At 38.6% G+C, this 72,089-nt stretch overlaps 1 protein-coding gene, 1 long non-coding RNA gene and 1 other non-coding gene across 3 annotated transcripts; 2 read left to right on the forward strand and 1 right to left on the reverse strand.

Annotated features, from left to right (window-relative positions):
• Window positions 1-9,798: 9,798 nt before the first annotated feature.
• Window positions 9,799-26,644, reverse strand: LOC131243122 (probable protein phosphatase 2C 25). The gene is made up of 4 exons (XM_058242234.1): window positions 26,202-26,644; window positions 24,773-25,137; window positions 10,925-11,161; window positions 9,799-10,847 (listed from the first exon to the last, which is right to left on the reverse strand). The coding sequence occupies exons 1-4, from the start codon at window positions 26,485-26,487 to the stop codon at window positions 10,587-10,589; spliced, it is 1,149 nt and encodes a 382-aa protein (XP_058098217.1). The 5' UTR covers window positions 26,488-26,644; the 3' UTR covers window positions 9,799-10,586.
• Window positions 26,645-34,390: 7,746 nt separating this feature from the next.
• LOC131244959 (small nucleolar RNA snoR97) lies at window positions 34,391-34,498 on the forward strand. Its single transcript, XR_009170726.1, has one exon. It is a non-coding gene; the product is annotated as a small nucleolar RNA snoR97 (small nucleolar RNA).
• A 1,538-nt stretch (window positions 34,499-36,036) lies between these two features.
• LOC131244494 (uncharacterized) lies at window positions 36,037-37,734 on the forward strand. The gene is made up of 3 exons (XR_009170327.1): window positions 36,037-36,103; window positions 37,107-37,177; window positions 37,297-37,734. It is a non-coding gene; the product is annotated as an uncharacterized LOC131244494 (long non-coding RNA).
• Window positions 37,735-72,089: the final 34,355 nt, after the last annotated feature.

Raw genomic sequence — 72,089 nt, forward strand, 5'->3', positions numbered from 1 at the left:
ATGCATGTGAATGTAGTTTTCTTTATATCATTTTATTTACTATTGATCAAGAGACTATTAGTAATCGAAACGATCATCAATCATGATGAAAAGATCCATCGTCAATAATGATCATTAATGGTAATAATTGGATCCATCGCTAATGGACACGATCACTGGTGATGATAGAACTCTCTTTATATCTAAGCACTTAATTTTTTAAATCTGATGATAATGTTTATGTGTGATATAATTAGACTTGATGTGATTAAATCTAAGCCCATTTTTCATTAGAAAATAGAAAACTTGGTGCTAGAATGCTCATTATATATAAAGGTTGCGTATAACCTGAGTAAGAGTTAATTCTCCTCCATTAAATGATGCATGCAACCTGTAATGGAAGGTTATACATTATATAAATATATTCTTATAAAAGCATCAAATTCATCTTTAAAAGAGAACTTGATTGATCAACACTGCCCATACAGGTATGTGGACTTTCAGATCTCGTTAAGATGCGTTGACTACTTTTATACCTTGAAAATTTAAATAACACGTAGAAATGTTGATAATTAGTGCCAATACCTTATATCATGACTAAATAGATATACTTGATGTAATGTAGAGATGGCCACCAAAGTGTTAATTGTTGAACAACTCAAATGACAACAATTCGACGGTAACAACTACGAATACTGGTCTCGCACGGTGCAAAGCCTTTTGGACGAGGATGAAATATCGCATACACTCGATGAGGTTCAAGAGGAACCTATATTTACTGAGAACGGATATTTAGGAGAACATAGAGCTTCAATAAACCGCTATAATAAGTAACGTAAAAAGAATCGTTCTGCTCGTAATGTCCTAATTAGTATAATGCACAAAGAACTTAGAGCAACATATGAAGTTCATGACACTGCTAAAGGAATCTGGGAAGCATTGACAAATGCCTATGTGTAGAAGTCAGATGAAAAAATTCGGACAATGGAATTAGGGATGCCAGTCGGCTGCCCCATCAAAGATCATATTCGTAAGATTGAGCAGATGATAAGTGCCCTTATAATGCTAGGTGCAAATTGACTGAAAATCAAAAGATAATAATAATGCACCGTTCCTTGCCCGAATCTTGGATCTCAATCAAAAGAATTCTAAACCATACTAATTCTATCACTATGTTTAGAGACTTTTGTGGCCATTTGATATGAGAGGTTGAAATGAATGCAATTTAGCCAGGTTTGGCCAAGGCCTTTGCAGTAGAGACCCAAAAGCGGAAACTCATAAGAAAGCGAAAAAGAATGACCAAGAACAGAAGTCCGTAACACCTCCTCCAAATCTCAAAAAGAAAAATGGAAAGAAAAAGCAGAAAAAAAGGCTAATATAATCTGTTTCGTTTATGGAAACTCTGACCATTATGATCGGCAGTGTGCCCATAAAAAGATGGTAATTCCTAAGTTATTAGATACTTTATACGCAGGTGTTTGTTCTAAAATCCTTTCCGTTAATACTACATCTAACGAATGGATTTTGGATTCAAGCGCAACAAAACGCATAACACGAAGTCATCGAAGACTCAAGGAATTCCGACCTGTAGCTACGAAAGTTATAAGGTGTATATGAAAAATAATGCTATTGAAGACGTACTAGGGATTGACGTTTACCATCTCTGTATGCGCATAAGGTAAACAATAATCCTCCGTGATACTCTTTATGCACCAGGCGTGCGTCGAAATTTAATATCTATTTATAGGTTATTATTTAATGGTTTGATATTCATTTTTCTAGGACACAAATTTCTTTAAGACTAAATAGCCTCATCTTTGCATAGAAAAATTTAATTAAAGATTTATTTATTCTGGACATAGATAGTGATAATGCACATCTTGCTTTATCTGCTATGTCGAATAAACTGTAGTATCTGAATCTCTAAAATGGCATGTGAGGTTAGGTCACGTTGGAAAGGATCATATAACAAGACTATTACGTTCTGGTCTGTTAGATTCCTTATCCAAAGTTGATTTGTTATTTTACAAACATTATGTGTTCGGGAAGACTTCAAAGAAATCATTTCCTAAAGCGGCTAGGTCTAAGGGCCCACTAGAGATAATCCATTCAAATATCTATGGACCCTTCAATGTACATGCTAGAAATGGATGTCAATACTTTGTCGCTTTCATTGACGATTACTCATGCTATGAATGTGTGTATCTCATCTCACATAAATCTGAGGCTTTTGATTGTTTTCTTAAATATAAAGCTGATGTGGAAAATCAACTTGAGGAAAAAGATTAAAATCCTTCGATCTGATAGAGGTGACGAGTATACATCTGAAACATTTAAATCATATTGTGAAAATGTTGGCATTGTTCAGCAGTACACAATACCTTACACTCCACAACAAAATGGTGTTGCAAAGAGAAAAAATATAACACTATTGGACATGGTTAGATTGATGATGGCACAAGTCAATCTCTCTACCACATTTTGAGGAGACGCACTACTAATAGCCGTCTACGTCCTTAATAGAGTCTCATTTAAATCCATTCCTAAAATCCCATATGAGATATTGTTTGGGAGGATTCTTTCTCTAATCAACTTACGCCCTTGTAGATCTTTGGATATTTTTTACTACTTACTCTAAATAGTGGTAAACTTGATAGTAAAACCATTAAATGCATGTTCATAAGGTACCCCATGCATTCAAAAGGATACGTTCTAGTTTATGAGGACCGTGGACGATGGATTACGATAGAATCTTGGGACGTGACCTTTATCGAAAATAGATACCCCAGTCGAATGAAGCAAAAGATTCCAATAAAACTTTTTGAAATACCTGATGTATCTCAAGAGAGTGAAAGTTTTGCTTCTCAAAATGATAATGCTCATATAGTTCGTTAGGACACTGAGAAAATATTTTAACAGGCTCCTAAGTTACGTCGAAGCGAAAGAGGATTGATTCTCCAAAGATAGTTCAATATTGAGGGGCAGTCATTCTCTTGTATTGCGGTTGATGATGATGAACCTGATTCTTATCAGGATGTATTATTATCTTCTAACTTAGCCGATTAGGTTAATGCTATGGACGAAGAGATTACTTACATGAAGAATAATAAAATCTGAGAACTTATAGATCTATCTTCCAACCGCAAAGCAATAGGTAATAAATGGGTACTCGAGATCAAAAGAAAGACAGATGGTACAATGAACAAGTATAAAATATGATTAGTTGCTAAATGTTTCAAACAAAAAGAAGGCATTGATTATGAGGACACTTTTTCACCTATTGTAAAGTTCTCCTCAATCCACATAATCTTGTTCATTGTCACAAGTTTAAACTTAAAGTTATATCAGATGGATGTAAAGACTGCATTCTTAAATGGTGACTTGGATAAAGAGATATACATGCAACAACTCATGAGTTATATAGATAAAAAATATCCAAAGAAAGTCTGCAAGTTGTTGAAATCTATTTATGGGCTGAAGCAATCTTCAAGACAGTGGTACATGAGCTTTCACTTAGTCATCACTACTTTTGGATTCACAATGAGTGAAGAAGATTATTATGTATACATGAGACGATTTGGAAGATCTTTTCTAATACTATCTATAATATAGACGATATTCTGCTAGCTGATAATAACATGTAATTGTTGATATTAACAAAAGATTGACTATTCTCGAATTTTGAGATAAAAGATCTCGGTGAAGTCAATTTTATTCTTAGGGTAAAAATCATTGGAGATTACCCTAAGAAATTTTTAGGCTTGTCTCAAACTACCTACATACAAAAGATCTTAGAGTGGTTCAGGATGAATAATTCAAAAGCTGTTGAAACCTCTATGGACAAAGCTACCAAGTTAGACAGCAAATCGTGTCCCCAGACTAAAGTCGAGAAATTGGCCATGTCCTCAGTACCTTATGCAAGCGCAGTAGGGAGCTTAATGCATACTATGCTTTGCACTGGACTAAATATTAGTTATGCAATTGACATAGTCAGCCGTTATCAGAGTAACCTGGTACAGTCTCATTGGCAAGCCGTCAAATGTATATTTCATTATCTCAGAGGAATGAAGACCTAATGTTGTGTTATAAAGGTATGAGCTTCGGGCTCAAAGGATATTCTGATGCTGCTTAGGGTAATGACGCCGATGAGGAAAAGTCTACTTCAGGATGTCTTCTTACTCGGATGGGGAGCTATCTCATGATCAAGTAAGAAACAGACATCTACGGCTCTTTCATCTATGGATGTTGAGTACATTGCATGTTATGTTGTAGTTCAAGAGTGTATATGAGTTCACAGATTTTTACTAGGTCTGGGTGTTGTATCGATCGTTCGTCAGCCTATATCGCTGAAGATAGATAGTACTTCTGTCATTGACTTGGCAAAGGACCCTAAACATCACCAGAAATCTAAGCATATTGAGATCAAGTATCATTACGTCCGTGATCAAGTAAGAGATAAGAAGGTCGCTCTTAGTTACATTTCTACTAAGGAGATGATGGTTGATCCCATGGCGAAACCTATAGTAAGAGATCTATTTCAGGTTCATGTAAAGTAGATGAGATTGAGGAAAGCTTAAGTCATATGCTTGTTTCTAGTACCTTTGATCTTTCATTAATGAATAACACATTCAATTTATTCAGTATTGAGTACTTATATTAACTAGGTAAGTAGATCATCGGCATTTACTATGAGATTATATAGGATTTTTATTTTTTGTCGGTAGGCTGATCACCCACTTTCACGGGTTGACCAACCTTGAATGTACAAGAGAGGTACATTTGGGGGATGTTCATACGTCGAGGTATAGACTTCTCTTTATTGTGAATAATAAAGGATGATCATATGAGTCAGTCGTATCCGCCTATAATCTTAAAAGATTAAAGATAAGACTGATCAAGTTGAATAACATGATCGCACCATTACTTTTCATGCAATCAATGTTATGGCTGAATTAATAGCCAGGTTGTGAGGTTATGAGATGAGTCGTACCTCATGTAGAATGACCTGCGTATTGTAGACCCAGTATACACCTAGTATTATCTACTTTATGACTTGGATTGTAGCTACGTGCTGAGACCTTTTACCTACAGATTGTTTTTATTCGATCTAATTATTGCAACATGCAAATAACCAGTCTCGTATGTGACTCTTTATCCTTAGCTACCCTCTTGTGTATAGGGGGATGAGATTGAGTATCGTTACTTTAGTATACAATGAGGAAATGTCCTTGATTGGCCAGATTCAGTTACATTAGGAAAACAGCTTGATTGATTCTAAATTACACATCTGAGTGGGGAAGATCCCGTAACAGCCACACTAAGTTTCTAAAACTATAAATACGCACTTGAAAACTTATCCACCGACAGTATTAATTTTTTTATTAGACTTTTACAAACAATATTCTTTCTTAAAAGTATATATATAAGTATTGCTTTAAATTAATTTTAGTCAAAGCTTGTGAAGAATAGAGTTTTTATAATAACTCGATAAGTTGGATAAGTGCGTATGTTGGCCAAGTACTTCAGATCGGGAGTTAACTCCATCCGGTGTGGTCATGCAGACTAGGACATGTATTGCAAAGCTTAGGTTATTGAATACTAGTTAAGTGGTCACTTAGTACTTAAACACCTGTGAGAAGATTACTGTGATCCAGTTGGTCCCATACTTCTGATTCTTTTGATCGCGATATTTGGTTTTGATTGTTATTAAGCGAGTTAAATGGATAAATTTATTTATTTTTACCTATCCCACGATGTGATTGAGTGTGAGATGTTAGACATAGGCCAGTGGGGCTCACTGGTGGGCAATCACTAGTGCATGGTCCCATGAGGTAAGGCCTCTTCCGTTAGAAGATAGATTTCAAATTCAAATTTGAATGAGGATTTAAATGAGGAGATAGGGATAAGACCGGATAATTTCTGGTCTCATCCAAACTCCCCATTATTTCCTATGAATAAGTGAGGCTCTCTCGTGAAAATATACTAAGGAATAACGAGAGTAAAAAAAAAAGTGGTATATTGAAATTTGTCCACTTAGCTTGTCTTTAGGACGATCTAAGCCATAGATCATAATCCGATGCCATCTATACCGTAGAATCAGACGAGTGATTAGACTCATCTGCTCCAGTAGTGGTTAGGTGGACCGCTAGATCTGGACCGTTCATCTTCGACTTTGTAGAGGTTCTATATTGTGTAGACCATCAAATCTTGAGGGCTCACTCTTCCGCATAGATTTTCAAGTCTGAGTTAACCTAAGAACATTATATCCAAGCATTCACTAAAAACACAAGAAAAATCTCCAAGAATTTTTTATAACTTGTTCAAGTGATTGTGTTCATGTATTCAATGATACTTATCTAACTTTTTAGGCCTTTTCATTCATGGTTGGTGAATGAACCATGAAGCCACATAAATAGCCATGAATGCATGAAGCACATGATAATCAAATCACACTAAGTGACTATGCATGCATGGAGCGCATGGAAACTGCTCCATTGAAGGCATGCCATTAATTCGTATTCATGGTGCATGTTTGCCATTGCATGGTGTCTTTTCAACCTACCATGAGGTCCTAATGCATGATAATTCGTTGGGGACCATGAGGACGCACCTTAGTCATTGGTATCTAATAGTCATTGAATCAATATGTCCTATAAATAATCTAAACAAACTATGGGCATTATTTCAACAGTCATTCCATCATCTTGGAACTCATCTTTGCTGTTGAGCTTGAATGATGGAAGAATCATAGAAATGGAGGATGAGTGGCGCTGGTGTAAACAACCACAAAAGGCTTCTTCTAGCCCTAGAGGTACAACTCCATCGTTCCCAATTAAATGGTCATTAGGCTGCATGCCATGATGATGACTGATAAGCTGCACTTGAATCCTCATTCTTTTAGGTACGAGATAAACCAATGGGCTGGATTCTCCCAACAAAGAAGATGCCCAGTAGGGCCCACAGGATGATGGCTGTTATAATAGGGGCTGCGACAGCCCTGCAATAGTTGAAAGTTTTTGAAGAAAAATAAAAATAAAAAATTGTATCAGTTCATTACAGCCGTTTGGATAACCGTTTTTTAATACATGATGGGCACTACTATAAAAAGCTGGTTGCGACAAGTAGATAATATTTATGAATCATCTATTTATTTATTTTTTTCCCTTCAAATTTGGACCACTCACTATTTTACCCTTTTATTAATCCATGGGATAGCCAAAGATTGCTTGATCTGTGTGAATTTAGAGATATGGTCCATCCTAATGGAACCACAATTTGGATGGATGGATAAAAGTACATCAGTGACACATCTGGAAGATGAGTTCAGTACAAATTTATTTATTTAGATTTATTTAAAAAATGGTACAAAGATGGTCCCCGAGATCAGTATTTGGCATGTGGGGCCCACATGGTTAGTAAATCCAGATCATTGGTTGCTGAGTCCCTCCTAAATTTACCCACCAATTAGGCAATCCAGGACTTACATTGACCATGGAATTTCTCTTGCTGCTTAAAATGGAAATACCCATCAAACCTGGTACTTAGCCGGTATCCTGATTTTGAACTGTTTAAGGCCGACCTTATTCAAAATTATGATTTTTTGGCAGGCCCGAGCCCGGCCCATTGACAGCCCTAATTAATCCATTCTATTGGTAACCATGTCCAAGATATTGAATCAGATTATATTAATAAGCAGTATTCATAATCAGGAAGATGAGTTGTGGTCCATATGTAATTGGATGCATGGCGTTAGCTTTAAAACCTTTCAAATTGATAGACCACATGTGGTAACGGGTGTCAATCCAAACCAGACAAGAATTCTAGTGAAACCCAGACCCATGACCCACATTACCCTGTGGATCAGAGCTACCCAGTTAAAATTTTCGAAGATGATGTCCTCAAAGTTGAAGGTGGAAACAACAGATATGGTGATTTAGAGAAACGAATGTGAGGTGACCCACATGCACATGCATAGAGCTATTCATCTTCAAGGCTCAGTGGGAGTGTGTGGAGGCCCACACACGTGCATAGACCTATTGGTCTTCAAGTCCAATATGGCTCAACTTATGTGGGCCGATCCCTCTTCCGATTTGTGGATTTTTTAATTTTATATATATATATATATATATATATATATATATATATATATATAATTAAAAAAATTATGTATGTGTTTCAGTATCCTAGTTTTGGAGATCATAATGGTTCATCTGTTTCTATGCAAGTTATATGTGGGCTTTCCAAGGAAATTTTCATCCAACGGCAAAATCACTATAATTGTTTCTAAAACCATGTTACCATGACTCCGCTCATCATATTTGGATTTGGAGCTGATATGGTTTCAGAAGCAATTACTAAAGTAGGATGAGAGAAGGTGATGTGAGTCATGGTTCATCTGTACAAATGAACCGCAAAACACCTTCCCATGTCCAAACTCACTTATCTTATTCACATCTAATCAATGTACCTAAATTCCCAATATTGAACTGTTTAAACAGTGCTCAGAACACTTCATTCTGGATTTTATTATTATTATTATTATTATTTTTTAATGGTTTGGTCAAATGATAGAGTGGGAAATGAGAAATGCTAATCTTATGGTACTCTTAGTTGCATAGGTATTATGTAGAATGTTTATTAGGTTTCAATGCATTATTTAATGCAAACATCGCACCAATCTAACAATACTAACCACCTTATCAATAACATCTAAAATATTTACAGTCAAGATAGTGCAAGATTTTGATCAATGTATTTATTAAGGCCCTTTAGAGTGCACCAGTCTATGTGTACATGCGGAGCACCGAACTGATGAGATGCACACAGTCCCCCGTTGTGTTCCTTATAAACACCAAATTGATGTCTCTTTTATTTATTTATTTATTTTTGTTAGTTATCTATGTAAATAGAAGACCATCTTTGTAAATAGGGAGATGATGATAAATAAAGAATTATAGGCAAGGAGATAATAGATAGACATTCCCTTTTCTCTTCTTTTCCTTATTTCTACAATGTATCAAAAAAAGCCTCTTTTTGCTATTTTGTTTTTCTCTAATAAGGTCCAACCCTTCCAACCCTTAAACACCATCATTATAGAAGTCCTCTGATTCAAATATCTGGGACTCCCTAGTCAAAACCAATGCCATCAGCGACTTCTTGTTGAATCATTTATCAAGCCAGGAGACAAACCATTGGTTTAAAATCTCCACTAACGGAAGAAAACGCCAACGAATCAAATCCTCACCACCAAAAGTGCGGTTCAAAAGTCACAGGACGTGAGGCAATGGTTCATATCCCAGGAGTCATTGGTAAGCTCTGGCTTGATGGGAACACATTCAAAGTACCATACAGATGTTGTACAGTCTCTTTTGTGTTCCTGATGAACACCATATTCATTTGTATCTCTTAGTTAATCATCTTTTAGACATCTTTTGGTTATTTGATTTCATTTGGTACGTAAACCCAATTAATTGGGATAAGGCTTTATTAATATTAATTAATGATGATTTGATTTATTTTAGTAATTAAAAATATAACATTATCGAGGAAAACACTTCTTTTAACAATATCTACAAAACCCATCATGATCACTTCTGTTAGGCAATCATAAACATCCCATCCATTGCTTCGAAAACAAGGATGCTACACAAAATAAGCCAAAAATCAAGGATGGATTGGATCATACCACCAGTCTGATTTTCACATGGTAGCCCATGAAATTGTGTTCTAGACTAAATGGACAGTGAAGGTCGATAGATTGAACTGTCCAAATGAACAAATGCAAATGGATGTAGCTTAGGGATTCAAGAGAAAAATGTTGGTGTGATTTGGAGATTAATTATACCCAAGCAATCTAGATTCATGCCTTCTCTTTGCAGTTTGTCAGGAGCAGCATACCATAATCCATCTGGATTATGACCCTACAATCGCTATTTCAACCAGCACAGTGGGCCCTTTGATACATGATTAGCACAGCACATTGATGATCATGGAACTTTTATCTGCAATCTAACAACTCAGTAAGCCAATATTTAGAACATGATCCGAATATTGATGAAAGATGCTTTGGGAAATTAACGTTCAGTCATGCAGAAACATATGAATGGCTGGATCGGGTGCAAAAGTAAGAACTACATGGACCAACATTTTACGGTCTCAATGTATTACGATTTACGAGTAGCATGCCAAAGAAAAGAAAAAAATTGCATACACACCCATTACACATGCTCGTAGATGGGGAAAAAGACGGGCATATAGAAATTTTTATTGGAAGATGAGCACCGATCAGTATTGGATCAGGGTCTGGTTCAACTTACGGCATGAAAAAGAAAAAAGTGGAAAAAAAATAATAAGAATAAATATAAAACAAGAAGAAGAAGAAGAAGAAGAAGATCAGGGTCCAGTTCAACTTAACAGCAGGAATAAGAAAAACATCAAAAATTAAAAAGAGACTGAAATAGAAGAGGTGGGGACAGAAACCTTCAAAATGTAGCAATAGCACAGCAAGGGGGAAGCTGGATCATCTCTCTCTCTCAAAAAAAAAAGGAAGGCGGGTGGAAGCTGGACCTGGGGATTTAGTTAAAGACCCCGCTTCTGCATCAGGCTGATCATTTGGAATGCATGCTGACCCCTTCCAAGACAGAAAATTCCGATGGTCCAACTGCATCAACAAATCCACGTACTGATAACTGTGATGGACTGGTGTTTTTACCCAGCAACTCGTGATCTATAAAGATAACAATGACAGTTATATCATCATGGAAGAAGCGCCGGATTCCCTTCTCAACCTTCTTAAGGTCTGCATATCTCATTTCTCTCTTCCTAGCTGCCTCTTGTAGAGCTTTTATGACAAGTCTCCTGGCTATTCCCTATCATAGAAACGAGGGTGAACCTCAGAGCAGTGAAAAGAGAGGATAAAGCAGGGAATGCAGAGAGGGAAATATACCGCTCGTGGGTAATTGTACACAATTTCTGCTGCTTCTTGATTCGTCACATGTTCCCAAAGGCCATCAGATGCAAATATCAAAAACTTATCTTGGGGGCATATTACTCTCGTATATACAGATGGTTGTGCCGTCAGTACAGGCCGACGAAGAGGTTCAGAGAGATGGAAACGTGAGATAGATGGATCCAGAGTAAATTCTGGTGCTTTCAAGTATGCATCTCCTATTGATCTGGAAACCTACAACCACCATATGTAAAGAGCGCGACATCAATATACAAGCGATATGTGAATATACCCAACCAAGGTATTCCGTATCGGTAACGGTGGCCGTAACAGTCACCACCATTACCGATACGGGTATCGGCCATAACAGCCGATACGGGGTGGTAATGACCGTTACGACCTCCGTAACGGTTGAAAATTTTCTTTTATCCGAAATATTCAGAAAAAATATCTAGAAAATCAAGAATAATGTAAATATTTCAAATATATATTCATTTTTTGTTTTGAATATGTTTATGCTAGTGTAACGGTCCACTCTTTGGTGAGAGTGTTGCATCGGGCTGTCTAGTGAATTATTTAATATGATTATGAATCTAATGTTTACACATCACAAACAAGCATTAGAACTAGAAATCAGAAAAAGACATAAATATTGCTTTTTCAATTTTTTGAAAAAAAGTCCTTCAGAGATTCTATTCGCTCAAATCACTTCAATCCACAGTTTTAATCTTAAAAGTTATAGTAAGAGTGGTCGAAATCTGTTGTAAAATGATATAGGAGAGTTTTTGAAATGAGAAAAGTGAAAAAGAGGAAAAAATGAATTTAAATAAGGGAAAAAAAAGAAGAAAAAAGTGATCGTTTTTCTACTGTTACGGGAGTAATGGTCATTATGCCCGTAACGGACTTTACGGCCACCGTAACGGCTGATATGGTCTAAAAATACTAACTGCCCCTTTTCACCCCGGTATCGCGTATCGGTCATGGCCGTTACCTATACATATTGGCCTTTACGGGTGTATCGTAACAGATATGGAACACCTTGTACCCAACTGTAAAAGCATGCGCTAACATAACAAAACACACAAAGCACACAGCACTTATGGAATAAAAAAGAAAATCAAATTAGGTTTCAGTTAAGTATATCTGCTAAATATGCAAACCAAAAACAGAACACCAGGCACGTGCTTACCTAAGATGCATTGAAAATACATACAAATGGAAGCGCGGCCAGGTATAGTATAATCGATCCATTTCACATGAACTAGTACTGATTTTCCCGGAATCATGATACCCAGATACTTTGAGAAAGATCAGTCACCCGTGCATATTAGCAGACAAAGCTGTACTTGTTGAGGGATGATTAGTACCCTTGTATTTGTAGTGGCATTCCTGTAATTCTTTGGTGATGGCAAACTTGCAAATATATTACTGTCTGGATCTCTCCAATCCTCCCACCTATTCTAGATTCTTCCTGCATTTGGTACTAGAGGTCTATAAATATCATATATTGCATTCTATCACATAAAATTGTCTTCGGTCAACATGGTATCAGAGCAAGTTCTCTGATCCTACATTCTACTCTTATATTCTCTACTCATCTTTTGTGTTAGATCTATAGATAGCGGATCCTGTATTCCCTCTATTCAAGAAATGCAATTGCCTTCAATGCTAAAATGGTATCAGGGAATGTTCTCTTATCCTCTAATATAAATATATATATATATATATATATATATATATATATATATATATATATATATATAGCTAGTCTCCTACAAACCGTACTGCACGGAATTTATGTGCAAGCCTTCATGTACGCCGTAGGATGAGGAGAGCAGTTGGGATTCCACTGCATTATGAAAGAGAGTCTTTGGAAAAAAAGACTCTCTCCTACACTCACGCCGAGGGAGGCGGATTAGCTACTGCCAAGTTGAGCAGCAAGACTTAAGTGACGTCACCAAGTTTTGTAGGCCCACCTTGATGTATTTGTTGTATCCACACTGTCCATCCAGTTTTAGAAATCATTTTAGGACATGAGAAAAAGAATGAGTATATCGAAAGCTGGAGTGAACCCCACCACAGAACCCACCGTTAAAACCTTCATAAGGTCCACTATGATGTTTATTTAAGATCTAACCTGTTCATATGTTAACCTAGACATTAAAGAAGGGAAAACACTAATATCAGCTTGATCAAAAAACTTTTGTGGCCCTTACAAGTTTTTAATGGTGAGCGTCACTATCTCCACTGTTTTCTGTGGTGGGGTTCACTCAAGCTTTTGATCTGATTCATTCTTTGGTTCATGCCATAAAATGATCTCTACAAATGGATGGACGGTGTAGATACAACACATACATCATAGTGAGGCCCACATAATTAGGTGACGTCACTTCAATAGCAAGTCTTCTCAACCAGTCAGTTTTGGACAGGGATTGCGTCCAACCCCCGCGTGGATGGGCAGGGCTCTGCGAGGTGGACAGTAATGTTTACATGCCATACGCAGCCCTGCGAGATCGACAGTAATGTTTACATGACATCCGCACCGTTCATAACATCATTTCTACTGAGATAACTAAAAACAAAAATATTATCTTGATTCAAAACTTATGTGGCCCCATGAATATTTAAGCCGTGGACATTCAATCCTCATGTTTTCAATACACTTGAGTATTAGATCCAGCTCATTTTTTACCCTATGTCCTAACATGATCTCAAAAAATGGATGAATGGGATGGATTTCTCAAAAACATCACGGTGCACCCCACCTATGTTCTAGCGTAGGAACTTGATGCGAAAGGCCTTGGCAAGAAATCAGGAAACGGATTGGCCGGTAACCGTCTAGCCAATGGCTAGTGGTCAATGCTCCGTGAGCCCCACCATGATGTGTGTTTCATCCATTCAATCCACCCATTCTTTTATATCATTTTATGGTATGAGCCTAAAAATGAGGTTGATCCAAATCTCGAGTGGACCGCAAAGTGTTGATTGAACGCCCACCATTAAAAACTACTTGGGGCCACAAAAGTTTTGGATCAAGCTGTTATATATTTTTTCACTTCTTCCAAATTTTTATGACCTAATCAATAGGTTCGATGTCAAATAACCATTACAGAGGCCTAGGAGGTTTTTAATGGTGGACTTTCAATCAAATTTCTTTTCCATGGTGTGGTCCACCTGAGATTTAGATCCACCTCATTTTTGGTATCAAGATATAAAACTATCTTTAAAAATGGATGGACGGCGTGGATAAAACTTATACATCATTGTGGGGTCCACATTGAACCGACCACTAGCCACTGGCTAGTGGTAGCGTACTAGCCAAACCACGTCCAAAAGTCTGGATTGGAAGCGGATTGCATGCCGAGTAACTCAGTACCCTAAGTGTACTAAGTAAAATCTATGGGGCCCACCGTGATTTATTTATTTTATCCACTCTGTCCATCCATTTTATCATATAATTTTATTGCATGAATTCAAAACTTAAGCCTACAAAAATCTTAAGTGGACCACATCATAGGAAATAGTATGAATAGAAAATCTACCATTGAAAAATTCTGGGAGGCCACAAGTTTTGGATCAAGTTGATATTTTAGTTTTCCCTTCATCCATGTATTTGTGATCTTATGAACGGGTTGAATGACAAATAAACATCACTGTGGGCCATAAGAAAATTTCAACGGTAGAAATCATTATTCCCACTGTTTCCTGTGGTATGGCCCACTTGAGCTTTGGATATGCTTCAATTTTGGGCTCAACCACTGTAATGATCTAGAAAAACGGATCAACGGTGTGGATAAACCAAATACATTCACTGTGGGCCCAATGATAAGAGCGTTCTGAGTAACTCAGTACGCAATCCGATTTCGTTTGGATCAGATGTTGTACCACACACAGGTGGAAACGGATTGGCTACCCCTTGCCACTAGCCATGTGGGCCCCACTATGAAGTATGTCTCTTATCCATGCCCTTCATCCATTTTTAAAGATCATTTTAGAGCTTAATACAAAAAATGAGACGGATATAAATCTAAAGTGGACCACACCACAAGAAAACAATAGTGATTGGATATCCACCATTAAAATCCTACTAAGGCCAACTATACTGTTTATTTGACATCCAATTTGTTGATTAGGTCATACAAACCTGGATGAAGGGAAAAAAAACAAAGATCAACTTGATCCAAAACTTTTATGGCCCTCAAAACGTTTTTAATAGTCGACGTTCAATCAACACTGTTTCAATCTCTCCTTATTGTTTTCTGTGGTGGGGTCCACTCCAGCTTTCGATATGCTCATTCTTTTTCTCATGTCCTAAAATGATCTCTAAAACTGGATGGACGGTGTGGATACGACAAATACATCAAGGTGGGCCCACAAAACTTGGTGATGCCACTTGGCAGTAGCTAATCCGCCTCCCTCGGCGTGAATGTAGAATGAATGTAGGAGAGAGTTGAAGACTCTTTCTCAATGAAGTGGAATCCCAGCCGCTCTCCTCATCCTACGGCGTACATGAAGGCTAGCACATAAATTCTGTGCGGTACAGTTCGTAGGAGACCGGCACTCTCTCTCTCTCTCTCTCTCTCTCTCTCTCTCTCTTTCACTAAATATATATATATCATCATTCATCATCTCTTCCTCCTCTCCCTCTCCTTCATTCCAGAAGGTTATTTTCCTCTATTCCTCTCCCCAAACCTTTGTGCAACAACCACCTTGTCTCCGGAAGGCCCCACTGACAAAACTTCAACTAGAACCAGCCTCTAAACACCGTCCATCGCTTGGCCACCACCACTTCACATTGCCACTTTTGTCCACCACCACCTCACCATCCCTCTTATGGTTAGCCTCAACCATAGTTACCTAATTTGATGAACATATCCTTGGAAAGTGATTTGGTTTGTTGAACAAATTCTCAGTTCAAATCACCCAAAATCAGTGGACTAGATTAAAGCAGTTTGATTTATTTAGATGAAGGGTCAAGGCCAATTTGGTTCAGTTCATGAATCAGATCAATTTAGTTCCATATACAAATAAATATAAGATAAGAAGAGGAAGAGGAATTCACTGCATCCTGTTATGGTGGAGTTTTATTTCAAACTTGCCTACAAATGGAGGTTGTGGTCGAATTTTATTTCAAACTTGCCTACACATGGAGGTTGTGGCAAGAAAAAACGCCAAACCACCTGCATATATACAGAGTCACAGCAATGCAAACAGCTGCAGCAGCAGCACCATCATCACAACAACAATATATCTTACCTACATAAAAGTTCACCACACACTTCAATCCAGACAATCCAAAGCGAGTGATCCATTGTGGACGGAGCATGTTCTACGACTCACATTTATCAAAAGATACCAGCACTTAATTTATGACATCAAATGGATATTAAAATAAAATCATTGATGTGTTAAATGCAATGAGCATATGAAATTATTTATCAGTACAAATTCTGGTTGATGTTCAATCCACAATGGGGCCCAATGTTTGGTCAATCACAATTGTTACAATCTATGCCACATTTGTGGTAGACAATACTCCATCGCTTATGAAAGGGGCATGAACGATTGTGATAGTACAACACCATCTTTTTAAGTTGGTGTTTATCGACCATACACATGCATAAGCATGTGGCTATAGGACCATCCAAATCATGGGCCCCATTTGTGTACGAGCACCCACCAAAATTTACATTAATAGAGCAGCTTAGCCATCTTATTTTGATTGTTGTATTTGGAGCGTTTAGAAGTGATAACCATTCGGGATTGTTGACGAATACTTGTGTGGGCCATACACCCTTTACTTCTTCATGATGTTTATGTTAGAGTGGGTTTTTTACTTTAGAAATGACTGGGCTTTTTTTTTTTTTTTTTTTTTTTTTTTTTTTTTTTTTTGCTTAAGGGCAATTTGGTCCTTTTAACTCTTTATTAAATTAATATTTAAAAAATGGGCTCTCTCTCTCTCTCTCTCTCTCTCTCTCTCTCTCTCTCTCTCTACTTTTCTTCCTCTTTTATTCTATATAATTCTACATGGTATCAGAGTGTTCCTTGTTGTTGGTGTAATACATCTTCCGCTCCTCCCCTCATTCTCTTTGTTCTCTCTTTTTATTAAATTAATATTTAAAAAAGGGGCTCTTAAATGGACTCTCTCTCTCTCTCTCTCTCTCTCTCTCTCTCTCTCTCTCTCTACTTTTTTTCCTCTTTTATTCTATATAATTCTACATGGTATCAGAGCGTTCCTTGCTCTTGGTGTAATTCATCTTCCACTCCTCTCCTCATTCTCTTTCTTCTCTCTCCGTTTTATTTTTTGGGACTTATTCATTTTCCTTGAGCCATAACTTCTTTAAGAAGCCTAAGGTTTCTTTGTGTTCTCCCCCGTTTTATGTGTCGGGCCTTTGTAATGGAAGGTGAATGAAGTCCATGTGGTCATCACCTCTCATGTGGTTATTTGAAGCATGTGGGCTGGTTGCTCTTGTCGAATGTTGTACACTTGATCTTTTCATCCCCCATAGATGGATGGAAAGTGTGGACACGTGGGCTGGTTGTTCTCTCCAAGAATGATGTGCCCATTGTATGAAGTGTGTAAGTGAAGTTTCCGTTGATTGTGACGTGTGTTGACGCAAAACTAGTGGTATTCTTCTTTCCTTTAATAGAGGAAAGTGATCTGAAAACCGGATTCGTAAATCCATCTAGTTTTTTAGGGATCTAGATAGCTGATAGCCTCTTCCAAGTTAAAATGGAACAAATTATCTCTAGTGGTCAAAGTTCATCCAAGTGTTTTTAATAGCCAAGGGAAAATTCAAATACTTGACCATAGAAAAACCTAATATGACATGGTTGTGGAATAGTATGGAACAATCCATTAGTGTGAATGTAATGTTTTTTTATACTGCAGAGGACGTGTGGATTCATTTCAAGAGATGTATTCATCCGACAAAAACATCTTTTGTACGTACCCACAGTTTGAGGAGATATTTGGAATTCAATAGAGATAAATCCTTGGATGACTATTATTCAAAACTTGAAGGAATATGATAGGAGCTAGATGTGTACCAGCTTCTCACTACAAATTTGAAAAAGCAACATGATGAGTTTCAAGTAGCTAAATTTTTATCCGGTTTAAAACCTGAGTATGAGCCAGTTTGTGCATAGATTTTGGGTGGCAAGGATATGCCATCTCTAAACGAGGTAGAAGCACACCTCCCAACATGTATCCCCAGGGTCTACATGTGAAACCAATGATAACTATACTCTTACATCTTTCTCAGGATGAGGCAGAGGTGGTGGTCATGGTGGCAAAGGTAATCAATGCGATTATGGTGAAGTGGGAGGACCGGAGGAGGTCATGGTAGAGATCATGGACCTTGGAAGTGCACACATTGTAGGCTTGTAAGTGCACACATTGTAGGCTTACAAGCCATTCGGTTGGAAGTGTTGGGATATTCAAGGAAAGGCAGCATCGGTTAAGGCATCTCATATTGAAGAAAGCAGTGGGCCTCATCCAGCTAGTTCCACTTCTACAACACAACCGTCACGTACGTCTAGAGAGATGGTTACAATTACTCAAGAGTATTCCAAGTTTAAATACCTGTAGAATCAACGTGTTCCTATATCGCCCCTACAACTGCGTTCGTAACCTCATATATATGGCTTGTTTGGGATCCAAGTGTTCTGCTCCATAGGTCAACTGCGGAGCATTTGACCATATGACAAGTAAATCTACTGCAAGGTGTCCCAAATCAGTTACATATAGGCCGTAATGGCCTACACGTAACAGTAACAGCAGTTACCATTATGCAATACAGGGTTGAAATGACGGGGTCCAGCAAAAAAAGAATTGCAACGGCCATTACAGTGCATAATGGCTCTAGCGGTCCTCGTGACAATCGTTACACTCAATTTATTTTTTTTACTCCACAACGCACACCGCTTAGTGCACATGCATTGTTTCGGTGCATGGGGCGCACCTTGATTTATGTGGTGTATCCATGTTGTCCAGCAGTTTTTTTAGTTCATTTTAGGCCATGGTCCCTAAAATGAAGCAGATCCAAATCTCAAGTGGACCACACAGTAGGGATTGAATGGCCATAGTTAAAAACTTCCTAGGGCCCACTGTGATGTTTATTTGCCATCGAACTTGCTGATAAGATCACAGACCTGGATGATGGGAAAACACAAATAGCAGCTTGATCCAAAAAATAGTTTGGTCCCAATAAGTTTTTAATTGTGGGAGTCCACCTGAGATTTGGATCTGCCTCATTTTGTGGACCATGCCCTAACATGAGTTGGCAAAAAGGATGGACGGCATGGATATACAAAAAATGCGTTGAGGTGGGCCCCACATTCAAGGTGTTACTCACTATGGTCCACCTGAGATTTATATCTGCCTGATTTTTGGGATCATGCCTTAAAATGAGTTGGAAAAATAGTTTAATGGCATGGATATAAAAATACATCGAGATGGGCACCACATTTAGGGTCTCACCCATTGGTGGTCCACTGGAGATCTAGATTTGCCTCATTTTTGGACCATGTTGTAATATGTTGGCAAAACAGATGGACGGCATGGATATACAATACAGGCAGGCCACACATACACGGTCCTAAAAAATTGCACATGAGGCATATATTAACTCAAAATTAATTACTTAAATTATGAATCTGTTCAGACATAAAAATATATAAAATGATAAGCAAGATCAAGATAATAAGAAGGAAGAACAAATGAAGAAAAAAGAGAATAGGGGGAAATCATTGTTGCATGAACCCGTGCAAAGAATGTTTGTTGCGCGGGCCCGCGCAACATTAATGTTAGTTGCGCGGGATCGCACAGTGTAAGATTGATCAGGATGGGCCAGGTGGTCAAGATATTATGAGAAGTGGGGTCCACAGCACGAAGATCGAGGGTTCGCACGTGTGAAGGCTTATAAATACCCCACTCTCCCTCTCATTTGAACACAAAGAAGATGACGAAGAAGATCAGAGCTCCAGAGAAGAAGATTCCGAAGGAATTTTGAAGAAAAGAAGGAAGAGAAAGAAGAAATGGATTTCTTCCATTTGCGTTGCACCGTGCAACAACATGTTGCGCAGACCCGCGCAACAACATATTGTTGCGCGTGGAACATTATCAAAAAGCCTAAACTCTGTCAAAATCATTGGAGTGGACAAGTTTTTCTTCATTTCAAAGCCATGTTATGAACTGAAGAAGAAGATACAAGATGTTCACATCCATACAATATTCTTCTCGTTGAGATGAACAAATCATAAGCCGAAATGTTGTTGGATCTGCCGGCTTTGATATTTGAATATAAAAGATTTACAGTTAATTTCAGGTTGTCGGGTTCGTAAATATATTAGATAACCCGGTACAACATTCTCACCAAAGATTAGACCGTTACACTATCATAAACATGTTTAAAATTATAAATGAATGCATATTTAGAATATTACAATTTTTCAAAATTTTTGGATATTTTTCTAGAATTTTTGGAGTAAAAAAACTTTTCAACCAACATAAGGGTGTATCGGCCATTACACCAATTCAACGTATTCATAACGGTAGGTACAATTACCGCTATGGAATACCTTGATCTACTGCTTTTTCCTCCGTCAATACGGTATTAACAAATTCATATGTCAACTTGAAAGGTGGTATCCAATCCAAAGTAGATGGAATGGGTATTGTTCATCCAAGTTCTTTCCTTGCATTGTCTTATCCTTTTTGTCCCTAAATTTCCTTTCAACCTTTTATCCGTTAGCAAGCTCATAAAATCTTTTAATTGCTCTGTAACTTTCTATCATTCACAGTGTTTTTCAAGATCTAAAGACAAAGAAGAAGATCGGTGGAGGACATTAACACCATGGGTTGTACCATCTTGATCATGAAATTGTTGGAGCTACAACACAAAAGAACATCTCTCTTTATCAATAGCATTACTGTCTCGGTCATCCACCCCTAAAATTTCTCACAAGTGTTATTCATTCCTTATTGCATGTGTTAGTTTTTGGAGTGTGTGAGTTGAGTAAATATTGTCGTGTTACCTTCCCACCACATGTAAAAAAGCGTAGTTCAGTTCTATTTTCTTTAGTCCATTCGTATGTTTGGGGATTAGTTAAAATTCCCAGTAAGACAAGGCACAAGATTTTGTTACATTTGTTAATGATTTTTCACAAATAACTTAGATTTTTTATGGAAGAAAGATTTGAATTATTATCTATTTTTAAGATCTTTCACATGTTAGTACAAAACCAGTTTAACTCAAAAGTGTCCATGTTTCATTCAAATAATGCCAAGGAATATATGTCACAATCCTTTATTCTAGATTTTTCTGAAATAGGTATATTGCATCAAACATCATGTGCACACACCCCACAACAAAACGGCATGACAGAACATAAAATCATCACCTGCTAGAAGTAAATTGTGCTTTATTACTTCACATGAATGTTCCTAAAAGTTTTTAGAGTTATGCAGTACTAATGGCATGTTTCCTGAAAAATCAAATGCCCTCAAATATTTTAATAGGTAAATCACTTCATAATGTCTTACTCCCAGATATTCTGTTGTTCTCTTCACCTCTTAGAGTTCTTAGATGTGTATGTTTTGTTCACTAGGTGGAATAGGGTCGTGATAAGTCAAATCCTCAAGCCATTAAATGTGTTTTCCTCGAGTACTATTGAACACGAAGAGGTTATATTTCTACAGTCCTTCACTTCGAGGACAATGTGTACACAAATGTGTGCCCCTGCCCTTTTTTGAGGCGAGACTATTCCTTGCGGATGCATGCAATCACCGGCAACCACGTGCATCAGGTAATGCCAGAAAGGGGAGTCGAACCCATGCCTATAGGGAGTATATCCACTATGTTGGCCACTCGCGCAAACCCTGTCGGGTCATGTACGCAGATGTTACTTTCTTCGAGTCTACTCCATTCTTCTCAAAAGATAGTAAATCTCTTAATGTGGAAATTCTACCTATACCTATTGCGATTGAAGAAAACATAGTCCAATCTCTTAATGCCTGGAGAGGGGAGTCAAACCCACGCCTATAGGGAGCATACCCACTGTGTTGGCCACTCGCCCAAACCCCATCAGGTCGTGTACACAGATGTTACTTTCTTCAAGTCTACTCCATTCTTCTTAAAAGATAGTAACTCCCTTGATGTGGAAGTTCTGCCTATACCTATTGCAATTGAAGAAAACATAGTCCAATCTTCCTACCTCTTTACCTGTTAACTCCTTTGTTCCTATTGTACCTCAACTAAAAGACTACTCATGACTGAAATGATTATACAATGTAGCCAATAAATGATGTGCCATCTACTGTATCCTCTTCTAAGGCCTATAAACTAATGACTTCTCCAAATAGGTATGATGTTCCTATTGCCTTAGGAAGTGTGTGTGTGTGTGTGTGTGTGTGTTGATTATCCTATCTTTGCATATGTATCTTTTCAATGCTTGCCTCCCACTTTTCACAAATTTGCCCTATCTTGTCATCTCATTCTATTCCCAAGTTATATCAAGAAGCATTGTTAAATAGGGAATGGAAGCAAGCAATGGAGGAGAAAATGGTTGCTTTTTATCAAAATAACACTTGGCAACTCATGTAGTCTACCTGTTGGTGGACTAATGGTACGATTGAGCGTTTAAAGGCTTGCCTGGTTGCTAAATATACTCAAACACTTGGTGTTGATTATGCTAAAACATTCTCTAGTTTTTTTTTTTTTTTTTGAAAGGTTACTTTATAGAAAAGAAAAAGGAGAGGAACAGATACAAAAAGAGAAACAAGGGGAAAAGGGGATTGCCGAGCAGGCAATCAAGCCTTTACAAACTAAGAAAACTAAAATCAAAATCCTTAAATCCTACTACATAAACCAGCCACTCAATCAGCCACTAAAACATTCTCTTGTTGCCAAGTTGAATTCTATTCATTATATTCCTTCCGTGGCTATTAATCACGGTTGGCCCCTCTTCCAAGTGAACACTAAAAATTCCTTCTTTTTTTTTTTTCATGATGACCTAATGGAAGATCCAATATTTCAAAATTGTATCTAGAATGACTGGAAAAGTGGAAACAAGACCAGATATAATTTGATTGTTATGAGCAAATCCAAAATCTTTGTAGACCGAACCAATCATTAGTTCCCAACCATGGGGCGAGTGGAATCCAATACATAAATCAGTTAATAAAAGAATAGAAAAAGCTTTTATTGTGTTGCTTAAGTTATATGGAGCAACCGCCTAGTTTCTTTACTCAAGGGAAGTCAAAAAATGTATGTAAATTACGAAAGGCAATCTATGAACTGAAGAAATCACCACATGCATTATTTGACAAATTCAGTAAAGTTGTACTAAACTATGACTTTGTTCAAAGTTAGATCATTCAGTCTTTATACGGAGAGGCACCATGGGCCTTATTGTGTTAGTGGTATATGTTAATGATATTGATGTTACAGGAAATGACAGTAGTTAAGGAGTTGAAGAAGTATTTACAGAGGCACTCAATACCTTCTCGGTATAAAAGTTGCCAAATCAAAGGAACGAATTAATCTATTTAAATAAAAGTATCTTTTGGTTGTTCTTATAGCGATTGGTCTTCTTGGTACTCAGTTAGTGGAAAGACCAATGGATCCAAATCACAAACTTGTCGGTGATCTAGAAGATATATTTGAAAACCCATGGAGGTATAGAATATTGGCTGGGAAACTTAACCATTTAACTATCATTTGACTAGAATCTTATGCCGTGAATGCGGTAACCCGTTTAGGAACTTTTCAAAGGTACCATACATGGATGCAAATATTCTTGCAATATCTTAAAAGGACACCAGATCAAGGAATTCTATACAAATGGAACAATAATCTTCAGGTTATAGGGTACTCTGATGCAGACTAGGCATGTTCTTTGGCAAATAGGCAGTCTACTACTGGGTATTTGTATGCTTGTGGGAGGAAATCTACTCATGTAAAAGAGTAAGAAGTATAACATTGTGGCCTAATCAAGTGTTGAGGAAGAATAGAGAGCAATGGCTCATACTACTTGAGAGTTGATGTGGATTAAGAAACTGTTGTACTAAATGGGATCTACAGTGAATCTACCTATGCAATTGTCCTATGATAATCAGGCAGCATCCCACGTTGCAAATAATTCAATCTATCATAAAAGAACTAAACCTATTAAGGTTGATTGTAACTTTATCCATGAGAAGGTTTCTAGTGGTGAAATATCTACACAATATGTCCAATCTTGACCTAACTGATGTATTCACCGAAGCCCTTCCTCACAGTTAGTCCACACACATATACTCTAAGCTTGGCATCAACAACATTTATGCTCCAACTTAAGGGGGAATGTTGATGCATAGTTACGCGATTCATGCAACTATATAGCCCACCAAGCTCTTTCCTTCTTTATGGTGTTTATGTTAGAGTAGGTTTTTAGCTTGGGACTTATTGGAGTTTTTTGCTTTTGTTACTTATGGCAACTTGATCCTAACTCTTATTAAATCAATATAAAAAGGAGAAGAGGGACATCCAACTTCTCTCTCTTCTTTTACTCTATAATTCTATAACGATCATTGGCGTTTCTACTTCTTTACAAATGGTGAGTGTACTTCTTTACAAATGGTGAGTGCACTAAATGCACTTTTTTGGTACATAATGATGTGTCACACATGTACAAGATCCAATCCATTCATAATGTAGGCCTTGCCGTTAGATGCATAATCTTACAAACTAGGTTGATTGGGTATACTGGGTGTAAAGTAATCTAGATTCAGACTTTGGAAATGCGAAGTGGTACCATTGAAAAAGGGGGGGAAATGAAGGACAAAATAGTGAGTTCACTGACCTGAATGATGCCTTTGATACGCCACACCCCATGCTTTAGCACAACAATATGGGAATCATCTGGATGCGAAGACCTGAGTTCCTGTCGAACCTCCTCTAAACTTGCATTATGATCCCTCGTCAATTGCTCAGCAATGATGTCATTTGACCTACTCAAACAACCTACTACAACTCGAGAATCACCCACATTGGCAACATATAATTTTCCTCCCCAGATAATTCCAACCAAACAACAAGAACCAATAGCAGCAATTAATGGTTTTGTTTGGCGTGTTTTACGCACATGAGCAAGAAATGCATCCTCAGTAGCTGAGAAGGCATTTCTAAGAACATCTTCAGATACTGTTTTGTTTTCTCGAGCCAATCCTGTATGAAATAAAAGGAATGTGTGTCACTTTTAAATATAATAAAACACCTTGTCAAGCAAACAAGGTGCATGATGCAACTACACACACACACACACACACACACACACACAGAGCGAGAGAGCGAGAGAGAGAGAGAGAGAGAGAGAGAGAGAGGGTGCTTACTCCCATAGTATAGAGAGGAAATAAGTCAACAAAAACAGATGACTAGCAAGTACCAATAGCTTGCATCCCTATGCAAATTGAGACCAAGAACGTGTGCTTGAGCTCCATCCCACTTAGACCATTCATGATGGGAGCTATGTGGCTGCATGATCAGAGAATCCAAGCCATCCAACTGGGCATGTTCCCTACTACTCATAGACAGCTGGAGAAGTGGTGGGATGGGACAATGCATGTCCTGCCAATTATCGACAACTGGACAACTGGTGGGACAATGCATGTTCTACTCCTATACTACACAGAGCAGGATGCCTGCCTTGATCATGCTTCAGGTCCATCAAGCTTAGATCATTCAAGTTTGAGACCAAACAACTGGTATTCCCTACCACTTATAAAAATAATAAATAATAAATAATATTTAAAAAAAAAAAAAAAAAGAAGCTATAGAACTCGTGGGACAATCCTAGTACGTGATTTACCCAGTTGAACGTGGACATTTTTATTCTATTTTTTGGCTTCTAACCATACAAGCAAACGCTGTAAATTGAATGGATAGAAATGTCTGACCAATGTGATATCTCACAGGGCCCACAAGATGGACAGTCCTGCTCACTGGTACATGCATTTAAATAAATAAATAAATAAATAAATAAATAAATAAAAAAAAAACCCATCATGGGTGGACCAAATAGTGGGCTCAAAGAAAAAACAAGATATGCTTCCTAGCACACATAGTAGATCTATACAGCACCCAAAATCGACCAACTTAAAATACAATTAAGAAGAATCCTATGAAAGAAAAACATTGTACAACCCAACAATGCACATAAATATAAACATCCATGGACACATTCAGACAATGTATAATGCCGAATTCCTATAAAGAATAAATCCTTCACTTACTCATGAGATTAAGGAAGAGATGATCAGACACGAATCGGGAGGCATCCGGCCCGCCATGCCCATCATAGACCCCAACGAAGGTGGCATCGCGGCCTGTCTCGACCTGGCTATGGTCCTCAATGGACTCATTGGCCTGGACGATGGCATACGAGAACTCGCCAAGTGAATGCGGGTCGAGGTCTCGAGACCAGAGCAGCACGTCATCCTCATCATCCTTGCTCATACGGGCGTACCGACGGACCGGACGCAAGCACGACTCCGCAAGCCTTGCCAGCCACGAAAGCATCCCTCATTTCCAACACAGGGAAACCCTGCAAGTGGTTTTCAAGGACAGCGCTGGATCCCCCCCAATAAAAAAACTCTCTCTCTCTCTCTCTCTCTCTCTCTCTCTCTCTATATGCGGCAATTTCACAAATAGGTGGTGGGGAAGAGAAAAATTGAGGGTTTTGAAGAAGAGACTTTGGGAGTGAAAAAAAACAAAGACGGGAAAAGAAGAGGGGGAGTTTTCTTTCTATTTTTCAGAGGGGTAGGGACAGTGATGGAGGTAGCCTTATATAGCATTGGTTACGACAATGGCACTTTAGTTAGTTGGAATTACGAAAGAACCAAACCCGATTGGACATGATGACCTACGCGTGAATGTCAGGAAATGATTCTCGCAACCGCTCATCCTCAAGCGCCACATTCGCGTGAAATTGGAGCACGTGTTAGAAAATCACAACATTCTTATGTGGTACCCAATGTCACCGTACAAGGAAAATCATGCCATGTATACTGGATCTATGCTGCATTTGCAACATGAAATTGATTTTAGGAATAAGGACCAATGGCCCATGTTATAAAATATTCAGTGGAAATTAAGAATCGTGATATGATCTTATATCTTTGATAGTTAATACTTGTCTATGGACCGAACTGATGAACCTATTGGATTATTGACTTATTTTTCAATTAAGCACGTGTAAGGCGCTTATTTTCGCATAGGTGCATGTGCAGTTCCAAATATCGTTCCTCCGTTGCTAAAATTGAAAAAGGAGTGGTTATTGTAATAAGGAAGCGGAAGAGTTGACCACCCACAAATAGAGTGGTAGTCCGCTGGAGCAATAAATTAGATGGTCCCCACCGTTGGGGACGTGAATTTCATGTACCGGGTCATAGAAAGTTCATGTGGTCAGAAGCTGTGTGGGGCTCACAGATATTTCCGTGACAAATCCACTCCATTCATCAGTTTATAAATATTATAATACGCCAGGATTCAAAAAATCAAATAGATCCAAAGCACATGTGGGCCACACAACAGTAATCATCCAGGATTGAACGCCTACCTTTGGAAACCCACCATTGGAACTTTGTGGGGCCACATAAGTTTTGCATCGATTATATTTGCTCCTACAACTTTTCTGATTAGGTAATAACCTGTAAATTGTTTGGATGGCAAATAAACATAATAGTGGGCTCCCATGAGGTATCAACCGTAGGTGTTTCCATTATCACTGTTTTTTCTGGCGTGGTTCACCTCAATTTTGGATATACCTGTTTTTATTGGAATCCAATCGACCGGTGGACCCTTCACAGGCATCTCCGGGCTCCTGAACACACAACTTCGGGTTGGGCCACACGCAATTCCCGTCTCCCTATGCATATCAATAATGAGTCCGGATCCTCTTCTAATTGGTAAACAGGGATTCCCTGGTTGTCTAATCCTCATTAGTCCACTCTAAGCTATTATAAAAATAAAAAAATAAAAAAATAAAAGAGCAAAGAGAAAAAGAAAACCGAAGGGAGGGAAAAGAAAAAGAAGAAAAGGGGAAGAGTCGCATCCTCTCTCTCTCTCTCTCTCTCTCTCTCTCTCTCTCTCCTGTTAGGTTGTTTTTCTTTCCGGCTAAAAGGTGAGAATTATAGAAATTGCAGAAGATTTACGAGGTGGGTCGTTTTCCTTTCTGGCTAAAAGGCGAGAGTTATAGAAATTGCAGAAGATTTACGAGGTTGGTATTTGAATTTTCATATATTTTAGTTGGGTTTTCCTTTAAATTTAGATTCGTGGGATCTTATTTCCGTGTCTTCATGAAATTTCAAGATTTCGTGTTTTTTTTTTTTTTTTTTTCCAGACTGACTTTTGGCTGGATAATGTACACTGTTTTCCACCTGATATGTGGCCTGGATGTCATACGCATGTGCCGAGTTGACACAAGTCTACTTCGATTAAAGGAAATTGGGGCAACCCATTAACTAATTTTTGCTTTGTTACAACAAAATGAAAGTAATTTGGGAATGCAGGTTGCTTCCAAGAAGAAAAATGTGGCAGATGAAGCCAGAGTAGTCCCATAGGCAAAGCTGAGGCAAACATCTTCAACACCATAATGGAACAAAAAGGTATGGTGGTATGTAATCACTGATTCAAAATTTTGGAAACCCAAGTCTATCCATGAAGCCGTTCTGCTAAATCAAAAGGACTTCTTTTGGTGAAATCTAATTTGTAGTTCAATACATGGATGACTGATCTTGCTATTGATTTTATTGGCCTTACAACTCTGAAAATCTAGTCCAGTTTCAGAACATTGACTTTGAGTGATAACCTTACCAAATTAAATTCTTTCATGGTGATGAGTAATAGAATGAATTGGATGACATCCCTTTAAAATTCAGTAATTCTTTAATTGTAATACATCGGGACCTTATAATTCCCGTTGTCATTAATAAGCAGACATTTCCTAGATTGTTATTAGGTGTTTGTACAATTCAGGAGCTGACTCTCAAATGAATAGGTCCCTAGTTCAAAAACTTGAAACTTCGGACTTGATGTTCAGCAGGTCATGTTTTATATCCACTCTGCCCATTCATTGCACTAGCTAATGTTAGGACATGAACCAAAAGTTGTTTGCTAGAAGATACCCTCCGTGATTTTGAGAAAATGGCAAACAATGTGTTTTCTAGAAGATACTCTAGTGCTGGATGTCTTCCTGCAAAGTACTTGGAAGAGGAATTTTGGCATGAAATAGCTTGTGGAAAGACAGAAACTCTTGACAATCCATGGTGCCTTTACATCTCAAGATAGTGAACCTATTGGCAATTCCTGCTGGTATTAATCAAAAGAAAATTTCTGATGCCATTGTTCAGAAGGTAATATTTCTCATCCATTGTCATGTACATATGAGCAAACCAATTTTCATCTAATTTCAGGGAATTCAGTTTTTTTTTTTTTTTTTCCAGAGAATTTTACAATTATTCTCTTCCACTACAATCGCAATGTGAATGGATGGCATGATCTCCACTGGAGTAATAAGGCATTACATATAGTTGCCAGTAAGCAAACCAAATGATAAGTTACCAATTCAATGGTCAGTATCATTTGTATGTATATGATGTTGTGTCCATTTTTCCACCTCACTTGAGAACTGATTAGTCTTATTAAGCTTCATTAGTGACTAGCATATCATTTTATTCATTATAATTATGATTAGAAGGTAGCTCGTAATTCAATTTGTTTGCAATTCAATGTTACTTTATCACAAATTGTTATTGTTTTCATGTTTTTTTTACTCGGCAATTCAGAATGACTTATTCAGTTCTAACCATGACATCGAAACAACTCTCTTTCCCAATACCAAATCTGAGAATTATAAAATTATGGAACATCAATTAAATTGTAATTTCATTATGTCCAAAAAGCCCTTTTCCAAATCCTAAATTTGAAAATTGTAAAACTACAAAACCACACTTAAACTGCAATTTTCCCTCACATTTCCCTGATTTGAGGATTCCAAGGAAAAGGTTCTATTTAGTCCTGCTCCCTTATCTGTGGTTCTATTGTTGTAGCATGTGATTTGCCTACTTCATTGTAGCAGTGCAAGCAATTTGAAGTTTGAACAACAATTCATCCTAGTTAGATTGCATGGGCCACAAGCCTAAATTTTGATGTGACATCTAATAGGTGGAATGGATTTAAAATAATCATCATGGTGAACCCTGCAAATTTAAGGGTGGCCATCTCTCTCCCAACAGTTTCCTTCATTGTATGCAGTGGTTTTTGATGGAGAATTCATTGTTTTATATGTATGAGTTGATATCTAAATTTTTCTAGTTTTCAGTTGTTTTGTAGGTAGAATTCATGGCAAAATGGAATGCAGTGGTTATATGCCTATATATGCTCAACTTATTCTATTAGATTTTATTTATTTTATTTTATTTTTGAAAACCCAAATGCTAACATATTGACCTGCTACCTTAGCAGCATGTAGGCATAGAAAACAAAGATTGTCAGGTGGGCATCAGCCCTGTCCTTGTTAGTTGTTTCATTACTAGCAAGAGACTCACAAATGTCCCAAGATACACAAATTCTTGGAAAAAGAAAGGGAATCTGAACCCCCATGATAACTTTCAAGCAGTTAGTGAATTATATTTTTTATTTACTGATAAGACAACATGAGCCCTATACACTGAAATACATGTCCAGTTTGTGGAAATAAAAAACTGGCTGCAATGATCTGTTATATTAAGTGAAAAAAAAAAAATCAACTTTCCTTTTATGTTTTGCAGATGAATGCATATCGTGCTGCCCTTCTTTCTCAAGTAGATTGCATTGAGGTTGATGTTTCTCGCTCTTTGGATGGAGTTCGGTTTGCTCTCCATGACAGGTATATTTCATTTTTAAGTTGTATTTATAATGAGGTTTATTCATAACATATTTGTAATGGTAGTTCCCCCATCTTTTAAAGTTGTCAACATATATGCACAGTTGGAAGTCACCAATATACTTGTTTAAAATAATGGATGCATGTACAATGCACAAGTGGATTTAATGATCATGCAGTCATCTCAATTTTGAAATTTTCTTTTATTGGAAGTAATGAATATGATGACCAAATTACAGAGAATATCACAGGTCTGAGAAATTACAGAGAATATCACAGGTCTGAGCAAAGCAGAACTGTTGTTGTTGCATTTGTACTCATCAATGATCTTGGTAATTCTTATGGAATGTTTGAATCCATCTAAAATGAAAGTTTCTATATGAGGTCTTTTAGATCCTTGTACTCTTGGCGTAAAGAGCTCATTGCTCAAGGGCGAGTTATTTTGGCAGATAGGCCCCAAATGATTCATGGCAAACCTCTTCAGGAAGATGTTTACAAGGTTGCGTCGAATTGCCCGAGCCAGATGGATATCATTCGACTTTAGGCGAAGTTGGAATTGGCTCATTTGTTGCATGGCTTTGAGTCATGGAGTTCTTAAAACTATAACTCAACACCATGAAGACCGTAACCATAACTCTCCATCAATAATTCAAAATCAAACCCTTCTTTACTTTTTATTCTTTACATATGTCTTGGGACGTACTTAACAAACATAACAAATGGTGTAAATCACCTTGTCTTTGGTGGGCCACAAAAAGTCCCTCTCATGCCCATCTATTTTATACATTCATTCATGGAATTGATATCTCCACCCACCTTAATTGATTTGATTGTGCCCACTTGTCACTTTGTGATCTGAAATACTACATTTCCATTCTCAAAAAATAGAAAATGGGCATACAAGAATATTAAGAAAGGTAAATTGAAATATTTCCAACCTGATGCATTATAAGTTACCTTCCAACCACTGATAAGTTTCAACTAGCATTGTGTCTCAAGACCCAACCTGTGAAAGGAAAATTGCATATCTTTAGCAAGAATTGTTTAAATAGTTGTCACATGTCAATTTCTGTTTCTATTGGATTTGGATGCTACCCTGTTTCTTTTAAATTTTTTTTTTTCTTATGCTAGAATATGGGCTTCAGTCAAAGTGTTCCGTAACAGTAACGGTGGTCGTAATGGCTACCACTGTTACCGTTATGATACGGGCCGTAACGGCTACCACTATTACCGTTATGATACGAGCCGTAACGGCTGTTATGACCATTTTTTATTTTTTTAAAATTTTTCTTCCTGGACTGTTATGGGACCATTACGGGGCCGTTATGGTCCGTTACAAGACCGTTATGGCGTATTTTTCTGTAACTGCCATTACGACCATTTCAACTCCATAACGCGTAACGGTTATGACCGTTACCGTTACGTAACGGCTGTTAACGTAACCGATTTGGAATACCATGGCTTTAGTATGCCATGTTACATGAGTACTTCAACTGGACCCTGGTACATACATCAAGGTGCGGGTATGAGTGATATGACTTTTTTGCCTCCTCCCAAAGGTTCATATTCTCTTGTTACTAGTTAAAATACATCATAGAGCTTTCTTATATTTTCAGAAAGATCCCTTTGTTGGGGGGACTAGTAGTGTTCCTTAGAATCCCAAGACACACATGAAAAGGGATACCTTTCTGAGATCAAAGCCTTATCTCAATTAATTGGGCTAGCTATATGAATCCTGTTCCATCATTCCACTATCAAGTGACATGCATGCATAATATTTTTATTTTACCGGTGCTTTTACAATTTTTACCGGCGCTTGATAATAAGTGCCGGTAAAGTATCTATTTTAGCGACGGTCATAAAAATGCTGGTAAAGATGTGCGACCACCGGTAAAAGATATAATGACGCCCCCCCTTTAGCGGCTCGAGTACAACTGCTGGTAATTCCTTTACCGGCGGTCTTTTGGACTTTTAGGGGCATTTTTGGCCGCTGGTAAAGCCCAATTTTCTTATAGTGTAGGTAATTATTACTTTTGCTTTATCACTTAAGATTTATTTTTTTTTACCTTTTGCTTTAAAAAAAAAAAATTGTTCTTTCTTTTGAGGGTTTTGAATGAATGAAGATTGAAAATTAGAAATAGACAAATAAATTATAATCTTCGCCAAAATAAACAATCATATCACATTTCTAAGTGAAATCACTTCACACTCACACAACCATATCATATCCTCAAGTGCAACCTCATCATATGATCTATCAACCATATCACATTCTCAAGTTGATCCACCACACCATACTGTCACACCACTATATCATATCCTCAAGTGCAACCTCATCACACAGTCCATAAAGTGTTTCACACTCTCAAGCGGAACCACATCACACTATCATACAACCATATCATATGCATCCCTAAGTACAACCTCATCATATAGTCCATCAACTATATCACATTCTCAAGTGGAATCACATCACACTATCGTCTCAACCGTGTCATGCGCTTAAGTGCAACTTAATCACATAGTCTATCAACCATATCATATCTTCAAGTGCAACCACATCACATTATCATACAATCATATCATATCATCAAGTGCAAACTCATCACGTTATCCATCAATCGTATCACATTCTCAAGTGGATAGGTAATGCCGCCATTTTTGGAGGCTTTTAAAGTGCCTTTTCTTATAGTGAAGGCATTCAAGTTAAAAAAGAAATGTTTATTACGATGCACTTAGTTATTTTTATTGGCATTGTTTTTCTTGAGTTTTTCTTATGATTATGATTTCTGTGTGCTTTTCATATTAGTTCGCCACACTTTTTTTTCTTTTGGCACTCTTTTTTTTACTGATGGCATTTGACAAGGATCTCATTACACAAATAAATTGGATAGTCGGTATACTTTGTCAGTAGATCTATTGATTCAGGGCTGTAGATATGTTCCTATGGGATCTATTCCAGACCTTGAATCTTTTCTTTTATTATTTGTGTATGCATTCATTGTTTCTATCTGTCGTAGAAATGCCTAGCTTTATCTTCAAACGTGACACTAGCACACTTCCTCCTCTCTGCCATTGTCTTGTCAAGGTAGACTTGTAATAGGAGGCCTATTTCAGTTCAGTTCTCAGTCTCTGTGTCATTCTTACAGAAGGTGAGTTTTGTTTCTTACCTTTGTTTCTTTCTCAAGTTTTCTTAGAGAAACTCAATTCCATTTACCTTTTTATGTGTTTTTAATGTTAGATGATGAGGAGGAAGTGTCCTTTAATTAACACATTTTTCCCTTTTACTATTGCAGGTTTCTAGTGGCACTAGTTTCTAAGAAACATATGGCCTTCTAAACTCGTCATGTGATCAGGTGATTATTCATCTCTCTCTTCTGCTTAATTGTCCAACAAACGGCTGATTAGATGAGACGCTTGGTTGATTGTAGAACTTCTTAAGGGAAAAAGAAGAGTCGGATTAACCGAGGATATGGTCCATGAACACAGGAAAAAAGAAGAGTGGGTTTAACCGAGGATATGGTCCATGAACACCAGGAAAAAAAAATGTATTTAGGATTTTGCTTCTTTGTAGTTGGGCTCTCGACACAGTCCTTGGGATGTTGTCATTAGCTTCTTCTCTATTGCTTATCTAAGAGACTAGAGTTAAATAACAACACTAATTGTTTTTTAAACATCCAACTCCATTTCTTGATTTTTTTTTTTTTTTTGTTTTCTTACTTAATACACAACCCTTAATTTGTGAGTCCCACCGTGCATTGAATTTTGGCTCGCATGTGGTCCCATCTAAATAATTTAGTCTCAGGCAATAACATAGTCGGCTACTCACACCTCCACCTCATTGTTGTTATGGTCCATGAGAAACTACCTATTTGCCATCCTATTCACTTGCTTTATTGCTTTATTGGTAGTATTTTAGCATGGATTTTGTAGGGACTTTCAATCAATCTGATTGGCCTGAAATCCCTCAAGGACCCACTCCTTTTTTCTTTAGAATGAGAGTAATAAGTGATGTTCCCAACTCTAATGAAAATACAACTACTTTCAGAAGCTTACATTTCAACCTTTGTAGTATGTAGTATGTAGTACAGATGCAAGACAGAGGATCAAACTTTCACTATTTTATAGTGTGCAGCTGACAGAGAGCACGACTTGCAACGTTTCATGTAAAGTTGCACCTTCCAACTTGTACATGCACTTGGACTCTCTCATCGTTCTTTGAATATTTGGTATTGTTGGTCTTCTTAATTGGGTCTCATTTTGAACTTCTACATGCACTTGGATGCTCTCATATCTGGCTTTTTGGAAATTGGGTATTGCTGGTATTCTCAATTTGGTCTTGCATTTTGAATATCTACATGCACTTGAACTCTCCCATACATGGTTTTTCGGGTACTGCTGGTTTTCTTAACTGGTTTTTCGAGTGTTTTTCTTGTTCATTCTAGTTTTGATGAAGTTGTGGTTTGTTTAATTATAGTTAGTGTGTTTATGGTGTTAGACGGAATGTATGATTTGGAGCAAGGCATCATGCATCCAAACATCTGGATTGATGGCAAGAGAGTTAAATGAGGTGCTGAAGATTAGATGATCCATCAAGTGGACAAGGTTCCAATTAGGCTCTCTCTCTCTCTCTCTCTCTCTCTCTCTCTCTCTCTCTCTCTCTCTCTCTCAGATACAGATTATAGCTATACAGTAGATGGCCAACAATTGAAGAGTTTGGATGATAATCTCATTTTATTAGGATTGCTCTAGCATAGCTCTCATGTGGGAAAATGCCCACCATTAGTTGTGTGTGGGGCACACAAAAATGTGAAACTTCCCATTATGTGGGATGGAAAACACTTTCCTATGTGTATGTTTGTCAATGTATAATTAGTGAAGCTCTGTACAAACAAAGTCTCTCTCTATTTGCACCACAAAATGTGGCCACACATGCTAGCATCTTACCTGCACATCAGGTAAATACCATAGCAATAACAAGATTAGTGGACCAAAAAATTACTTATAAAATGCCATCATGTCGCATCCACTAGCTCTTGCTTGAGTATTTGTTGTAGGATCTATTCTGTCATCTATGAAACTATCATCATGCTCAGTGTTGTCCTTGTCATCTTCTTCATCCTCCAACACTTCTGCATCTGACGATACCCTGAGCAGAAATAACCATAAGTCAGGCCTCCATGAACTGTATACTTATTCTCCCATTTTGTCTGGTTGGTCCCTGGCCTACATTTACATCTTGGCTGTTAACATCTAGTGACTACGGTAAAGGTAAAGATAGGCCCATATGCTTATTTATAGGAAAATGACCAAAACAAACCCAGTTGCTCCTGTTGATAGGATAATCTTTTTACCTAGAAAGAATAATTATACTATGCTCATAAATTGTTAGTGCTATATAGATCAAGATGTATCTATTGTGTGTGTGTATTGTCTTATTTTGTAGTGTTTATAGCATCTAAATATATAGATTCCTTGGCACACGCTCCCATTCAACAAGCCATACGCAACTTTTTTATGCAATATCTTATTTTATAGTATTTATAGCATCTAAATATTCCTTACTATTTCTACAAGTATTAAATTACATCTATCAACTGTAGAGTCCAATGAGGTCGAGCCTTTGAGTCAACCCAAGCCAGGTGAATATTTCTGATTTTTTTCACCTTTGTAATTAGTTTTCATGATATCTCTGTTGGTCAATACAGAGTCAACACATCACTAAAATGTTGCTACTTAGTGGGAGAGGTTGAGATTTTATTATACAAGCCAAGGTATAAATTTCACTTCCTTTCACTTTTTTACCTAGATTTTATCATCCACTTCACTAAAATCCCATGCACTTCACGAGTGAACATATAGTGTACTTGCCCTGTATGACAGTGGCTTAAGCAGAAAAAACAGACCCATCCCTTTTGCTTTTGAGTTGGCCATTTCAAGTTTGGGTGTTTGGATCTTAAATGAAAATGAAACGGTAATCATTTTGTTATTTATTGAGTAGTTTGTGCTTCTAAAAAAAGTCCTGTGGGGCCCATTGTTCTCTGATCTAGTCCATTGACCTGATGGACCAAACAGTGATGGGCTATCTCCCAGATTGAAATAATCTATGGTTTCTATCTTTGGACCATTTTTCGTTGAAGATGGAATGTTGCTGTAATTTTTTTTTTCCTTCTCCCATCTATGTGATTGATTCTAAAAAAATCGCACACTCATAATTGATATTTAATAAATCCCATTGGATGTTTCACATAATGCCATCTTGTGGATTTTGTAGGTACATTCACTCTTTCAAACCTTGGTATGTTTGGTGTTGATCGCTTTGATGCAATTCTGCCTCCAGGAACTGTAAGTAGTCCATACTGAACTGCTTCCATTTGTAAGGTCCATTGAGCTAGGCAAGTTTAGAAGTCAGTATCCCCCCTTCAATTGAGAGTCTGACTGATTTGCAATGGACTGTTCTGCAGGGAGCAATCATGGCTGTTGGAGCATCCCAACCAAGTGCAGTTGCTACCAAGGATGGCCGGATTGGTGTGAAAAACAAAGCCACATTACTTCTGTCTTTGTGCTAGATTTGAATCTATTAGTTGTTGCCCAGTGACCCGCGAAGAAGTGGAAGGAAGAGCTGTTGACTCTAGGAGTTGCTGGCAGTGAACCTGACATTGACGGAGAGGAAATTGCTCCTCTCGCTAAGGAGAATGTGGCTACTCCTTGAAATCTCAAGTCAACCGACACTAACCTAAGCTTTTTACAACTAACCGTATCTTTGTAATTCATGGATCCATTGGCTAGTCACAGTCCCAAGATGGAAGCACAATATTTTTTGGTTATGGAAGTCCAATTCTCTTACTACGAAGAGATGTAATCTTTTATGTATGCAACAGACTGATAGTCTACTCACCCCATTTCTGAGCATTGTCGGTAAGGTCATAGAGAAGGAATGTAATCTTTCTCCATGCATTTAGTTTTCTTTTGGCCCATTGTAACTTCTTAGACATGTAATGTACTAGCAAGATCATCTAATTAGCTAATATGAGACCCACATTATTAAATTTTTGGCGTTGGTGTGATATGGATCGTTCATTCATTTGGTAAGGCCAGGGATGCCATGGCTCACCTCATCACTTAATATTTATTTAAAAACATTTCAATTGAATTATATATAATAATAAAAATTACTGGCCTGTGCTGGGGCGTCTCAAATCTATACCAAGACTTTTACTGGCGCTTGTATAAACCTTTGTCGGTGCTTTTTCGTTATTAAAAGTGTCCAAAAACCATACTTTTACTGGAGCTTAGACAAACTTTTACTAGCGCTTTTTACAGGATGGAACATTCTTGTAGTGTGAATTGCAATTGATGCAAGTTGAGGCTAATGTTTGTTAAGATGCTAATAGGGAATGATTATCAATAAAATGGTAAGCTAGATAGTCTGGTCCATCCTGGTAGCTGAAGATGCTAAGCTAAATAGTCTGGTCCATCCTGGTAGTTGAAAATGTAAGTAACCACGATAAGTTACAAGTTCCTGAAAATTTATGGAATGAACTTTATTGTTTAGTAACCATAGTATCCTCGACTATTAATAGAATGAAACCCACTTTATTTATTTATTTTATTACATTGTATTGTCATAATTCAATTCAACATCCAAACATGACCTTTTATTCACTAACTGACATGACATCATATTTAACTAAATTTTGTAACTTGAATCTACCTAGGTAACTATTACTTTTGCTTTATCACCTTTTAAAAAAAATAAATTTTTTTTGCTAATTTCTTTTGTTCTTTCTTTTGAGGGTTTTAAATGAATGAAGATTGAAAACTGAAAATAGAAAATGTATTTAGTGCACTCATTTTTGCACCCTAGTTTGTCAATCACGTGAGTTGTTGTGTCGTAAAGTCAGTTGAGCTCTTGGAATGTGAAGATCGAAGACACAGTGGAGCAGAAGCATTAAGGCAACAAGAATAGGTAAACAGGTGGCCTTGGTAATCCTTACCCTTGTCCCAAAACAACTCCTTAACCTCTAGATGATTTGGACCCAAATAGGAAAACCCACTTAGATCATCTATTCAAGCCATTTTAAGTTCATATTTTCCATCATTCTAGAGTTGGTTGTTGAAGGTTTAAAGGAAAAAGAACTTAAACAGGAAAATCTATCCAAATTTATCCAATTTAGGTAGCAGAATGTGCCACTGAAGCTGCCACCGAAGTTGTTTAGGTAGAAGAATGTGCCACTGAAGCTATCACTGAAACTGCCTCTACAAGTGACTATTTTTGTCCAGCAACTTCAGGATATAATTCGGTACCACCGAAGCAAGTTTGGTGATACCGAAGGTACTTTCGGTAGCACCGTAAACTAACCATTTTCTATCCGTTGGAACTTTTTCTTTATAAAAGCGGCTTGTAGAAACTTGCAAAAGTGATGGATTAAGGCATTTTAGAGACTCCAGTGTATCTCAAGCCTAATATATAGCCTAGAACTCTTTTCCATTGAGATTCATGTCCTCTTCCTTGTGATTCATCACTCAACAAGCATTCCATGCTTCTATTAAGGAAGAACATGATCTCATGCCTTCTCTAGAGTATTGAGACCAACCTTATAGGTATATCTATAGTCTCTATGATACTCTAGAGTGTCCATCAGTTGAATCCCCTATGATAAACAACTTCCCATTAGTGTAAGATATTCAACCCACTCCCATCACTTTTGTCATCTTAAAGAAGAATCAAATGCAAGGAGATTGATCGTGGAGCCGAAGCCTCGGCGGGTTAATGGCAACACAATTGGGGGAGCATCGTAGAGTTGATTGAAGCATAGGAGAGCAAAGATTAAGCAACCCAAGAGGAGCTACAAAAAGAGACTCAATCCGACAAGTGTCATTGTTAAGAGTCCAAAGGTTATCCTCCTTCCTTGTGAAGGATTGAGGCTAAGAGTTTGCTATCCACAAACTTGACTAGGTTCGGGATTAAGACCTTAGCCTGTGTGGCTTAAGTTGTTGGGTTCGGAAGTAGGACTCTTGCTCTTGTGTATAGCATAAATCTTAGGTTCGGGATTATGACCTTGGCCTATGTGGCCTAAATTGTTAGGTTCGGGAGTAGGACCCTTGCTCTTGTGAAGAGCATAAATCCTAGGTTCGGGATTAGAACCGTGGCCAGTGGGCATAAACATGGGTTCTAGGTGTAGGACCTTTGCTCTTGCGAGAGCATAAAATTAAGTTCTTGTGTAGGGCTGTAAAGGTTTGAGGTGAACCTGATTTGAAACCTCCGAGAGTGAAATCCGGTATACTATGGGTTGAGTGCATCCGCCGGGAGTGGAGTAGGTACATAGCCGAACCACTATATATGATTGTGTTTGGGATTGCTATTTGCACATTTATTTAATTATGCTTAAGTGTTTTGAATGTTTAAATATGATGCATGATTAGATGAATGTTTAGGATTGACTGGAATTACATCCCACACACACATATACACTATCTTATATAGGCTAGTTGCTTAACTTGCATACTAGTGTAGCCTATGTGATTGGACCCTCTATTGGCTTAGAAACCTTTAGAGTTATATTGCATTGCTTAGTTTAATTGTAAATTAGTTTAAGTTAGGCAATTAGAATTTTAAATTGGCATAATTTTTAATTGGTCCTAATCACCCCCCCCCCCCCCCCAGGTCTACATTCTATAAGCTCCGCCACATTCCGTACTTAAACACATTGCGGCTCATTACCGCAATTTCAAATTTATCTTGCATACTTATCATGAGGACTTGTACTTGTTATATTATAAAACTTATTTTTCTTTTAACCACTCAGGTAAAGGATCTAAAGAAGAAAAACAAGTAGCGACCACGAGTTAGGCGTCATGTCGGGGGACTGATTTGACTTTTGAAATTTTGAATTGTATATAATGTATATATGTATCACGCAGACAGATGATGTACTTTTGGAATTTTTTAGTACCCAGTTTACTTGTATACAGATATTACCTATCTTATCTCTGATGTTTCTCTTTTATAAAGAATGCATGATGAGATCTATTGCTTACATTACCTTATCAGACGCCAAGCTTGGGACTTAATGTGTGGGCATTGGGTACCAATCCTGAAGTTCGGCTTGTCGCATGCCAGATCTAGTAGATATAATGGTCGTACAAGACTATCGGGTCTGAGGTGTGATAGGGATGATACCCAAATGCATGAGGATCAACTCGATATGGGTCGTCACCCAATACCGAGTATGATCACTCAGTTCTGAGGTGCGGGCTTGTCACATAAAACTAAATCACCACAAGGAAAAGGGCTCATCACCCAACTCTGTTCATGCCCGGATTGTTCGAACGGTACTCTAGCAAGGAACCATTGGCCAGGTATTTTGATGGGGGCCATTCGAATAAGAATCTATCACCTCCTGTGCTCACTGGTCACTATAGGGAGGCTCGTTACCCCAGCGTAGGCTGACCGCATGGACACAATGTCCCATACCACCATGCCTGACTCCCGATACTTGGAGATCGTATCACTAACGATTAATAGTAGGCCTCTCAAAGGTATGTGGTGCTTCAGATTTAGGCAGATGTGATCATACATGGTGAACACACACGGTTGGTCAGTTGTTAGGGTAATTTGGTTGACCCGGACAAACTCTGGTATAACTAACATTGGGTGCAAGCATCCCGTGTAGTTTAATTACTGTCGGTTATTCGTGTTCGACCTGGATCAATTGGACTAGTCTGGGGCGGCCAACCCACTTGAGGCTACACTTGTGGATTTGTGGTTTGTCAGCCAACCCGACTACCCAGGTAGTCCCGGTCAGTCAATTGCACTAATAAATTGACTACCGTGACTAACGGGGAGGGATATAAATAGTGAATTTAGACTATCCTACTTTATAGTACATTTCATCAAACATTCATGTGGCATTATACTAAGATAGCAACACATGGAAAGTAAGCGGTCATACAAGTACGCACTGGTTAACATGCATTCATTTATGCATTATATCAATCACAAATCGACACTAATTATCATGCATTGGCCCATACATTACCCAAATCAATAATCAACACTAGTTAGCATGCATCCGTCTACACACTACACATTCATAAATCAATACTAATTATCATGCATTGGCTCATACATTACACAAATCAATAATCGGCACTGGTTAGCATGCATCCGTTAATGCATTACACAAATCATTGTTTGGCACAAGTTAGCATGCATTCATCCATTCATAACATAAATCATTAATTGTGACATGGGGCTTGAAAAAGGGAAACCTAGGGATAATGGTTCGCACCTTTAAGAATGAATCTCTGATTTTGAGCTCTTAGGGTTACGAATTTGGAAAAAACTGATTCCTACACTAAATTCATAGGAATTGGTTGAGAATCATGCAATTAATCCTAGAAAACTTAAGTCTGGAAGTATGGTTCATTTCTTACCTCTTAATCGAGAGTGTGATGGATTTGGTGGAGGAGAACGATTGAGGCTACGACTTGATCAAAAGAAATTCATCAGGAATGCTCCAAGTTCTCCTTCCTCTCTCTCTCTCTCTCTCTCTCTCTCTCTCTCTCTCTCCCTCTCCTCTTTCTTGCAATGAAAATTCATATGGAAGTGAGAGGGTGCAAATGGGGGGCTATTTATTGTGCGAGAATGTGCATAAATAACCCTAGTGACCCCCTTTCTAACCCTGGGGGAGGTTGGTTTCGATTTACAGGGTCCTTTTGGGGTCTCATTGGCTTATCTACACCATGGGGCAGGTGCCCCACTATGGGGTCTACATTTTATCACAAGCTGACGACAATCAGATGCTTAGATTAGCCGTGGGGGCCCCACTTGCAATGGACGGTCACCGATGATCGATCGGGGCTGCAGCTTGTTGAGTTGTAAATAATGCATATTTAGACTCCCAATTAGCATCATATTAGTAGAATAAGTGTTAGAAAATCATTGGAATAATATCAGAATCAATATATCCATCCGTTGTATGTTTTTCATGTTTTATGTGCTAATTAAGTGATTTTATGTTGTAGATTGAGCAATGGATGATGGAAGAATAGCTATAAGAAGAGTTGATGGTTCAGATCATCCGATTAGAAAGCCAAGATAGAAGGAAATGAGCCGAATGGTCAAATTGTGAGTATAAGAGATCAGAGAGTCATACGGTGTGCTATGTGCGAAACCAGGTGATGAGACAAACTTTGTACGACTCAAATAATGTATTAAAGATGATGGAGGGTCCGGATTGGTGAAAGGTACGAAGAACCAAAGCTGTGGAGAGTTGTAGATGCGAAATTTGACAAATTTCCAAATCTGTCAAATCTATGTGAACAAAAAAACGGATTGGATTTCAAGTCGATTTTGGCCATTTCATATTAAGCATGTGGGGTCCAGTTTGGTTAATCAGAACCACCCATATTGAAGGGAATGCTGATAAGAGGTATAATATGAAGTTTGAAGGAATTCAGAGTTTCTGACGGGCTGGAAGATCAAGAAAATTACATACAGTTTTGATCAAGGTTTGGGATCGGTGGACATTGTTTAGACAGGCCAATAGTCCATTTGGGTAAAGACAATGCTAGGAATCCAATAAAAGGATCAGATCTTAGGAACTATATCATGTGGGGCCCATGTGCATGTTATGCGACTTTCTAAAGGTAGGATGGTTAGTGACGTAACTAGCTAGGTGGTTGGTGCGTGAAATAGACAACCACATATAAGGTGGTTTCATGGGGGAAGTTTTAAAGGTGGACATCTTCCACTGTAGTTAGCCCACTGGGCTTTGGATTCTCCTCATTTTTGGGTCCAACAACTAAAATGATCTGGGGTATCAGATAGATGGCATGGATATTACATATACATTAAGGTGTGCCCACACTCTTGTACGACCAAAGCATATGAAGGCAAATTGTTACGTAAACGAAAATCAAACCTATTCTTTAGAAGATCCTCCAACAACTTATAAGGAGAATAGGTCACGACCATTGAAGTAAGGGCTCTCAAGTTTCATGGTTTTAGAAATTATTTTTTTACAAGTTTTTTTTTAGATCCTTATTAATTATTTTTTATATATATACTTTTGGGAAAAGAATGACACTTAAAATTTAGATTTGCTTCAAAATTTTTTGAGTATTTTAATTTGTTTCAATTCAAGTTCCAATGATGTTGAATACTTTCTACTTGCTTTCTATTTTTAATTTAATTATGTTTTTTCAATTTCCTGTAGCCCAAGATAGAAGGGAAGCACATGCGGTTAATGATCATTTAGTTGTGATGATTAATTGTTTTAAATGATGAGATGAATGGTGTATGCATGTTATCAATTATCTAGGTTTAGATTTTTGATCCATCATGTGAGATCCATATGATGGATGCTTAGGCTTAACTTAGATCAATAAGATTTCTTAGATGGGAGATATTCTTAACCTGCTATATTATTTGATTCATTATCTTATGGATATTGAATGCTTATAATCAATGGCGCTTGAGGGTATATATTTAATGGTGCTAATCCATGATTCTCTAATCTCTTATGTCATTTACTCAAATAATTGAACTGTTTTATTTTTCGATTAGGTTGACCATAGTGCTCGGATCCTAATTGTGATATCAAAGTCATCATGATTAATGAATTATTAATATATGTGTGGATCTTTAAAGCTTAGGCGTTATTTTATTTTATTTTATTTTATTTTATTTTATTTTAATTGAATTCCGTTTCAAAGTCATACTCTCAAAATCATTGCATCCGTTTAGTTAGAATTTTTATAGGTTTGTTTCCATTACTTAGTTTTGTGTTTGATTTTCCATTCTCTTAATACATCTCCCTGTGGGATTGACCCTGTGCTCACAGGATACTAATTGTGAACCTCTACAGTTATAGAAATACAACAAGTTTTTAGTGTTGTTGCCAAGGAGACGATGAGAAGATGGGATTTGTGCAAGATATCTAAGGTAAATTCTTTTCTAATACCTCCAAAATTTCTATAGATTTTCTCTTTTTCTTATAAACCTTAAGGATGAGGTTTATTTTTTTTCTTAGTCAACTCTGCCGCTACGGATCTTATTGCTTTCTAATATAGATTTTTTTCCTAATTGCTTTATAGAATAGTTGTTTAACTTTGAAAGTAAATTCAGTTAGGTCTTTCAAGCACTAACTGTGACATAAGGTTGCTCCTGCTTGGGATTTCATCACCCAAGTGCTAGTGGTTGTCCTACAGTTGCTGCTTGATCACAAAGATCATCCGCTGAATCTATTTTCCAGATTAACATAGTTTAATTTCTGCATTAGTTTTATTTTCTTTTGATTTATTTTGCTTTGTGGTTTGAACCCTCGTTGGTTGGCTCTGCTGCCTGGGTTGTTGGAAAGTTTTTATTTTTACTCAAATTATTATACTTGCAATTTGAAGTTGTGGTTTTGAATTTTTTATGGTGTGGATGGTTTATGTCTCATTGGAGTAGAGATCAAAACAATTGACTGTCCTCCTAAGGTGGACTAGTCCCATGCCTTAATCATTCATTTAGGAAAGACAGTCAACACCACTTGGATTTCATGATAGACCCAGTTGATAATCTAAATGCAAATCCAAATCTGCCAGATCCAACTATAATCTAAAACAGAGAAAACCAACGCAATCCTCCTCTTGAGGATGTGAATGAAGTTCATAAGAATGTGTTAAACTAACCACAAACTTTACGTGAACATCTACATCCTAAGAGATCAACTTTAGCATATTGCATTGTGTTCCCTACTCAACAGGGAATATTGATTTTAAATTGGGTGTGATTCAATTGATTCTTAAATTTCATGGCTTGGATTCTGAAAGCCCTTACTTGCACCTCAAGGACTTTGAGGAAGTAATTGTAGCATTACAAGTGAACACTAGCAATGGAGATGCACTCAAACTTAGGTTATTCCCATTTTATCTAAAGGACCGGGCCAAAGCATGACTCAACTCTGTAAGACCTCATATCATCACTACATGGCAAACCTTAAGTAGAGAGTTTTTGAAAAAATTCTTTCCCGAGCACAATTTTTTTTTTCCTGAGCACAAAACAAATGCACTAAAACAAGAAATCATGTCATTCTTGTAAGTGCTATTCTAGCTTCTATGATTGTCAAATTTTGTAGTGCCAAAACCTCTTAGAATCTGTCTTGTGTAGCTCATCTACATTTTTAAGATTGTGCATCTCATGTACAAGAACAAAAGTCTTTACCTCAAGAATTTCAAATGCAAGATCAAGAGATATACATGCTCAAGTATAATACCATGGGATAGTTCACTCCTTCAAGCTTCAAAGTTCAAGGTTTTAAAGCTTCATCTAAGGCAAGATAATAGTCTTTACTTTGGTACTCAAAGCTCAAGGTGAAGTACAACTCAAGTACCTCAAGCTCAAGCTTCAATGTATTTCAAATTCAAGCTTCAAAATGTCTCAAGTTTAAGCTTCATCATATGTCAAGATTTTAAGCTTCGTGAACTTCAAAGAACAACTATCAATTGAAGCAAAAGAAGATTCAATGTTCATATATCGCTTATAAGGTATGAATGACCCTAGATTGACCATAGGATAAGTCATTTTAAATACATAATTTAATTGAGTCACTTTATAAGTGCATAGTTTGTTTTTCGACTAGTCTTAGACTATGTTCTACTAGTCCTAGTACTAGCTTGACCAGTTCAAGAAATTCCTCGATCAGTCCTAAGTTTGTTACTAATTTTTAAAATTTTTTGTTATTGCCTCGACTAGTTCTGGAGACTACTTGACCGGTCGAGTGAACAGTGCTCGACCAGTCCAGCAGGCTCGACTCAAAGTCTAGCAATTAAAATGAGTCCTACACGACCAGTTGTGGAAAGTACTTGACCGGTCGTGGAAGCCACTTGACCGATCGAGTAGGCCTTTCGACCAGTCGTGGAATGGCCTGATCTTATCGCGCCTAAATTTTCAAAAGTTTGTTAGTCCTTCGACCAGTCGAGCTATCCTCTGGGCCAGTTGAAGGAACAATTTATGCACTTATAAATAGAGCACGATTTTCAAAGTTTGATATCTAATTTAAGCAAAATCAAGACACCGCTCTGAGAGATAAGTTAGTGATATTCTTAAGCTATTTAGTACTCATTTTATATTCTCTTTAATTAGCTTTTTTACATTTGATTTTGTATTCTACATTCCAATCTTATTTGAACAAGGGATTGAAGTTTTTTCATTTCTTCGAACCAAAATCAAATCAAGTTAGCCTAAGGTGATTTAATTTAAAATCAATTTAGAACTTAGAACCATTTTATAAGTGAGTGTGAACATTGAACATCTATGTTGAACTCTACTCCGAATTGGTTTTACTAGGCTGTAACAAAGGAGAATATCCAGATAAGTATTTTACAGTTTTGTAAATCAATTATTCTTTTGGTTTCTTTGATATTGTGCCAGAAAAATCTCTTTCTTTTGGTTTGTCTGAGGTGATCCAAAAAACTCAGTGTGGGGTTTTTTGAATTGTGTAAGCCTACTTGAAAGACACAATTGTGAGGGTTTTAGGTGAACTTTGAAAAACCTATTTCATAGTGAACGCTAATATCCACTATGTGAGGATATTAGGAGTGGAGTAGTTGTGTGGCTGTTTTTCTAAACAGTTGGTGTACACACAAGCGAACCACTATAACTTCTGGTCTTGTGGTGATTATTTGATTGTGGCATTGTGTAGATGTTGTAATTTTTCTTTATGCATTTTTGGAGAATGTTGTAATTCTTTTTATGCAAGTGTGAGAATGTTGTAATAGCTTTGTTTTTTTTTGCTATTTTATTCTTTATTCCTCTGTATTAGCTTAAGATTTTGATACACAGACCATTCTAGGAATCAGGTTGTGCTACCATAAGCCATTGGTTTTTTGTGTAAGGTTGTCCTTAGAACAACATCTGTATCAACCTCTCAATACTTGTACACTTGAGGTTGTTATTCATTTCTGCATTGTGGGATTGTTTAATTGCTATCTTTCTTTGTTTAAATTCCACATTTAATTTTTAATTTGGCATAGTCCTATTCACCCCCCTTCTAGGACTCGTAGCTTGGCCTTTTCAATTCTCCTAAAAGGGGAATGAATTAGTTTTTAAAGCTTGGCAGCGCTTTAAAGACCTTCTACTCACTTGCTCACATCATGATTATAAACCATGACACTTGATTGATTCGTTCCAAAAGGGGCTCACCATGGATACCCGTCTGTTCATAGAGATGATGTATGGTGGAACCTTCATTGACAAAGATCATAATGAGGCTTGAAATTTTCTAGACATGTTAGCAGAGCTACCCAGAAATGGAATGTCTCTACTAAATCGGACCAAACTAGACCCATTCCTAGAGAGAAAGTGGCGACATACGTTCTGAGAGAGGAAACGACCTTAATGCAAAATTTACTGCATTTTCTAGAAAGGTCGAAGCCTTGAAAATTAGGAAGGTTGATGCGATTAAAGCAAACACTTCCTTAGGTAATTTTTATAGCATTTGTGGTGGTGTCGACCATGACATAAAGGATTGTCCAACAATCCCAGTTGTACAAGATATCATGCATAAGCATGGGGAAGCAAATGCTATAAATAACAACCAAAGGCCAGTTGTACAACCAATGAGAAACACTACAATCCAAATTGGCATAATCATCCTAATCTTAGTTGGAGGAGTGGACCATAAATTAATGTGACAATGCACCTTAATGACCTCCACAAAACAATTTCTTTGGGGCACCTAATAATGCACCATATGTTCCCCTACCAAAGCGATCATCTGTGGAGGATGTATTGACCGCATTCATGAACTCTCATGCTCAAAGGAATCAGTATTTAATTCAATCAAATTAGGAATTAAAGACGGCTATGGCTAGGATTGAGACTTAACTAAATGCTAGAGAAAAAGGCACACTTTCTTCTCAACCTGTACCAAACCCTAGAAATACACATTTAATTGGAGACACAAATCCAAGTGAGCTACATCATGAATAAGATAAGGCCATCATTACCTTAAGAAGTGGAAAAAATGTTGATAATAAGATAATACAACGGTAGAAATAGCGGAGGATGAGCCACTTTCTCAAGAGAATGATCAACCGGCTATGGTTCAAGAGCCGCAATAACAAAAGGATAAAGAGACTAAGTCACATGAGACTCCAGTTCAGTTCCCATCTAGACTTCAGAACCTGACTGTCCCCATGAAATATCAAGAAGTGTTGGATGTGCTCCAAAACGTGACTGTCAATATTCCTTTGCTTGATGCCGTTAGAAAAATTTCATCATATGCTAAATATCTCAAGGACATGTGCACTGTGAAGGGGAAATTAAACGTGCACTATTCCTCACTAAGAGAGTGAGTGTTATAATTCAAAAAAGGGCCGTAACTAAATACAAAGACCTGGGAAGTCCTACTATTCTTTGTATTATCGAGAATTTCTAAATTGAGTATACTTTACTAGATTTGGGTGCAAGAATCAACTTAGTACCTTATTCGGTTTACCAACAAATGGGGTTAGGCGAGCTTAAACCAACCATGATTATATTCCAACTCGCTGACCGCTCTATTAAGGTACCAAGGAAAATTTTAGAGGACATGTTAGTCCAAGTGGAGAAATTCTACTTCCTAGTGGATTTCATTGTACTAAACACTGAGCCATATGTAAATGCCAGTGCTCAAGTTCCCATTATTTTAGGCTGCCCATTCCTAGCAACTTCAAATGCAATCATCAATTGTAGGAATGGAATGATGAAGTTGTCTTTTGGTAACATGACCTTAGAGCTCAATATTTTCAATCTATGTGTGGGATCCCGGTATTTAGTAACACCGCTCGCGCACATGTGTCCTGATCGCACCGTTGATAGACCATACACCACACCCTAATGCACCCAGCAACCCCACCCAAGTGATTTATTCTGGATGACCTTGAGACCTCTATCATGTGGACCACATCGTCATTACGGTGGCAATGGTGAAAACCGTGCGTCAATCCGACGCTCCGTTGGTGAGATACGACCCATTGAATGTATGACCCAAATTGCATATCCTGTAACACAAGCAACCTTTATTGTGTTAGTCCCATTAGACTTAAGCCCATGTGGGCCTAAATCCCACTTTTAGAACATGAATATTTTCACAATATAAGACAATCACTACATGGCAAATAAGTAGGTCGCACATACAAGACAAGCACTATAAGACAAAAATTGGGTTCTACCCCAAAATCCATCATTAACCTTCTCCTCATGCCTTAGAAACTAATCATGGCCATATCCACCTCATCCTACACATGCATCCAATGCATGTCTTAATTTGTGCTACATTACTTCAAATAACCAATTACAACACTCCACTTCATCATTCACCATGCATCACCTATAACCTATAACCCTTATCCATTCATTAACCAATGCATGCCTAGATTTCTTCTGCCTTGGCTAATGCATGCTTAGCACCATCCACCTCATTCATCCACTACCTATACCATACACCACCTTCCACCTCACTTTTAGCACTAATAAGACCCATAAACTTGCCACTTTAACCCCTAATTCCCTATATAAGAGTAGTATCTCTCTTACACTCATTTCTTTACTATACTTAGAAAATTCTGAGATTTTAAAAGAGAGTGAGAGAGAGTGGGGCCAAGGTGTGGCTCACCATCAATCATAGATGGAGTGGACCACACATCATCATCTAACCATCCATTCATTTGAGGTGAGTCTATACCCGCTCCTTCCATCCTCCTCATCCTCCTCTTTCTTAATTTCATATATTTTAGTGCATGTATGCCCACTGATGTGGATCCCCATGGTTTCATATATTACTGGCCGTGGTGGTCAGAAGTGGCCCACGTCAGTTTGGTCTACCATGATGAACATTATATCCACAACTTTAACAAGTAATCCCGTTTTCGTATCTAGATAGTAACTTCTAAAAATCATATAAAATCAATCATGCTAATATTGGAGTTGAAACTTGGGAATAATATGAACCACAATATAAGCTAACTTTGGGCTAAATTTCATAGCCATCCAACGTTCCAATCATTTGTAGCATCAAGTTTACTTGGCTGCTATCCGGCAACACATGCAGGATTTCGATTTGCTAACAATAGACCCATTTTTAATTCCTTTAATGAATGTATTAAAAATATATGTTCCATTGGAATTGTAGAAAATTGAACTATCTTTCCAACAATATATAATACGCCTCGATCAGAGCTCGAATGGCTGAGATCTTGGCCTTGTATGAAAATGTATCCCAGAGCTTGTTGTGACCATTTTTGTGTGGGCTATATCTGTGATTCCAACTGTCAGATGTAATTGATATTTGTTCTTAACTTACTTAAGATATTTATTGATCATATGTACGGTCCCTATGGTCAAATTCTTTCATGATAAAATTTAAGAAATTTTGGACCAATAGATACTTCCGTAAGGATAAATCTTAAATTGTTTTCTATGGTCTTATAATATCTCAGAAAAATCTGTACAAAGGCCCGAGTACCACCTCAGGCATAATTCCCTAAGGACTGTATTCTGTAGAAATTAGACAAAAATTAATTAAGTATTAAACTGAATTAATCAATGGATTAGCTTGAACCATTATCTATACAAATGATATGACCTAAACTCGTCAAAATCACTAACTCAATACTACTTAAAAACCTAGGAGAAATACCAAAAGCCAGTTGCTCTCGGGAGCACATTGAAATCCCGTATCGGACCTAGACCGCACGTCGAAAGTCTAATAACTGCAAAACTATAGGGTTATGACCGTCTTATTGGGCATAACAACCATCGCGGGAATTAAGCTCAGATAGTATCCAAAAATGCACAACTTGAGCCCTGAACAAAGCGTGTGAGAAACGTGAATATCTTTTGAAAATGAACTAGAACTTAAGTAAATTGGGCCATTATCTTGCAGGTAAAATTGAAGATTTTAAACCGTCAGTTTCTAACCGTACTTCACTTATGGATCAGGAAAATTTCCCTGCACACACACACACACACACACACACACACACACATATATATATATATATTTGTGGCCCTGATCGAGCAACAACGACCGTTGATCTGACACGGGTCCTCTATGGTCGATCCGCTAATCTGATCATACCAAAATCATAACCTAGCTTAGATCCATGGTCAGAGAACTCGCTCCATGCCGTAGGTAAGTAATAGACCTCCAAATGTGTCCTATTTACACAAAACAGGCACCCTTTGGCTGTAACCTAAGTATACCATGGCCCTGGGGCCATTTACAGTAGTTCTGGGCCTATATAATGCCCTTAAACCACCCCATTTCCGTTCCATACGAATTTCTCTAATCTAGGAGAGAGAAGAGAGAAAAGAAGAGAAAAGAGTGAGGAGAAAAGAGAGAGTTCGGGAGATCGTTGCCGGGATTCAATCTCACTACTCCACGAGCTGAATCACCTCTCTCGTTTCGCTACACCATCATTTTCAACTACGATTTGGGTAAGAAATCCTAACCCTAATCTCGATTTAGGAATCCAAATAGAGTAATCGATGAAATAGCTAACCTATTTCAATGTTTAGGTAACCGTTGTTCTGTATATGGGAGCGTAGGATTCGAACCGAGTTCGAAACAAGCAATCCAACAAAAGGTGTGGACTATAAACGTTTAGGTTATGGTTTTCAAGGCTTTCAATGTCAGTAATGATTTATGTCTGACTTGATTGCTGCCATATGATCTTAGTTACAATGTTTTTGATATACTATACATGTGTGAACTATGTTGAATATAAGGCGCATTCCATGTGTTTGTTGAAATGTTTGATTGAATGTGAAATTGTGATTTATGCTTGCCATGATTTCTAAACTAAGGTTAATGTTTGTCATATGCTTTATAATCTAATTTGTGTAAGGTTTTGCTATAGTTCTTGTCGTAACTAATCTAGTCTATGTATTTTGTAATGTGTAGTTCAAGTGTTTAATAAAATGTCTAAATGAGAAGTTGTTGATGAATTCTGTTTAATAAGGGTATTGAGATAGGATTCTTAATTACCTTATCTATATGTATAGTTTCCTTCTTGTAATCTTAATTTTGATTATGCAATTTATGGATGAAATGCGAATAGTTGGTAACATGTTTAATGCGTTCGATGAAATGCTCAAATGAGGAATTGATTGGAATTGTTTGTCAAATGCTGATATGATTAACACATGTATTTACATGCTACATTTGTGTAAGTTTAGGACTACAACATGGTCCAGGCAATCAGTAATAGTTCCCGTTTAAATGGCCGAATTAGTCTTGCCACATTTGATATGTTCGGTGAATCCAGATCGTACGATGATTGTCAACAATGGTTAGGCCACGTGGAGAGCTTATGCGTTCTATGTTGATTAATTCAGCGTGTGCTCATACCAACCGAACTTCTCTAATAAACCGATTGGCCTATTATGTGTTTACCATGTATGGACTCTACTGCTTGAATCTAAGGTACCACTTACCAATGTAAAAGCCCGTTTCAACCATGGTACCACGATCTGCTAAGACTCATGAGCCAGGCATGGTGTTATGAGACATCGTGGTTGAGTTGTCGGCCTATGCTGAGGTGACGAGCCTCCCCGTAATGACCAGTGAGCAACCTAAACTTGTGAGCCGAATATGGTGGCATGGGACACTGTACTCGAGCTGTCGGCCTACGTTCAGGTGACGAGCCTCCCATAGTGACCTCGAGTATAAACACTTAAATTTGCCTATCCACTGCTTTCATTAGGGGTGATGCCCTACAACTTGCCTATCGTATGTGACTACCTAGGATTGACGACCCTAGATGGATCCCCGTTTGGGTTAATGATGTAAAGGGAGGTACCTTAGCTTCCCAAATCTACTGTATGAATAAGCCTAATTAAGTACTTGGCTAACACGACCATGCACCGTATTGCATGTGCTTTGGCGAGGAAGCGCACATTTAGGGAGTTTGCCATGCGCAAATGGTTGATGAAGTCGCTTGAGGGAGCTTTGTGTGAGGGCATGCATCATTACTGTACTCCATTCATGCATTAATAAGAGTAGTTAGGAAATGTTTGTTATATTGTTTTATCATTACTGCTTGACTGAATTGATAACATGTTAACCTTTGCCTTATAATACCACTGAGTTAATCACTCACTCCCACTCTGGGACGGTATTTTAAAACACCAACCAGTCTCTGTTGTAGATGCAGGTGATGATGGAGTCTATACAGCTGAAATGGACTTCAAAGATGAGGAGGAGGAATTCTCCTACGTTCAGCTATTAGGCGGGTATTTGTAGACCTGCCCTGATTCGACCGGATTATAGGGTTACATGGATTAGTTAGACATTTACATTTTGACATTTTGTATATTTTGAGACAAAATATGTATATATTCAGCCCGGTAATATACTCATACTCTGGAGGTTATGAAACATGTATATACTTCATATATCTATCTCAGTCTTCCGCTTGCTTAATTACATTAACTCTGGAGTATGATATGCTGATTTAGTATAATTCCTCTCGTGTTTAATGCACTAATATGGACAACATTTAAACATTATTATCTATGTTACATAAGTGATGCGTTGGATCTCGGGAGTTGAGCTTTGCTCGACCCTCGAAATCCCAAGCATTACAAGTTAGTATAAAGCCATGAACACTAGTGGCTTGTTTGAACGCTTTCAGCATTTTTGCCCTCCTACCTTTGCGGGTACTTACCGACCCGAGGAGGCTGAGTATTGGTTGGATCGTATATCTAAGATGCTTAAGCCATTTCATTGTACTGAGGCAGAGCAAGTACAGCTGGTTACATATATGTTTGAGAAAGAGGCTAATCTTTGGTGGGACAGCATCCTACGGACCGTCCCCCTAGGACACGTGTAGACGTGGGATGCATTTGAGACGCGCTTCCAATGAAAGTATTTTCCCCTCACTTACCGTAATGAAAAGGAGGGTGAATTTCTCTGCCTCCGACAGGGAGGGATGACCGTTGCTGAATACGAGAACCGCTTTAGGAAGCTGACCAGATATGCTCCACTGATCCTAGCAGACGAGCTGATGAGAATGCGGTAATTTTCAGAGGGTCTGCGGCCTAAAATCCGCACAAAGATGTGTTGCGCTAGCATTCTCAACTATGCTGAGCTAGTGAACATGTCCCTACGAGTCGAGCAGGATGGCGAGAGACTGTCCTGGACATGTATGCCCATGGGCCCGAGGCCTCGACTTGAATTGCCAAACCGACCGTTCCTTGGTAAGAGGCCACGCGCATATTCGCCTCCCAGGCTAATGGCTCGGCTGACCCAGCAGAGGCGAACAGACCTTTGGTGCACCTACTGTAAGAAGATGGGCCATACAGATACCTATTGTTTTACTAAGATGAGGGACAACGGCTTTATGCCACCTTAGAAGATCAACCGCCAGTTGGCCCAAGCTATTTTGGCTCCACCTCTACGATCAGCACCGCCTGCATAGCCTTTTTAAAGACCAACCTTACCTTGAAATAGGCCGCGTTAACGACATATGGCAGCACAACTGAATCGTCCTTAACAAGCTCGTGTACACGCACTTGTAGCTGAAGCATCTGAGGGAGCAACTGCAGTGCCTTTAGCCTTTGAAGTCACTACCCACATTCAAGGTACACCTATATTTCTATTGGTGGACACCGGGTCCACTATTTCGATAATATCGTGCTTTACAGTTAAGTGATTAGGGTTGAGCACTACCCCTATGGTTGGGGTGAGAGTCCTTACCGCAACAGAGACTTTCTTCGATGCTACTAAGTTTTGTAAAGATTTCCCGATAGACTTAGGAAGCAGAACGGTGCACATTGACCTAATTGTCACCCTGCTGCATCATTACGATGTCATCCTCGGCATGGATTGGCTCACCGAAATGAAGGTAGAGATTGATTGTGATACCGGATTGGTGACAGCCCGTAGACCTGAGGGCACAACCTTTACTTTTCCAGTTTAGGTCAGTTGGCCTTACCGCATAAGTTGTTATGCTTCCTTACTGGAGAATGCTGATGGTCCGATACTTGGGGACACGCCAGTAGTCTAAACTTTCACGGATGTGTTCAGAACGATACCTGGACTACCTCCTAGGCACGAGATCGACTTTACTATCGACCTTGTGCCTGGTGAGACACCCATTTTCTTACCAACATACCGCATACCTCTGCATAAGATGGAGGAACTGAGGAAACAGATTGATGAATTGCTAGACTTGGGTTTCATACGACCAAGTGTATCTCCTTGGGGAGCACTTATATTTTTTGTAAAAAAGAAAGACGGATCGCTGTAGTTATGTGTTGACTATCACCGGCTGAATCATGTCACGGTCAAGAACAAGTATCCTCTGCCCAGGATAGATGACCTGTTTGACCAGTTGAAAGGGGCATAATATTTCTCTAAGATCAACCTACAGTCCGAGTATCATCAGTTGCATGTTAGGGATGAAGACGTGCAAAAAATAGCATTTAGAACCAGTTTTGGGCACTATGAATTCCTTGTGATGTCGTTTGGACTTACAAATGCACCGGCCGTGTTCATGGACCTCATGAACCTGGTGTTTCGGCCGTATCTATACTGGTTTGTCATAGTATTATAGATGACATTTTGATATACTCCAAGAGCCAAAAGGATTACGAAGAGCACCTGCAAGCAGTATTTGATACTCTCAGGAAGAATCAGTTGTTTGCTCAATACCAAAAATGTGACTTCTGGAAGGAAGAAGTCAAGTTTCTGGGAATACGTGGTGTCCAAGGAAGGAATTGTCATGGACCTTGCCAAGGTGACCGTGGTACAGGATTAGGAACAGCCCGGTTCGGTTACTGAAGTGAGGAGTTTCCTCGGCCTTGCAGACTACTATCGTCAATTTATTAAGGACTTTTCCAAGATAGCCTGACTGCTGTCTCATCTCACTCGAATAGATCTTAATTTTGCATGGAACGAGAAAGTAGAAGCAGCCTTTCAGGAATTGAAGGACGAGTTGACGTCCGCACCCATGCTAATATTGCCAGAGCAAGGGGTCAGATATACTATATACACAAACATGTCTCGTGTTAGTTTGGGTTGTGTTCTTATGCAAAAGGACAGAGTGATAGCCTATGCATCATGACAGTTGAGGAAACACGAAGAAAACTACCTCACGCACGACCTGGAATTGGCGACAATCATCTTCGCATTAAAGCTTTGGAGACATTACCTCTACGAAGAGGAGTTTGAGCTCTTTTATGACCACAAGAGCCTCAAGTACATCTTCACGCAGAGAGACCTGAATATGAGGCAGCGCCATTGGATGAAGACCTTTAAAGACTTTAAGTTTGAGGTCTCCTACCATCCTCGTAAGGCTAATCTTGTGACTGATGCATTGAGCTGCAAGAAAATAATAGAATTTGTAGCTCCGCTGATAATAGAAGAGTGAAATGTGATAGAGTTTGTGGGAGACTTTGAATAAAAGCTTATAGTAGAGGAGCCATTTGAGAGCGTCACACACATCCACGTACAACCACTTATTAATGACCGAATCATTGTGGCTCAGAAAGAAGATGAACAGTTGGTGAAAATGAAGGAAAATGTAGGTGATAGCAAAGAATTCGAATGGAGGATTGACTTAGATGGAGGTTTACAATATCGTGGCTGCCTATCCGTCCCGAATCTCCATGACTTGAAGAAAGAAGTTTTCGAGGCCGCAGACAATTCAAAGTTAGCAATCTATCCAGGTAGTACAAGGATGTATAGAGACATGAAGCGTTTGTACTAGTGGGACAACATGAAGGCCCATATAGAAGACTTCGTGTCCCGTTGTCTCCCGTACCAGAAGGTCAAGGCCGAGCATCACCGACCTCCTGGTTTACTTCAGCCCATGCCATAGCTGAATGGAAATGGGATTTCATATCTATAGATTTCATTTTCGGGTTACCGAAGACATGAAAGGGGCATGACTCCATTTAGGTGATTGTAGACCGATTGACGAAATCGGTTCATTTCCTCCTGATTAGAGTTTCAAACTCAGCAGATGATTTAGCCAAGCTGTACATCAAGGAGATTGTATGGCTGCATGGAGTTCCTATGGAGATTATGTCGGATTGGGACACGCAATTCACGTCTATTTTCTAGACTCGAATCCAATAAGTATGGGAGTGAAACTGAAGTTCAGTACTACGTTCCACCCACAGACCGATGGGTAGACGGAACGGGTAAATCAAATATTAGAAGATATGTTGCGGGCGTGTGTGCTTGATTTCAAGGACAGTTGGGATGACTTCCTTCCCTATGCCGAGTTTGCTTATAACAACAGCTTCCAAGCGGCATTGGCATGGCTCCTTACGAAGCTTTGTATGGGCGCCTATGTCGAGCACCACATTATTGGGCAGAAGTTAGCGAGAAGAGCTTAGTTGATTCAGACCTAGTATAAGCAACCTTAGAGAAGATTGACATTATCCGGCATCAACTTCTTACAGCCCAGAGTAGACAAAAGAGTTACGCGGATACACAACGGCGACAGTTGGAATTTGAAGTTGGGGACCACGTATTCCTGAAAGTTTTTCCAATGAAGGGAGTCCTTTGTTTTGGCAAGAAAGGGAAGCTTACGCCGAGATTCATTGGCCCATTCCAGATTCTAGATCAAGTGAGTGTGGTAGCATACCGTCTCGCATTGCCTACACCACTCACAGGTGTACACAATGTATTTCACGTATTAATGCTAAAGAAATACGTTCCTCACCCTTTTCATATTATCAAATATCAAATGGGAGCAAGTAAAACTAAGTGAAGATGTTACCTATGTACTGCGACCAACACGTGTTCTAGATAGGAAGGAACAAAGGCTGCACAAAAAAGTTATCCCGCTTGTGAAAGTATTGTGGACTCATCACACTGAGGAAGAGGTACTTGGGAAACGGAAGCCAAAGTTCGTAAAAACAACCCTTGATCCTCGAGGAGTATGAGAAGGTACTAATTTTGGGGATGAAATTTTTCTTTAAGGGGGAGTAGATTGTAACGTCTCAAAAAAATCCGTACAAAGGCCCGAGTACCACCTCAGGTAGAAATCCCTAAGGACCGTATTCTGTAGAAAATAGATGAAAATTAATTAAGTATTAAACTGAATTAATCGGTGGATTAGCTTGAACCACAATCTATACAAATGGTAAGACCCAAACCCGTCAAAATCACTAACTCAACACTACTTAAAAACCTAGGAGAAATCCCAAAAGCCAGTTGCTCTTGGGAGCACATTGAAACCCTGTATCGGACCTGGACCACAAGTCAAAAGTCTGATAACCGTGAAACTATAGGGTTATGACCATCTTATTGGGCTTGACAACCATCACTGGAATCGAGCCCAGATAGTATTTAGAAACGCACAGCTTGAGCCCTGAGCAAAGTGTGTGAGAAAGGCGAATATCTTTAGAAAATGAACCAGAACTTAAGTAAATTGGGCCATTCTCTTGCTGGGGAAATTGAAGATTTCAGACCGTCAGTTTCTGACCGAACTTCACCCATGGATCAGGAAAATTTCCCTGCACATATCTGTATATTTGTGGCCCTAATCAAGCGACAACGACCGTTGATCTGACACGGGTCCTCTATAGTCGATCCGCTAATCCGATCGTGCCAAAAACATAACTTGGCTTAGATTTATGGTCGGAGAACTTGCTCCATACCATAGGTGAGTAATAGACCTCTAGATGTGTCCCGTTTGCCTGAAACAGGCACCCTTTGGCTGTAACCTAAGTATACTATGGCCCTGGGGCTATTTACACCAGTTCTGGGCCTATATAATGCCCTTAAACCACCCTATTTCTATTCCATACGAATTTCTCTAACCTTAGGAGAGAGAAGAGAGAAAAGAAGAGAAAAGAGTGAGGAGAAGAGAGAGTTCGGGAGATCGTTGTCGAGATTCACTCCCACTACTCCACAGCTGAATCACCTCCCCCGTTTCACTACACTATCATTTTCAACTACGATTTGGGTAAGAAATCCTAACCCTAATCTCGATTTAGGAATCCAAATAGAGTAATCGATGAAATAGCTAACCTATTTCAATGTTTAGGTAACCGTTGTTCTGTATACGGGAGCGTAGGATTCGAACCGAGTTCAAAACGAGCAATCCAACGAAAGATGCAGACTAAAAATGTTTAGGTTATAGTTTTCAAGGCTTTCAATGTCAGCAATGATTTATGTCTGACTTGATTGCTGCCATATGATCTTAGTTGCAACATTTTCGATATACTATACATGTGTGAACTATGTTGAATATAATGCGCATTCCATGTGTTTGTTGAAATGTTTGATTGAATGTGAAATTGTGATTTATGCTTGTCATGATTTCTAAACTAAGGTTAATGCTTTATAACCTAATTTGTGTAAGGTTTTGCAATAGTTCTTGTCGTAACTAATCTAGTCTATGTATTTAGTAATGTGTAGTTCAAGTGTTTGATAAAATGTCTAAATGAGAAATCGTTGATGAATTGTGTTTAATAAGGGTATTGAGATAGGATTCTCAATTACCTTATCTATATGTAGAGTTTCCTTCATGTAATCTTAATTTCGATTATGCAATTTACGGATGAAATGCGAACAGTTGGTAACATGTTCAATGCGTTCGATGAAATGCTCAAATGAGGAATTGATTGGAATTGTTAGTCAAATGCTGATATGATTAACAAATGTATTTACATGCTACATTTGTGTAAGTTTGGGACTATAATGTGGTTGTTTTGATAAGAAACAAAGGGGTTTTTGTTTGGGGAAATTTTACTCACTTCATAATTAACAGAAGAAGGTAAGAAAGATAATGACTTTATTCATTTATTTATTCCAAGTTCTTTTACATCCCATTCTCCTTTGATTCCAAAATAGAATGTTTACAAATTGTAATATGAAGCAGATATTTGATTATATCAAATTATATCAAGTATTATACTGAAGACCATTGTAAACTAAAGGAGTCCATTGTGCATTGTGCCTGTTGTGCACCAGAGCCTTTATGTGCTTGGAGGCCTTTGTGCGCTGGAGCCTTTGTGCGCTGGAGACCTTTGTGCGCTAGAGGCCTTTGTGCATTGATGGCCTTTGTGCGCAGTAAGTGTTGTGCGCCGCACAACGGCTATTCCGTACAACGGACAGCGGACTCTACCTTCCTCTCTCCTTGGTCTACTCCTCTCTAATTGTTTGCTAATGACCCCATTAGAGGGGTCGAGGGGTATTTATAGCCCTTTCACACGTGTGAACGTGCCACATAAGCATTGCACACTTCCCCTTTGTGCGAACCTTGCTATGTGCTCCTCTTTGTGTGGACTTTGTTGTGCACTCCACTTTGTGTGGACTTTGCTGCGTGCTTCTATTTGTGTGGACTTTGCTATGCGCTCCAATCACCTACGCATAATGATCACTTTCGCATAATGATGATTTCCACGCAAAGAGTACTTTTTCCGCGCAACACTCAATTTTTCCGCATAATGCCTTTTTTTAACATCCTGTTTGCGCACAATGCTTTTTCCTGCTATTCTCTGTCTTTTATCTCTCTCCCCTTTTTATGCCTCAACAGATGCCCCCTTGATCCTGCATTTTTTATTTTTATATTTATACCTACAAAATAAACAATGTAGGATAAAAAAATTCATCATAACTACTTATTTATTTATTTATTTTTACTTTCCTTTATTGTGGGCAACATCAAACCTTTGAGCGCATAATTATTTCCTGTTGTGCGCACCACACATCCCTTACTGCATGGCGTTTACCGCACAATGGTTACCGCACAATGTTTACCGCATAATGCTTTTTCTGCACAAAGGGCTAGACCTCTCCTATAAGTACAACATTGGTCTTTCCTTCCCACTTCACTTCCTGCTTCACTGTCTCTGTGTCAAACTATTTTCTTCAACCCATTCTCATTGTGCGCCGCACAACACCTGTTCCGCACAACATCCGTTCCGCACAATAGAACCGAGCGCTCAACAATTTCTTTGCACGGTCGACATTCAGCATACAATAAACAGCGCACAACAGCCTTGAGCACAACCCTTTTCTTCACTTAGTCAAAATTTAGCGCACGACAGGTAGCACTCAATGACCTTGCGCACAACAACTCTATTTCTCTTCGCACAAAGATCGACGCACATGACTCTATGCTTCATCCTCAACTTTTCAAACTTTGACAAATTCTTCTCTTTAATTCTGATTCTTCTGCTAACTCTACATGCAGGTTCTGATGGCTAGCTCATTAAAGAGACCTCATACTTCTTTAAACACCGCAGAACCCTTTGATCCTTAACTAACTGAGTCCCATACCCACAAAAGGGCTATGTCTGAAAATTATTCTATTTTTTTCAAAGAACCAGCCCCTGTCATTATCAATTTTACTGATTGCATTCAATGCCTATCTGACCATATTCGAACAGCTGTTTTAATGTGGGAAATAGAGGGACCCCCAATGGAGGGACAAGAGTCAGACTGGGAGAATTGACTAAAGTCCACAACCAATCGTCGAACGGATGTCACCCAATTATCTGCCATTGAGACTTCCCCTACTGTGGCCTTCTCCAAAAAGAAAAAGGGAAAAAGCAAAGATGAAATCTTTTAAGAGAAAATCCGAGTACATAATCAAAGGCGTTTCCAAAACGCTTGGGATTCGATTAAATTGTATCTGGACGCAATCAAATTCCGCAATCCTTACAAGGATGAAACCATCACCATCCCTTTGCTCCTTCACCGCCATCGCTCCATAATTCAGGGTGAGCCGACTGACTTCATGACATAAAACAGGCTTCTATACGTGTCAAACTGGGTAGTAAAAGAGCTGAAACTTCTTGAAGGCTACCTAACGGAGAAAGGATTGGTCCAGAAAACCGGGCAGATAGCATACATGCACTTCCTCATGCCATGTTATGAACCTCACGACATATACCCCATCCACTTTTCGAAACAATCCAACAACGCTTCCGTCACTGTGACTCTTTGTGGGGTAAGGAAGAGTTCAGAACCCGGGGTCTTTAGACAGATCGTCCATACTACAGCGCGTGGACGAAAGAAATTTTAAAGAAATATGAAAATGTCCTTGTTGCAGCCAAAGTCTACCATGCTATAGAAGCCACCTCTGAATTTTTTTACAAAGATACGATGATCTATAAGGGTTTTCTGAAGTATTGGTCTTCTACCACGAATTCCTTCCATCTCCATGTTGGGGAAGTAAGCATCTGTTTATGGGATTTATTCAGAATGGCTGGTTTACCCATTACTGGATCTTTCTTGAACAAATACATTCCTACGAATGAAGAATTCACTTGTGTGGCCCCTAACAGGATACTTAAGATTACTTCCTCAACAATTGCACTTTTCCAAAAAATGTCTTATTTTCCAGACATTCATAAGATATCACCCCTTTCTTGGCTTGCACACTTTTCGCTATATTTGGTGTTAGTATCCTTATCATTCTGTTTATTTCTCACATGATACCTACTTATTTGTATAACTTGCTAATCCTTCTTTCTTTTTCTTTTCATATTTCCTGGTAGTCACGGTCCTGAACTGGAAGCTAATCGAAAAAAAATAAAAGGCCCTTCTAAATTTACTGCCGAAACTGAATTTGCTGCTTTCCTAACCTACTGGCTAAGTTTGGTTGTACTTCCAAGTTCAAAAAGCTTAGACTCCATTCGACCCACTTTGTTTGTCACGGCCGGCACAATGGCAAAGGGTAGAAAAAGATATTCTCTAGCTCCTCCTGTATTATGCTCGCTGTACCAAGCTTTTGGACATGTTGCGGTGCATTGCTCAAGCCCAGCACTAGGAGTCTCATCTTCTTTCACTCCTTGGCATTATTTCTCTAGTTGGTTAGGCATCTACTTTCCTTGGACATATAATGATTTGAAAAAAGCTTATGTCAAAATGATAAAGAAAACATATGACTGGATAGTGGACAGGATTGCCAATCCAAAATCCATTGACTTCTTTCCTTTCTACTTAGATTATCAAGCCGAAGACAGGGATGTCGAGGACAACAACAATCTGGACCCTATCGAGCGAACCTTCTTCTTATGTATCCATTCTTGCAGCCTTCCCTTACAAGAAGGGGTAGAGTTTTGGAGAGAGCCGTACTACCCTAACCGATTTGCCAGACAATTTGGATACGATCTAACTGTGCCACAAATAGGAGAAGATGTCACCCGGATTATGTGAAGCTACGGAGTGGGCCCCTATAACTGGGCATTGATATGGAAACAACTTTTGGCAAGGAACTTTGGTTCTCGATTCATTCTCCCAGGCTATAACCATCGAGTGACAGCCTCATACTCTTGGATGCAATGGTGGGCATATCATTATTATTTAGTACACAACTATTTTTTAGTGGACCGTCCCATCTGGATTCCTCCTCCACGTTTGAGGAACTATAGGCCGGAACAAGGATTAGGTTATTTTTATGAGAAAGACTAAGCTGTTGTTTCCGAACAACTTTGCCGCTAGATTTCCATAGAAGAGCCTATTAGAGAAATAAAACCATTAAATACCTTGGAAGGATGGTTTGCATTTGGCTCTCCTTTAGATTTGATAAAGCGAGGAATACAGCCACCTACTCCTCGTGATGAGTTTGAAACTGTGGGTGATACTCTGCCTTCCCCCACTCCCAAAAGGGGAGATCAACCTATTCATGCTACTTCTGTCGCTCCTGCTATCACAGAACCTGTGATCGTTATTGATCCTTCCAATATTGTTCACACCACCACGGGCCCCACAACAGTTGCAATCTCTCCAGTAGCTCATCATACTACAACCTCAATTTCTCCTACTGTAAATCAAGCTGCTACGTCTCCTATGACCCGATCTCATGCTAAGTCATTGTCTCCTGCAGCTTTGGCCCAACCAGCTCATTCTTCAGTTTGAAATACACGCCTTCTTCCTATAAAGACTGCTTGTAAAGAAAAACAGACAATATCAATGGAAGACAGTTCTTCAGAATATTCGGCTAACACTGACGATCTATCTTCTTCTACAAGTTTGACTGATGAAGGAGATGCTTTGCTGAATGCAAATACTGATGCTGAAGTAGACATTGGGGAAGAAGGTGATGTCAGGGCTAAATCTCCGCTTCATGACATTCCAACCGATCCAAATGTTCCTCTCCCAACCACAATGGATTCTCAAGAAGAGGAGCAACTCGACTATGGAGAATACGGATATTCCCTTAGGACGAACATCTTCCTCTCCTTTGGCACCGCATATTCTCTGCGTATTGTAGAGACCACCGGCACGACTGCTCATGGAGTACTGATGTTAATAGGGACAGAGGCTCAATCGTCAAACTTCCAATAGAAATAGAAGATGCTCCTCTCCGTCACGGCATAGTGGAAGTTTTGCCAACAATAGCTGCACCACTTGATTCCCCTACTCATACAGATAAATCTCTCACGGTGCGTCCTTCCCTTATTCAACCAGTGGCTCGAAGTTTAGAATTCTTTTCGGACCCCGTTGACATGCCAACTTCGACAACTGTTGATTCTAGTATGAGAGGGGCTCAAGAACTCTCTCTTAATGTTGCTGCAACTACGGATATACCAGGATCTGTAGTTCCTTCAACTTGCTCTGCTCAAACTACTTTCGTCATTGTTCCTGAACAAGGTACACACACACACACACATATATATATATATATGCGTATATATATTTTCTTATTTGACGTATCCTCTTTCTCCTAAACTTATAGTCTTCTTCTCCCTTTTTATTCAGCCACAATCATGCCAACTCCGAGTGGTTCCGGGGGCTCTAACTCAGTGGCTACAGTCTTTGATGGACTTTCATTGGAGAAAGTATCACCTCTTATGTTAGGACTCTTCAAAAATGCGCTCTTGGTCATCATCAATGCTTTCAAAGACCCAACTCAATGGCCTTTCCTGGATAGTGCTTTGGTTGTTCTTGCTCACTCTGCTCGCCTTGCACACGTCAATGTTCAATCCCTCCATGACTGCTTATCAGGATTTTATGATTCGACTAAAAATTTAGAGGCTGCTTAAAGTGTCATTGTTGCTCCGAAAATCCTCAGTTGTCAGAAAGAATTGACATCACTTAAGGAGAAACTTTCTTATTCAGATGACGTTCTCGCTACTCACGAGATTACCAGCCAATCTCTTCATGAGAAGCTAAAAATCTCTGATAGAAATAAAGCGATTATCGATGATCAAATTACCCTTCTTAAGAAAGAGATTCTACTGCTCAAGGGTAAAAAAGAAGCAGAAGAATTGATTATTCATCAAATTAGAGAAGAACTTAAAGCGAATATTCAGGCCATTGATCTGGCAAAGACTGAACGGATGAAAATTCAAGAAAGTGCCACTCTTTTATAATCGGAACTGGCCGACATTCCTGATCAGGCTAAGATCATTCTTGAAGCTGAACAAACAACTTCTGCAGCACAGCTTCAATTAAAAGAAAAGTTACAATGCTACATAACAACATTGAACATAACTGAAGATCTGTAAAGAAAAATTTATATTATATTGTGATGCATGTATTTGTTTATTCCTTTTGGTGATGTAATATATGAACAAACTACAGTATTTTAATGAATTTGCATCTTTTTCTTCTTTTCATATACTAAATGGCAACCTTATGTGGTGTTTTATTTCAATGGGCAGAACTATTTTGTTTTGAAGTTAGTAGAGTTAGTTCATACATAGTTTAAGCTCTTGAGTAGTGGAACAAGCAGTTTCTTAGACTCATGCTGGAGTTGGGTCTTATGTGATGGTCTCTGTAACTCTTAGGAGTTCACTGGACTTCTCACAGCATGTTGAGTTCACAAACCGCGATCCATCAGAGGGGCCCAATGAAGCTACTAGGGCCATGAACTTAGTTGGATTTATGCATAAGGTTGGTCGCAGTAACTCTCTAGAGTTCACGGGGCTCACAAGGCAACCTTTGGGGTACCAAGTCTAAGGCCGCCAATTATCAATGAGTAGGTTTAGGCCATTCCTCATGAGTTAATACTGAAATCAAGCCATAAATTTGGGAGGATCTTACGCATGGTTGGCCTATCTATGGACATGGCCAAAGAGCTCACACTGCAGCCCGTGTTTTCTTCGCCTGTAAGGTCAGACCCATTCACAGGAGGGCATTTTCCTCCGTTCCCATGATGCTGTCGAAAAGCTATACAGACGACATTGGTCTCACGCGTGACTGGCCGTTGAGGACTTTTTGGCGTTAGGCTTTTAGTCGCTGGCTCCGTCCACTGCCTGCGTGAGTATGCATATGATGGCCTTCATGGGCTTTTTAGGGGCACTGACTTCTCATTGCTGCCCGAATGGCGAAAGTAATAGGCCTTAAGCATAGTTGGCCATTTTAGAGCTTGGCTAGGCTACCTTAAAAGATAATAGTAGGTGACCATTGTTGTCGTGAGGGTGATAGACATCTCTGCCTAAGATTGATACGTTCACCACCTCGGCTAATATCCTCAACGATATTCATATATGCTATTCACAATGCATTAGCCTAGTGACAATATCAATTTCGGCAATAATCTTGTAGAGCTCGCTTCATCATCACTTTCTTTTTGTAACACTTGTTGGTACATAGTCCTGATGTGCTCGTAAATTTCTTCTTTATTCATTCATCTGACAGTACATAGCCGTGATCTTGTTTATTCTTGCCCCCTTTTGATACAGAATCATTAGTCCGATAATATTCTGGATCAAAATCGGTAGTATCTTCAGGGACGATATCTCTTGATGAAGCGAGCATTGACTGGTATACTGACACCTTTTCCATCTTGATCCACGACTTTGTATGCTCCATTGGAGTACAACTCTTTTATTATGTATAGCCCATCCCATTTAGGCTCGAATTTGCCCCTTGTTCGATGGCTGACCACTATAGGTCTTTTCAACATTAGTACCATATCCCTTTTTTTGAAAGAGCGATATTTAACGCGTTTATCAAAGGTGGCCGATACCCTTGCTTGATATGATTACAATCGCTACTGAGCTACCAGGCGTTTCTCATCGAGCAAATCTAGCTCTTTAAGTCTTATTTTTCATTTTCATCATCTGTAATTGACTGATGTACTGCCACTCTGAGTGACGCAACTTGTATTTTGATTGGGATTACTGCTTCTACACCATAAACCAACGAATATGGTGTTACTCTTGTTGCCATCTGATGGGTAGTTCTATATGCCCACAGTGCTTCTTACAATTTTTCTTCCCAATCTTGCTTGTTTCAAGTCATTGTTTTCTTCAGTATTTTAACTATTATTTTATTAAACGCCTTTGTTAATCCATTGGCCGATGGATAGTAAGGTGTTGAAATGAATGATGAATGCTGAGTTTCTGACATAGCTTTTCCATGCCTTTGTTTTTTAAGGGAGTGCCATTATCTGCAACAATTTTCTTCGGAATGCCGTGGCAGTATATTATTGTGCGTCGGATAAAATTAACCACATCTTTCTCCTTAACACTGCATAATGCAGCTGCTTCTGTCCGCTTGGAGAAATAATCTGTCCCTGCCAAGATATACTTCTTTCCTTTAGATGAAGGTGGATTTATAGGACTAATGACGTCGAGTACCCAGGCAGAGAAGGGCCAAGAGGTGACTGACTAATGCAGGTCTTCTGGAGGAATGTGTATAACATCTCTGTGAATCTAACATTCATGACACCGCTTCGCATAATCTATCGCATCTTTAAACATGGTAGGCTAGTAATACCCCATTCGATGCATCCGATGGAATAAATTTCGGCCAGCTTGATGTGCTTCACATTCTCCAGAGTGTGCCTCTCACAACATTTGGCCTGCTTCTTCTTTATCTAAGCAACGTAGTAGCATTCCATTGTAAAATTTTCTATACAGCACTTTGCTACATATGATGAATCTACTTGACCTTTGCTTGATTTGCTGTCTCTATGCTGGATCTTCTGGTAAGATATTATATTTGAGATAATCTATGAAAGGCTGACGCCAATCATCTGTCGTTACCTCCAAACACAATATAGGAAGTGTTTCGACAATTTCATCGATGACCTCTGAAGTTGGTAAAAATCTTCTTTTTTCTATAGTTACCTGGAGAGGGCTTCCATTTGGGCACGACAGAGCTGCTGCCAGGCTGGCCAAAGTATCTGCTCTCGTGTTTTCAGATCGTGGTGCATGCTTGATTTCGATATGACAGAACTGCTCTAGCAACTACTATGTTTTTCGACAGTATGGCAAAAGTTCTTACTTTCTTATCTCAAATTCAGTTGTCAATTGATTTATAATCAATTTGGAATCCCTGAAGATATGCTGCATTTTTATCTTCATTTCTTGAGCCATCTCCATTCCGATGATGAGGGCTCTGTATTCAGCCTCATTGTTAGTGCATGTAGTACCCAACGTGAAGGAGTAAGGTAACAAGTCACCTTGAGGAGTAATGAATATCATTATTGCCCCCGCTCCTGATGCTCGAGAAGCATCGTCAAAATACATCTGCCATGGGCTTTGCTACTCAGCCAACATAACTTGCTCATCTGAAAAATCATCACTTTAGCTTCACATTCTGCTATAAGGTGTGTTGCAAGGAAGTCTGCCACTGCTTACCCTTTTACCGCTTTTGTAAGCTCATACGTAATAATATATTTCAAAAGTAACAACATCCATTTGGCTAATCTTCCAGACAACATTGGCCTTGTTATCAAAAACTTTATCGGATCTGCTCTTGAAATCAAAGTTATGTCATGGGAGAGACAATAATGTCTCAATTTCTGTACCATAAATATCAATGCCAGACATTTTTTCTTGATTGAAGAGTAGTTGCATTCTGCGCCCATCAGAGTTCTGCTCAAATAACAAAGAGCGGTCTCTTTCCCAGATTCATTCACCTGTGCCAACAAAGCTCCTAAAGAAATCTTGGCTGCAGATATATAAAATAAGTGGCCTCCCTTTTATCGGAGCTGTTAGTACTGGTGGCTGTTTCAGCAATTCCTTTATTGAATCAAATGCATTTTGACGGGCTTGATCCCATATAAATTCTATTCCTTTCTTCATCAAATGGGAAAATGGCTAACATCTCCCTGCCAGATTTGAAATGAAGTGGTAAATGTACGCCAGCTTTCCTTGTAAACTTTTTAATTCTTTTAATGTCTTTGGTGGTGGCATATTTTGAATGGCTCTGACTTTCCCTGGATCTATCTCAATGCCCCTATGTCGGACAACAAATCCGAGAAATTTACCTGAAGACACCCCAAATGCACATTTAGCTGGATTCATCTTTAGCTGTTTCTTTCTGAGTTGACGGAAAATCGATGCCAAGTGTTCGCAATGCTCGTGATGATCTCCTGACCTAACTACCAAGTCGTCAATATAACACTCAACATGCTTGTGTATCATGTCTTAGAAGATATTCTGAATTGCCCTTTGATATGTCGCCCTGACATTTTTAAGGCCGAACGGCAAAACTTTATAACAACAAATGCCCAGTGAAGTTTTGAAAGCCATTGCTTCTTCATCTTCAAGTGTTATTCTAATCTGATTATACCCTGCATAGCCATCCATGAAGGACATGCTAGCATACTGAGTCGTTCTGTCAATTAGTAATTCAATTATTGGGGGAGGAAAATCATCTTTTAGACAGGCTTCATTCAGATCTCTGAAATCAACGCACACCCTGACTTGTTCATTTTTCTTCTTCACAGGCACAATATTCGATATCCACTTGGGATATTTGACCTCCCTGATGAACCCGACTTTTACCAACTTATTGACTTCTTCTTCTATCAGGGGAACCAAGTCTGGATGAAATCGCCTTTGCACTTGTTTAACCGGCCTTTTCTCTTTAGAAATATTTAATAGTGCATTGCTACGGAAGGCTCCAAACCCTGCATCTCCTCATACGTCCAAGTGAAGAGGTTCTTATTTTCTTTGAGGAGTTGAACGTATTCCTCAGGCTCCTGTTCGAAAAGACCGGTGCTGACGAATGTGTTCCTTGGCTCTTCTTCCGTACCCAAGTTTATCTCTTACAAATTGTCTATTGTTAGCTACCCCCTCGTCTTCTATCTGCTTTGGAGCCATTTCAGGAAGCTCGACTATTTTAGGGTCCTCTGCCGATAACTGCTCGGTTGTAACCATATTCACCAATGATTTTGCCCCAAATTCTTAAAATTTTCTTCACTTTTCCTGACCAACCCCAATAGGAATTTGAATTCCTTTCCCACGATTCAAGCCGGTGGGTTCTTCGTAATCAAAACCCATGCTTCTCATGATTTTCTTGCTTGCCAGACTATATTTTTTGAGATCTTGAGGTATCAACCTGTTATGGTACACATTATTCTTGGCCTCTTCTCTTTCCTTTGCTTCCACTAAGGCGTAGGTTTCGGGTATTTTGCGCTAGCCTTGACTTGAAACCTTCCTGGAGCGACTAAAAATGGTTTATTTCTTTCAACATACGGCAACGACACTGTATAATTGGACTGTAAAATTTTCAACTATTCAGGTGATAACGGGTTTAGTGGCGGTTGCCCTGGTTGTCTTAGATGCTTCAGCACAAAATAGAATTTCTTCTTTACTTCTATAACCTTTGATGATTCTGCCTTTTCTGTTTCTTCTTTAATCACTTTTACTTGAATGTCCTTTAGGACTTTACTTTCATCATTCTTTCTTTCTTTCTTCTTTAGCAAACCCATTGTAATAACTGGCGCTCGCAAAGAAGGACTCGACCTTTGTATATGGCTTCACGTCAGCCATTACTTTATACTATATCCCACCTTTACAGTATTTGAAACACTAATACAGAGTAGAGGGTACAATGCTGTACTAATGTATCCATGGCCTTCCCAGTAGAAGATTGTATGTTGTTAATGCATTTATAACGTGGCATATGACATCATTAGTCAGCTCTCCTATCTCCAGCGTCACTTTAATTTTACCAAGTGCATGTTACCCATCTTGATTGAAGCCTTGTATCATCATTCCACTAGGGCATAGATCTGAACAATGATAACCTAGTTTACTCAACATCGAGAGTGGTGAGAGGTTCACTACAGACCCATTATCTATCATAATCTGCTTAACCTTCTTCCCACAGATATAGCCTTCTATCATTAGCGGCCTGTTATGCTCTGCCTCGCAAATCAAATCATCATCGAAAAAGGAAATGACTGGTAGGCAGTCTTCTTGCTCATTGTGTTCTTTGTGTCCCATCTCTGCCAGTAAAGTTTCTCTAACATTATGATTGGACAATGCTTGGACCAAGCTCTGTCAAAATTCCTTTGACAACTTAAGCGCATCATAGAAGCTTAACCAAGTCGGTATGCCCTT

The sequence above is a fragment of the Magnolia sinica genome, chromosome 4 (assembly GCF_029962835.1).
Source record: "Magnolia sinica isolate HGM2019 chromosome 4, MsV1, whole genome shotgun sequence".
NCBI classification, from domain to species: domain Eukaryota; kingdom Viridiplantae; phylum Streptophyta; class Magnoliopsida; order Magnoliales; family Magnoliaceae; genus Magnolia; species Magnolia sinica.

Coding starts and splice junctions, on each gene's coding strand:
- LOC131243122 (XM_058242234.1), bottom strand. CDS start 26,487: ATGCTTTCGTGGCTGGCAAGGCTTGCGGAGTCGTGCTTGCGTCCGGTC. Junction 25,138..26,201: donor TCTCTTCCTTAATCTCATGA/GTAAGTGAAGGA, acceptor TATTTCATACAG/GATTGGCTCGAGAAAACAAA. Junction 11,162..24,772: donor GTATCAAAGGCATCATTCAG/GTCAGTGAACTC, acceptor TGGTGGTTGTAG/GTTTCCAGATCAATAGGAGA.